Source organism: Morus notabilis, unplaced genomic scaffold (genome assembly GCF_000414095.1).
Source record: "Morus notabilis unplaced genomic scaffold, ASM41409v2 Scaffold623, whole genome shotgun sequence".
Taxonomy (NCBI): domain Eukaryota; kingdom Viridiplantae; phylum Streptophyta; class Magnoliopsida; order Rosales; family Moraceae; genus Morus; species Morus notabilis.
In genome coordinates this window covers 78265-148009 of record NW_010366773.1, presented here as the reverse complement: position 1 = coordinate 148009, position 69745 = coordinate 78265, and the positions used below count along the sequence as shown (strand labels likewise).

At 33.7% G+C, this 69745-nt stretch overlaps 5 protein-coding genes and 1 pseudogene across 5 annotated transcripts; 1 reads left to right on the top strand and 5 right to left on the bottom strand.

The window, feature by feature from the left end:
• Positions 1-9667: 9667 nt before the first annotated feature.
• Positions 9668-11700, bottom strand: LOC21412213 (cytochrome P450 71D9). Its single transcript, XM_024174118.1, has 2 exons — positions 10694-11700; positions 9668-10480 (listed from the first exon to the last, which is right to left on the bottom strand). Exons 1-2 carry the CDS (start codon positions 11603-11605, stop codon positions 9836-9838), a joined length of 1557 nt encoding a protein of 518 aa, XP_024029886.1. The 5' UTR covers positions 11606-11700; the 3' UTR covers positions 9668-9835.
• Positions 11701-28887: 17187 nt separating this feature from the next.
• Positions 28888-30683, bottom strand: LOC112094076 (cytochrome P450 71D9-like). The gene is made up of 2 exons (XM_024174112.1): positions 29781-30683; positions 28888-29562 (listed from the first exon to the last, which is right to left on the bottom strand). The coding sequence occupies exons 1-2, from the start codon at positions 30681-30683 to the stop codon at positions 28888-28890; spliced, it is 1578 nt and encodes a 525-aa protein (XP_024029880.1).
• Positions 30684-35200: 4517 nt separating this feature from the next.
• Positions 35201-37829, bottom strand: LOC112094075 (cytochrome P450 71D9-like). Its single transcript, XM_024174111.1, has 2 exons — positions 36915-37829; positions 35201-35845 (listed from the first exon to the last, which is right to left on the bottom strand). Exons 1-2 carry the CDS (start codon positions 37827-37829, stop codon positions 35201-35203), a joined length of 1560 nt encoding a protein of 519 aa, XP_024029879.1.
• A 7215-nt stretch (positions 37830-45044) lies between these two features.
• Positions 45045-45638, bottom strand: LOC112094074 (cytochrome P450 71D9-like). The gene has a single exon (XM_024174110.1). The coding sequence runs from the start codon at positions 45636-45638 to the stop codon at positions 45045-45047; it is 594 nt and encodes a 197-aa protein (XP_024029878.1).
• Positions 45639-50428: 4790 nt separating this feature from the next.
• Positions 50429-52309, top strand: LOC21412212 (annotated as a pseudogene).
• Positions 52310-59103: 6794 nt separating this feature from the next.
• On the bottom strand, positions 59104-61142 carry LOC21412211 (cytochrome P450 71D11). The gene is made up of 2 exons (XM_024174119.1): positions 60150-61142; positions 59104-59815 (listed from the first exon to the last, which is right to left on the bottom strand). Exons 1-2 carry the CDS (start codon positions 61056-61058, stop codon positions 59171-59173), a joined length of 1554 nt encoding a protein of 517 aa, XP_024029887.1. The 5' UTR covers positions 61059-61142; the 3' UTR covers positions 59104-59170.
• Between the last annotated feature and the right edge of the window lie 8603 nt (positions 61143-69745).

The following is a 69745-nucleotide window of genomic DNA, read 5'->3' as shown; positions in this document are numbered from 1 at the left end:
AAAAAAAAAGAAGAAGCCAATATTAGCCTGGAATACGATAACTATAAAAAAAAGGATTAATTTTAAAAATTCCTCCCAAACTATGACCTTTGTAACACGTTGCCCCCTGAATTTTAAAAAGTAACGTTTGTTTCTCTCAAACTTTGTTCCGTTAACAAGTTTTATCCTTTTGCTACAATAAGTGACAGAAATCACCACATGTCAGGTACATGACCCATCTGAGGAAGGTATTATCGTAAATTAATGAGTAATAACCCTAGATTATTTAAAAAAAGCGATTGAAAAAACTCAAATGCGTAAAAACTTGTTTGACAAGGTCTTGAGCAGTCAAGAGGACATTCATCAAGATCAAATTCTGTTAAGAAAGCAGATCATAAACTCGGAACTCATTTTTCGTTCAATCTTAGCCTAAGTTGGTTTTGGAAGAAAAAACAAGCTTGTTCTAAAGCTTATAACAAAATCCCAAGACAAACTAGCCTTACGAAAATGAAGATCTTCATCATCATTAACATTGATCTTGACCCAAGGCCTTAGAAGATGAAAAATCTCTGTGGCTGCTTCAATTCCCTCGTTCACCACACTCACAATTGATGCATCAGCAGCACAATCTATGCAATCCACTGTTTCTAAACTCTGTCACTTACTCTATCTTAAACCCAAAGCAAAACCAAAAAAAAAAAACTTGTTTTTCTCTCACCTCCAGCAAGAGTGTAAACAAGAGAGAGATTTCTGATAATGTCAAAAATATCGAAAACTCCTGTTTGGAAAAATTTTGAAAATAAAAAGAGGACCGAAGTAAAGTGTTTCAAGCTTAACTAATTTCCGCATTCTTTAAGAGGTAAATGTTTAAAAATTAAGATAACTGTGACGATCCGTGAGGGATCGTTACAGAGCTCCACGAAGACGGAGTGGTTTTGGCTCTTTGAAGTTTGGCTTCATAGAAGAATACTTGGTGTTTATTAATTCTGTTAGATAAGGATTATGTGGAGACAATTTTCTAAAGACTTTTCTCTTCTGTTTGGAACATGATTGTCCAATGATACAGATAGGAGGAGCTAGTGGCTATAATAAGCGGTTGAACAAAGAAGTGGCCATACAGGTAAGCCTAAAAAGTAATCACTCCGCAATATTCAAACTTTTGGGTACTACTAGTTTAGAGAGGTACGATGTTTACAATGTAGAATATAAAAAATTATATGAAAAAAAAAAAAAAACACAAAAACGAAAACGTACTTAGAAATTAAAAAGGGATGTACATTAATAGTAGTTTAAAGAAAAAGGTCATGTTTAATCATAAAAATAGATGAGACATTATAAATTACACAATTAATGCCAAAAAAGAGTAAAAAGTTGAAACTAAAAAAATTAAAGCACCTAAAGCTCACCATTTCTACTATCCTAGAATAAACAATAGGCACATATAACAAGACGAAAAAAAAAATAAATAAAAGGAGTTGAAACTTACAAAGAAAACGAAGAAGAAAAAAAAAGTTAAAACTCACAGTTTTCAGTTTTTGATTACCATTAAATGAATAATAGCCACAAATCCACTTTTTAATATATATTTAGGATTTAAGATTGGGAAAGAATTTAGAATTAGGATTATACGTAGAATTTAAGATACAAACACACATATAGCGTAGATGTAGATTAAAAAAATTTAGATTGTGTATAGAAGAATAAAAAGAAAGATTTTACCAAGATATTCGAATAGAAAGAAGGGTTATTTGTACAAATAAGTTATAAAGATATGTATTTCTATTATTTTGACTCATTGATATTTACTTTTCGAAGTCTAGAGACGTGTGATGTATTTCATATAAACATTAATATGAAAAAAATATATTAAAAAAACACCAAAACGAAAACGTACTTAGAAATTAAAAAGGGATGTACATTAATAGAACTTTAAAGAAAAAGGTCATGTTTAATCATAAAAATAGATGAAACATTAATAAATTATACAATGCCAAAAAAAAAATAAAAAGTCGAAACTAAAAAAATATTAAAGCACCTAAAGCTCACCATTTGTACTATCACAGGCTAAACAATAGGCACGTAAAACAAGACGAAAAAAAGTAAAAAGTTGAAACTTAAAAAGAAAACAAAAAAGAAAAAAATAAGGCACATAAAACCCAGAGTTTTCAGTTTTAGATTCAAAAATAATAGCCACAAATCTACTTTTTAATATATATTTAGCATTTAAGATTAGGATAGAATTTATAATTAGAATTTAAGATACAAATACACATATTCTCAAGCCCCAAATATAGGTTAGTGACGTGGAGGCTTATTTAAAAATTTAAACCTATTTATAAAGTAATTAAACAATTAACAGTTTAAAATTAGATTTCAAATCTAAAATATTCAGGTATTTTCAAACAAGCCCTACTATTTATAAAAAATTAAGTTTCAAACAAGTGGTGAAAATTCTAACAAAACAAGTCCAAAACCTCGCCCCTGATATCATAATAGGAATCCCCACAAGTTTAGCATACATGAACATAAACAAGAAAGTAAATGTCGACATCAACCACAGTCTAGCAATATTTAAATTTATAATCCATAATTAATACATGCCTTAAGGAAAACATGTAAGGAAAAGAAAGGAAGGTGCAAATCTTAACTTCTCAGAGTCGGATTCACCTCACCGGTAGTAGCTACCTATTTTGCACTACTTCTTACGTCGCCTGGTGGGGTTATATACATTTGAAATAAGAAAAGTGAGCGGAAGGCCCAGTACGATATAATTTTAAAAAAAAAAAAAGACAAAATTTAATAATTAAAAGTACTCACAGTCCGAAGAAATACTCAGAATCAATCATCCTTTAAAGAGAGGAAATACTCACATAGTAGTGGCAAAATATCTAAATAATTAAAATATGCAAAGCCATAATATCACCACTAAGCAAGAAGTGGCCCATACGAGTTTCGGGACCTACCCTAAGGATATGATTCCCATATCCCGATCTCTGTGGCTATCATGCGTTTTATCATTTCTTAAAATATCTCATTTTACGAAAGAAAACTCTTTAAAATCTCATTTCTAAATTATTGGAAACTCAATAGCATTATTCATGCTATTTCTTCTAAAATCATTTCTTTTTTTAAACATGTTTTGTGTTTAAAACATTTTTATAGGCCAAAATCATTTAAATCATGGCTATCGAGGATATAGATAAGAATATCCTACCTCTCGTATATCAAAACTGGGCTAGCCTTTCGTTATCCTAGCCTCTGCTTTCCTCAATGCTTTTAATCTGATCTTTCAACTAGCATTGTCAGAAAACAAAGTATTAGGACACAATCCTCATTCCTAAAACAAATCAAGTTCATGTCTAATTATTTTATATTAGTGTGCCTTGACTCAAATCTAAGTTTCACAAACGATTTTCTAATTCAGTTTGGGGGTTCTTTAAAAATTGAAATCTAATTCATCGGTTTGATTTCCCATTTAATTTCAGCGTAAAAATAAGTTTTTAAAGAAATTTCGGCAGCGTGTTGGCATAAATAGGGAAAATGTGAAACCTGCAATTCAAGTTCAATTTCAAAATAAATTATCCATAAATAATCAAAATTTGCAGACTATAAATGATTCAGAAGTAGCAGACTGCGTCTGGATCTGCGTTTCTCTTTCTCCCTCCATCGGATGCTACAAATATTATAAGAAAAATAATTAAATACATAATGCAATTTAAATAAAAAAATATAATTAAACATTACGAGTATACTTACAAAAGTCTGATTAGCTTGGGGATTAACCCAAGTATCCCCACGACGATGCATGTCCCCCCAGATATTGATGACGGATATCAGCTGTTGAGTCCCTATGGTAGACTATATAGTAGTTTAAATGTATATGAAGATAGTGTAATCGATTATAAAATTAACAATTATATTGAATAAATTATTAATAAATACTTACTTTCTTCTCGCGATGTTGGGAGTATGACAGCCGACTATGAAAACTCGACCACTTTTGGTGCCTTAAATGTATCCAACTCTTATCCATAGGCATCTCCACTACGAAAAATTTATAAAGTTTTATCAAATTTTATGAAAATTAACACAAATTATTTTATCATAAGTATTTAACATTAGTTTATTTTATTATTTTATTATCAACATAATCCTAATTAAAATTTTTATCTAATTTTTTAATTATCACATAATCATCATTAAATAAATTTCATACAAATTTTAATCTAATTATCACATATTTGAATTTCAATTCTAATTTAAAATTTACAATTCTAAATTCAAAACCACAAACTATATCCAAAATCTAAAACAAAATCATAAATCATAACAAAATTACCAAAATCAATTAACAAAATACCAAAATATTAACTCACAAAATCTAAACCCACAAATACCGGGGGTTAGAGAATGGTAAGGCAGCAGGAAAAGGAGGGTGCCGGCGGCCAGAAAATGGCGAGTGCGGCTGAAAAAGTGGGCGGTGAGGGAGAGATGAAAACTCTGCATTTTTTGACTTTTTCTCTCCACAAATGAAAGATTTGAGGAGAGAACGATATTTTAAGCTATTTTCAGTGTTTTTGGATGGTTTTTGGAGGTTTTGGATGGAGAGAGGAAAGGGAAATGCAAGAGGCTCACCGGGAAAAATGGAGGAGGGAGGTCTGCGATTTCGTTTATGCAGGTGGTTTTTTGTGACGATATTATGTCGTCGCAACAAAGATTAAACCATCGTCGCAATTAAGGTTAAAACGACAGCGTTTTTCTTCACCTCATTAATATTTCTGAGAATATTCTTCAAGAATATAGCCTGATTCATTTTTTGCGACGATAATTTAACAATGTGGTCGCAAATAATTTTGAGGAAACCGCCAAAGTTTCCGCCCTTTTTTTGGGAAAATTAAATCCCCGGTTATTTGTGACGACATTATTAAAACTGTCATTGCAAAAAACAATCGTCCTTGATAGAATTTTCTGGAACCTTTTTTTTCTGATGATACGTGTCGTCGCAAAAACAGTCGTTTTGAAAAGAATTCTGGAACCTTTTTTTGAGACGACATTTTGCGCCGTCGTCGCAAAAAATAAAGAAATATGATCTGGAACCTATTCGCAGGAAACTGTCAAATTTCCTGCCTCTTTTTGGCCAGGTCACCTCCAGCTGTAACCATCAATATTTACAACGACATGTCCTCTCAAATAATGTACAAACTGGCGCCATAATAGATATTAGCGACGACATGTCGTCGTTAATAATCCGTTCAATTTTAGCGACGACTTGTCGTCGTAAATATTTAAATTTTGTGCAACGACAAGTCGTTCAAAAATTTTGTTTTCTTTTAAGCTACGAGATATCGTCACTAATACTATAATTTTAACAACGATAAATGTGGTCGCTAATAATGTCGTCGCTTATAACTCTTTTTGTTATAGTGGTCTAAAATTAAAATATTTTATACTATTTTTTATATTACGTAGAGAGACGAAATCATTTTGTCTCTCAAACAACAAATTAGGGACAAAAAAAAAAAAAAAAAAAACTTATTTGATGACATTTCTTTGCCCCTAAAAATACTTTTTAGATACAAATAGATTTTTTCTCTGAATGTATATACATTAGGGACAAAATCTTTTGTCTCTGAAGCATGATACTTTGGTCTAACTAAGTCTCTAAATGACTAAATTATCGTCTAAAATATCTCTTTTTGAGGTTAAAATTCATGACTATACAAAAAAATATTTTAGTCTCCAAAAGTAGAGGCACGAATTTAAAATTCGTCTCAAATACTTTTAGAGACTACCTTTTAGAGCCGATTTATAACGAAACAAATTTTGTGTCTCTGAAACTTTAAGAGACAAATGTAGACATTTTTAGAGACAAATGTGTCTCTAAAAGGGCTTTTTGTAGTGAAATTAGGGTGGTATAAAATATTAAAAGAAATAGAGAGATCTAAAACAGGTTAGAGTGGTATAAATTATTAAAAGAAACAGAGAGATCTAAAACAATATTCTAAAAAACAAAAAAATATTTGGACTAGGAACATAATTGAATGTTTTTATTTTTGTTTTCTTTTAAGAAAAACCCCACACATGTCATTCGTTATTTTGTTAGATTTTTTTATTTTTGTTTTTTGAAAATTGACAGTTTATTAACTAAGGAGAATTTATAATCAATTAATTAAGTAGTCAAAACTATGCATTTAAACAACTAAATAAAATTTTAATAATTCTTAAGTTCAAATAAACGAAAGCACATTCACACGCACAAAAGAGAAAAATTGACCATGAAAGGAATGAAAGAAGCCAACCACAATAGAAGTCACAATTAATCACAAGCAATGAGATTAATTGAGATTGAAGTTTTAATATATCTATGAGAGAGAGCAACAAGATTGAAATCGAGAGAAAATTAATGAGAAACAAAAAGGGAAAAGAAAGGAAACCACAGTAAACAAATGGGCTGCAAAGAAAGAAAAGAAAAGAAAAAAAAAAGAGTAAAGCAACGAAAAAGAGTACATCTCAGTCAATATTCTAAACCTATTGAAACTTATTAAGAATGGAATTTATAGCACTACAAAGCTTTATATATCTCTCAATCATATGACAAACTTAGGACATTCTAAACCAGGGCTTATTAAACAGAAATAGTAGAAAATAGGCCAATATGAAAAGCTTAAGAAAGTATATAGGCCCATTTTTAGTTATAAAAATTAATAGACCATACCTTGTCAGGTTATGGTTCATAACCAGATAAGTTATGGACAAACTTATCAAGTTATGGTTCATAGCCAGACAAGTTATGGATAAAAACCATGAATTATGGACAATAACTTATCAAGTTATGATTCATAACCAGACAAGTTATGAATAAAAACAGTAATTTGACCTATTTATTAACTTATGGAAACTATTGGCCTATTAATTTTAATTCATCACCTCTCAGTCTCAAGTCAAAAACCAAATAATACAATCATTGATCAGACAATCACAAACAAATTGTAGAAAATTAAAGAACAAGAACAAGAATATAGAATTAGAAAATTAGAAAATGAAACCAAATTGTAAGTGTCATTATAAGTCTCCAAACTTTTTCTTCTAAATCCTCCTCTTCTTCTTTTTGTAGCTTCAAAAATACCTTCTCCAATATTAAAACCTAAAATCTAATGAAATTAAAAGTCGTAAAAACTATCCTAAATTTTCCAAAATAATTCCCCAGATATTATTTTATCAGCTCTCCAATGGGGCTCTTAATTTTAGGTTGAGTGTCGAATGAATGAATAGCTAACTCAAAATCACGCTCAGCAACAAGAAAAATGAACCCAAGTTGGTCCGACAAAGCATGCCACGTGGCGGCTTCTGGTTGAGCTTTGGGGCTGGGCCGACGGTTGGGCTTGTTCTGATCTGGATTAAATTATGATTTAATTCACTTGTTTGCTTCCTTTTTAAACCTAATAAACTCCAAATTGCAATTTTCACCAAATTTAAACACAAAAGAGGATCACCAAAACTATTAAAGTGGAAAATTAAATAAAATAAAAAACAAAATGAACTAAAATAAAATAAAATGAAACAATTAAAATATACTTAAACTAAACTTAAGAATCATCGAGAACAAAACCAATTTAAATGCATATAAGAGCGAAAATAACTCTATTTTATAGAGTTACAATTAACTTCATATGAAAGGATTGTTTGAAAAAAAAAAAAAGTATTGCTATGGACACCAGTTTTAGTCCCAACTTTTAAGCACTAACTAATGTGGTATAAGAAATGCTAATATCACTTTTTTATGTCACTATCTGCATTCACAATTTTAACACATGGACTTCACTAACATAATATATTATTATTTAAACAGAAAATGTGATAGTAGAGTACACATATCAAACTGTAAATATAGAAAATAATAGAGAGAGCGACAAAAAGAGTCCCTTAGCATTTCTAATGTGGTATTTTTTTCACTCGTCATGAAAAAGCTCATTATAAATTATGATAATAATGGATATTAAGTACTCATGTGATAGGTGGGGTGGATTTTCTAACTTCAATGACATTATTAACGCGTTGTACAAAAACTTGGGCTGCATTAATTCAACTCCACAAAGAATGTTTTTCATAACTTTGGGGCTCCGAAGAAAATAAATAGTACAAGAATTGGAATACTTGTAAACGACAAGACCAGTTAAACTAGCTTTTTTGACCTAATGTCCTATGGTCTAATTATTAAAACCCTTCCCTCGATATGCGCACAGAAATAAATCTAATACCATCTTTCTTTATTGATCTCAAATATTTGGAGAAAGATAAGGAGTATGAATCAAGTATTGTCAATCAAGGCTTTATTGAAACCCTTTAGTCACAACCAAGATATCTTGTGACTAAAAAAAACCTTTAGAGCCCGTTTAGTTTATGGATTAAAATTATGAGATTAGAATTATTTTTAATTTACGTGTGTTTTTTATAAGAAAAAATACTGTAACGAATTATGAATTATAATTCGAATTAGAGAACAAATTCGCCAACCAAAGGGGCTCTTAATCACAACCTGTGACTAATACACATAGTCACACCAGGTGTTTTGTCACAATAGTGGGGTTTTTTTTTTTTTCTAATAGTCACAATTATTTTGTCGTTAACACTTGGTACTGATTTTGTTTTTTAAATTCCACACTTATAATAATGTTTTAACAAACCGACATAAGAATTCATTTAAATTTTTTTCTTTAAACTCCTGATCTCTCTCTTCTTTCTCTCTCATCTGCTCTCTCGTGTCCTCCTCTCTCTCTCTCCTCTCTTTCTCTTCTTTCTCTCTCATCTCCTCCTCGCTACGTTGTCCCCTCTCTTCCCTCTCACTTCTTTCTATCTCATCTCCTCTAGTCGTCACTCGATGCGGTGTTGCAGATGCAATTCTGATTCACTCACTTATTTCTTTCTGACCGTGACGGATTTATAAATAGAATGGTTAATTAGTAATTAATTGATTCATGATGTATCACTGATAAACTTAGGTGTTCATCACTAACATAACAGTTTATCACTAACACACAATGTTAATTAGTGATTAACCAATGTTAGGTAATAATTTTGACTGTCTATTAGTGACAGAGCACTAGTAAATCAGTGATAGAACATTAGTAAATCATTCATAAACCGGTCTATTAGTGGTAAATTATTAGTATATGAGTTGTAAAACCCATAAAAAAAATACTTTTCACTAAAAAGAAAAAATTCGGCCATTAAACAAAAGAGTTAGTCAAAAGCAGTCATCCATCTAATTTTTTTAGACAAGTTGGAGAATCTAATGTTTAAAGTCTGAATTTTTTATTTACACAACAATAATAACAATAACAATAATAATAACAATAATAAAAAATAATAAAAAATTTACACTTTAAACATTAGATTCTCTAACTTGTTTAAAAAAATTAGATGAATGATTGCTTTTGACCAACCCTTTTGTTTACTGGCCGAATTTTTTCTTTTAGTGAAAAGTATTTTTTTTATGGGTTTTACAACTAATATACTAATAGTTTGCCACTGATAGACCGGTCAACAACAACAACAACAATAATAATAATAACAACAATAATAATATTAATAATAACAATAATAATAATAATAATAATAATAATAATAATAATAATAATAATAATAGCAATGGCAATACTACAACAACAATAACTTATAAGGTCTCTAAATAATCAGCAAATAATCACTATGTAAAACTTTATTTGATGGGATATTTCGAGGCGAATAACATCATGATCCCTCGGCCAACAGTACTAGTGGTTTTCTGAGTTTTATTAACGATAAGAAAGGAAAATGTAAACAAACAGGTACTACTCAAAGAGCCAGATATTACAAGTTACATTGTGTTCGCAGAGATTTTTCCATTAGGTAACGGGTCATAAGCCATGGGAATCAAGTGCAAATCATCCTTTCTTCTAACTGTTACGCCGAAAGACTCGGTCATGTCCAGGTCTTCATGCTTCACCCCAATGGGGAGTTTCCAATTAAAATGGTAAAGCAACATAGCAAGAGGAAGTTCTACATTCATTAGACCGAATGACATGCCGGGGCATATTCTCCTTCCAGCACCAAATGGGATATACTCAAGATTTCTTCCTTTGAAGTCAAGAGGACTATCAAGAAACCTCTCCGGTAGAAAACTCTCAGGTTCAACCCAATATTTAGGATCTCTTCCTATTGCCCATGCATTAACTATGACCCTAGTTTTCTTTGGTATCAAATAACCGTTAATCTCGCACTCCTCTCTACATTCTCTTGGAACTAACAAAGGAGCCGAAGGGTGTAATCTTAGAACTTCTTTAACAATACATTTCAAATATTTCATCTCACTAAGCATGGTTTCATCAACCAACCCTTTTTTACTACAGACTTGTCTCACCTCATCTTGAGCTTTCTTCATCACTCTTGGATTCTTTATCATTTCCACCATTGCCCAATCTACAACTGTAGAAGATGTCTCACTCCCAGCAAAAAAGATGTCCTGAAAGTTAATGAATGGTTAGGCAAGTGAAATTTAATATAAGTCACATTTGCATACCATTCTTTGAAAAAGAAAAAAATACTTTTTCTTGGTCAACAGTGCACCACACTAAATTGATGGTTTAAACAACTCATATCTTTGGAATGATTAGTGTAAATTACGTTTGTGGGTATAAAGCAGAAAAAAACAAAAACAAAAAACAAATATGCTTACCCAAATAACAGCTTTGATGTTGTTAGTTGTTAGGGAGAAACCAAGTTCAGCCTGGTTGTGAAATTTCAGAAGAACGTCAAGCAGATCTTCTTGATCTTTTTGACTACTTTGACTACTCTTCATTGTTGACTTCTTGTCTTTGTGTTCCTTGACTATGTTTTCCATTATCCTTCCAGCCCTTCCTTTAATCGACTCGTATTTATGATTTGCACCAGTTAATCCAGCAAGAAAACTAAAAGAAGGAAACAAATCTACAAGATCAAGACCTCCTGATACCTCTAATGCTTCCTCAACAATCGATATGAACTCATGATGATCTTCAATTTTCTTGCCAAAGGCTGCCCCCCATGTTATATCATATGTCGAGTATTTGGTCCTCTCGGTGAGATTTATAGCTGAGCCAACATTTGAAGCAATCCATTCCATGAGATTAAACATCTCTTCCTCTCTAACGGGTCGGAAAGATTCAACTCTTTTTGTGCTCAAGAGCTCTTGCACACAAATTTTCCGCAGCTGTCTCCAATACTCGCCATATGGAGCAAAGGCAACGTCTGTAAAATCATATAACAAGATCTGCGAAGAGAGAGCCCGAGGCCTCGACGCAAAGACGACATCATGGGTTTTCATCACTTCCTTGGCAAACTCCGCTGATGAAACTACTATGGTCGGCACTTGTCCAAACCTTAGGTACATGAATGGTCCGTGTTTCTTGGCCAAGTCGCTAAGTGCATGGTGCGGTAAGGACCCGAAAAGCTGGTGAAGATTTCCTAGTAAGGGTAGTTTCCATGGCCCTGGGGGTAGTTTTGAAGCTGAGCTGGTGGATTTAGCTCTTTGGATGAGTAATTTCAGCACCAGAAACACAAAGAGGAAGATGCTGAAAAGGAATGAGAAAGAGGGTGTTTTGAGATCCATATTGAAAATGCGGTATTTTTGAACTTAGTATTTAGGAATGACAAACTCTCTACTACTACTACTACTAGTATTTATAGAATGAGCCTCAGCTAACTCCCTACCTGTAATCAATCTGTTCCAAAGTGGCGACGTATAAATGTGTGCCAAAATTATATAGCGGACGCGTAGTAAAAAAAATAATAAAAAAATGAAAGCTAATAATAGAAAGACAATTTTACTTCTTTTCTTTTTCTTTGCGTTCGGCGCAGCCTCAGAGGAAAGGTGAACCTGAGCATTTTTTTTTTTATTTTTTGTTTCCCATCAGCTCACCTCAGTGCTGACAATAGATGTCTTGAAAAACAAATGCCCGTCAGAAAGTGCAATGGAACTATCTAGGTTAGAGTTGCAACTTGTAATGGCTTAAATAAGTATATGAAATTTTAATTCTTCTTCCGCCCACCTCGGTGCTGATTGGTTGAAGACGGAGTGACTAGGGCTCTGGTGGGGGCTTAAGCCTCCACTAAAATTTTTTATTTTATAAATTTTATACATATATAAATGTGTATTATATTATATTCATATTCGGTTAGCCGCCCTCACTAAAATTAATCTTATAACACACATCAAAGATATCACCTTCTCTAAAAAAACCCTATACACATAAGAACTATAAACTCAATTTTCAATTACCTTGATAATGAAATTAATATAGGCCCCGTTCATTTCGCCGATTCGAGTTTAGAATTCGAGTTTTGCTACAGTAAAAAGCTCTCAGAAACAGTCACATCTAACTTTTTTGCTACAGTAAAAAGCTCTTACATAAAATCAAATCTCAACTCAAATTATAAACTCGAATCAGCGAAATGAACGGACCCTAGAGTGTTAAACGCATGAAAATGTAGAGCAATATTAACCCTATTGACAAAAATTTCTGACTCCATCACTGGTTGAAAACAGAAACCCATGTGATGGAACTAGCTTGAAGTTGTAGAGGTGGCAAAACAGCTTCCCGAGAGTAGGGCCGCCCCACGTGAATTTTTATCATTTAATTCTGTATGTGTATTCTGTTAAATTTGTAGTTTAATCCCGTTAAAAGTATGAAACTACACATGTTGCTCTCCATCAAAATTTGAAATTATATATCCGCTTCGCCTCCCCCCACTTGATTTTCTAGCTCTGCAACTCCCGGTGTTAATTATGTGAAGATACAGTATGGTGTGTGAAGATAATTTCCCTTTAAAACTTTAAAAAGCAATCACTCCTCATTCAAACTTTGGAAAGTTTAATCACTAAAAGCCAAAAATGTGTGTGCCATTTCTTGCTCATACTTTAACCACATTCCAAGTGGTCACATCATAAGTTGCATACACTTTTTACCTAGAAATTTTCTTGATCTTTTTGCAAATACATAATTTGCCACATTTAAGAGTTTGGTTGTTGTTGCAAAATTTTCCATAAATACACTGGTCGCAAAAGTAATAAAGTGATTAAAAAGTCAAATATCGTCCCATAAGATTGAATTTTCAAGAATTAAACTAAGTATCATGAGTGCTCGTAACTAAATTTTATCTATACAACCGAAATCGAGTGAATTAAGTAATTGAAGCAAGAAAAGCAAAGTAATTTAACTATTAAAGCTAAACACAAGATCTTACAAAATAAGTAACTAAATATGGAAACTATGAGTGAAAATAAAAATAATAATAGAGTTCTAGGGTCTTGACTTCGCTTCGCTCTCCCTATGTCTTCCTATTAAGTGGTTGCTAATTATATTAACTCAATTCATTAATCTAAGATTTCTAAATTAGTCTCACTACCTCTACCAAGCGTCAAGTAAGATAACATGTGCAAATAAACAAGCCAATATCCCTATCTAACTTGGGTATAAATACATTCATTAAGCTCAACTTTTCAATGATTATCTAAGCATTTGATCACCTCTCGGTCTCATAATTACTAAGATTCTCATAACGATTACCTATGTGTTGATCATCTCCTGGTCTCACAGCAACATTAGATCGTGCTTCCCTATACCGATATTCGAACTAATATCTCCTGAGCATCAACCCAAATGTCGAAGAAACTAGTCTATTTTCCAATCAACTAGAGGTATTAAGTACAAGAGAAACACAAATGATTGAGTCAACATTTCATTAACAACCAACTAAATATTCACAACATAGTTCAAGCTAGCTACATCAAGACCCTAGGTTAGAAATCTAGTCACACATGGTCAAATCATAAGCATAATCATCATGAAAATCATAAAAACTACCATGTTATCACAATATCACAACAATAGTTTTCAAATTAAAATCAAAATAAAAAGAGTAGAGATTAAGAGGAAACTATATTAGAGTGGTCTTCAAGGCTTCAATCTTCAAGAATCTTTCAAGATATCTTTAAGAAAAATCCTCCAACTTTCAGCCTCTAAGCTCTTTCTTGTTTTTAAAGTTTGTGCCTCCAATCTTTGTTTATAAGTGTGCCTCTCAAAATTAGGATTTTTTTGACTTAATGGTCTCTCACATGACCTCCAAAGGAGCAATCTCGACCCCCAAATCAAATCAAGGGCCAAAAATGACCCAAACTTCAGTCAGATCGGAGAGGAGGCACGGCTGCGTGCCCAGATGGCGTGGCCGTACAGTGAGTGGCACGGGCACGCGCCTTGCATGGTGTGCTCGCTTTGTCCATTCTACAACGCCCCTCTTGATGGCATGCCCGCGCCATTATGTTGCACGGGCACCTCTTGCTGCTAGGAAGGGGTCTGTGTGCCCCTTTTTGCGTGGTTTGCTCTAAATTTTGATCCATATTGCCATTAAGTCTAATTTTCTCCATTTTCTTACAAAATGAACAAAAACACATTAAAATAAAAAATAATGCTTGAGAATTAAATAAATAATTAAGCTTTAAAGCATTTGATTTGTGAGTAAAACACTCACTCATCAATTAAATTTTTTTTTTCAATTTTGGGATCCTTTTGCTATCTAACCTAAAATTTTGCTTTGTATTTTATTCGCCAAATTTGTTTGTTATGCACACACATAATCCCTTGTTTATTATTTTTTTAGGACTTTTTTGTATGAATGCCCCTCAACTTAAAAATCTTTGCAATTGAAGTCCAATCATAAATAACATATGTTTTTTTGATGATTTTGATCATGTGACGCGCATGTGAATGTTTGTGGAAGTCAATAATGATCATTTCTCACCCTTGAAGCGTCCATTAAGAGCAATAACTCTTGAAAATTAAGAGTTGTTTATAACAACTGATTGTGTTCGAGGACATGATGATTTTGAAATTAATATAACAAAATAAATATGGTGAGAAATGATTTTTATTGCCTTCAACAATATGCTCACGTGATCATCAGAATCATCAAGAAAATATATATCATTTTTTATTGAATCTTAATTGTAAAGATTTAAAAATTAAAAGAGTTAATTGTCAAAAAATAAGAATTAAATTATTAAATTCAAAAAGTTGAGAAATTGTGAGTACTAGATGGCATTTTTTGAGCGTTTTGAAGGACTGATGCACACGCATACAGACTTGCTTTTCATTATGCCTTTATATGAAACGCTTGTACCAGGAAATTGCTTTGTTTGAAAAGATTGCTTGATGAACACAGTTGAAAAGATTGCTTTGTCAAGACAGTTGGCGGTTTAGTATTATAATATTACAATGTTCTAGAAAAGTACACGCTACATGAAATGTGTAATAACATCTCCAATGCCGTGCTAGAAGTAATATGTCAATTGTAAATATATTATTTTATGGTAAAAAATACTCTAATACAATGTTATTTATTGCGTTAAATTTATCATATGTGATATATTATTTTATAGTAAATTTCAAATTAAATATAATGTATGATGAATTTAACAAATTTATTGTGTTAAATTTGTCATTGCACACTTCATACCGTTTCGTGAAACGTATTTCAAGAAAGTTCTATGAGAGTTGTACCTAAAACACATCGTTAGGCTTTATGGAGTTCTGTTTTCTATCACATCAGATCATGACACTCGTTTCAATGCAAAGTACTGGAGAAGTTTTTAAGAAGCCTTGGGGACCGAATTGAATTTCAGCATCGTCTTTCATCCCCAAACTGACGGACAATCTGAAAGAGTCATTCAGATTCTGGAGGATATGCTTCGTGCTTGAGTTTTGGATTTCGGTGGAAGTTGGAAGAAGTATCTCTATCTAGCCAAATTTGCCTACAACAATAGCTATCAGGCTAGCATTAGAATGGCACCATTCGAAGCTCTGTACGGTAGACCTTGTAGATCACCAGTTTGCTGGCTCGAGCCAGGGAATTGGCTTACTACTAGACCATATGTCATCCAAGAAAACAATGAGAAGATAATCATTATTCGGGAATGATTACTGATAGCTCAGAGTTGTCAGAAAAGCTATGCTGACAGGAGGCGTAGACCCTTAGAATTCTCGGAAGGCGATTTTGTATTAGTAAGGGTTTCTCCACGCAAAGGAGTCACTCGTTTCGATGTGAAAGGGAAACTCGCGCAACAGTATATCAGCCTGTTCCAGATCGTGCAATGAGTCAGTGTTGTGGCTTACCGTCTCGTATTTCCTTCAGAGTTGTCTTATATGCACAACGTATTTCATATTTTGATGCTTTGCAAGTGTCAACCCAATCCAGAAGCTGTGATACAATGGTATGACGTTCTAACCCAGTATGACATGAGTTACAAGGAAGCACCAGTTTAGATTTTCGATCGGAAAATGAAGAGCCTACGTCATCGTGAGATACCGTTAGTGAAGGTGTTGTGGCAACACCATAGCGTTGATGAAGCAACGTTGGAACTAGAAGCGACAATGCAGGAACGATATCCGCATCTGTTCATATCCTGAGATAAGCTCTAATTTAGAGGACTAAATTCCTTAAGAGGAATAGAGCTATAACGACCTCAAGAATTAAACATGTTTAATTATACTAATTATGATTTATTAGTATGCCTAATTTGATTTTCTTAATTAATCAAGGAATTTTAAATTAATTTCAGTATTTACAATTCCACCCTTTTCTTTTAACTATCTTCAATATTATCTTCCCTTTTTCCTTATATTTCCTTTTTCTTTTTCTTTCCCTCATTTTCTTTCTTTTTCTCTCTTTCTGTCGTCCTCTCTCTCAGAGCTCACTCTCTCTCTCATTTGCCTCACACTTTCTCTCTCTCTCGTTCCTCTCTCTCTATCTCTTGATCTCTCTCAGCTCTCTCTCTCTCTCTCTCTCTCGTCCCTCTCCTGAAGCTTTTGGATCCGGATTTGAACCAAAAATGAGATTACCACGAAATTTTCAACATCAAAGCATAGATCAAGGTAAAAGTCTTTGAAACTGACCGGTGGAGTTAAACTCTTCTATCACCGGTCGACTGGTGCACACTAATCCAACCTAAAATAGTTCAAAAATCATGTTTTGACCCCGAAACTCAATGCATAACCAATCTAACTTCATTAGGGAACTTAAAGTGAGTGGATTAGTAACATTAATCCTTGCACCCAATCCATTTTCTTGGTTGAATTCCAATTATCAAAGAATCATGATTTGAATTAAGAATTGTTTATAACTTTGAATTTGAGTAAAGACACACTAGTATGATACAATTGTATATAATTAAACTAGATTATTTAGAGGAAAGGATTAAACTCTGAACTGTTGGTTTTGATGACGAAGCTAGCGGCACGGTTGGACTTAGAGCCTCAAAGATAAGTGGAGCTGGGACTACATGAAGTTATTTGTAGAGTTGATGTAGCGACCCTACTAGGTGGTCATCAATATAGCTGACTTTTATATATTTATACTTTCTGAAAACCTCTAAGAAAAATTGCAGAGCTTTTTAAAAAAAAAATTGCTATTTCAATGCTATAACATTGTGAACATAAGTTTCTTTTCCTTAAAATACTATCTCATTTTGAACATCTGTTGCTTTCTCCCAAAATGCTATATCATAATAACATAAGTTCTAATTTTCATTCCTGCACATATTAAAAATGTTTATTCTTAAAACAATTCCTTTTCAAAAGCATAGATATATATATATATATATACACACCTATATATACTTGCTTCGCAAATCCTACTAGCTTACATGAACTTGACATTCATATTACAAATTTCCAACATACTATGTCAGAGTTTTTCTTAGCAAAACTATTTAACACTTTAAACTGCTGCGGAAATAATTGCGTGCGGTATCTATTCCCCGATCTTCACACCGTTCATCCATTGCCTTGCCAATAGTCTATCAAGTATTTGATGCAGGTTGCTTACCTATAGTATAAATACTCTATAATAACCTTTCGCTCAGCAAGCAGGAACTATTTCTCACAAAAACATCTGTAAGTTCACATGACTATATATGCAAGAACTGATTATACTGACTTATGATGTCTTCTTATAGTTTTATTTTCTGATGGCTGACTTTTGATATTGATTTTAATAGTAATTGTGATTTTTGTAAAGTCCGCCTCACTCTTTCTAAAACCTAATTTCCTTAAATTAGTAAGGTTTGTTTAGAAATTTATATATATATATTATCTTTGACTTTGACTTTGACTTAATTACTTTCTTAAACCCTCTTTAATTTTTAAAAAAGCTTTCACGTCACTATCTTTTGTTTGAGGCATGATATAATATTAATATTTCAAAAATTTTCTTGGTAACATCAAGCTATTTTGTGGAAATAATACTACATACTATTTTCATAACGTTACTCTTAAAGTAGGGAAATTTCTGTGGAATTATCGACGGAGATTTTGAATTTTCAATCTTTGCCAGAAATAATTAGGAATGTATTTTTTGAAGGCCTGATGCACGCGCATGCAGACTAATTTTTCTTTTTTTTTTTTTTTCTTTTCTTCTTTTTCATAAAACCATCACTTCGCGCTTTTCATTTTCCCCTTTATTTTAATATTATATTCTATGAATGCTTGTACTGCTCTGTTTGAAAAGATTGCTGATGAGTGATGAACATGAGTGCTAATTTTCAACGCGGTTGGCAGTTTAGTATTATAATATTACAATGTTCTAGAAAAGTACACGATGCATGAATATGAATTTTTTCTTAATTATACAAGATCCAAGAGTAAAAATTCTACAAAATGTGTAATAGTATTAACTATAGTAAATTATAAAAATGTGTTAGAACATTTTCAACACAATGTTTGAATTAAATGTATCAGTTACCGATTAATATTAATAGTAAAAGAATACTCTAATTTATTGATATTTATTGTGTTAAATTTATCATATATTATACTTAGCAGAAAATTTTATACCAATTATAACATACGGTAAATTTAACATTTGATTACTTTTTGTTGATATGTTTTCTTTTTCATTGAATCTTCACAACTTTTGCATTCTCAAATTATTTTAAAGTTAAAAGCTTATTTTTAGAAATTTCTAAATTTAATAATTGTGTAAAAAATAGATTTAGTATTTGAAATAACATTATACATTATAGCATAAATAAAAATAATATAAAATTAGCATTAACATTTGCAAAGAGATAGTCTAATAACTCGTGTGATAAATAGGTTTCACTTCCATGACTTGGGAGATAATTGTTGGTGCATATTGAACATGGAAACTTTGCTCAGTTGGTTATAGCCGACATGCCGTTTGTTATTTGTAATGATTTAGAGCTCCGGAAAAAGAATTAAAAAAATTAAGAAAATTAAAGAATTGAGGACATGGAAAGCTTGAAAACGACATGCCGTTTGTTATTTGTACGACACAAAATGTTGCAGCAGCAGAAATGATACAATTAGAACTCAAAAGAGCAGGAGTAAATATATGACGTTTGCACTGTGGAAATTGGGAAATAGACGGCATGATTTTGTTAAGCTACTAATTTCTCTTCGGAAACAGAGGAAAACAGATAAAAATGAGACACAACAGAATAAACGGAGCAATACAACGATATGGAACATATTGTGCATTATTTACTAGTGAGGTAATATGTGTGATTTCGAGACAGTTTTTTACACTATTGTTAGTGTAACGGTTTAGTTTCATTATTTATTGTATGAGATGCTCTTCTAAACTATTGAATGAGAATTTGTTGTTGCACCGAATATTGTATGAGAATTTGTTTATGGTCCATTACTGGAATTATATTCTATACCGTTTCTGGAATTATTTTCTTGTTTCTGCCCAATTGAATTCAAGTTTCAAAGATCATTGAGAACTGAAACCGGGGATGCTGAGCTGCTGCTACCAGTGCTGGTGCAGCTGCTGCCGGTGCTGCAGCTGCTGCTGCTGGTGCTGCTGCAGCTGTTGCTGCTGGTGTTGCTGCTGCTACTGGTGCAGCTGCTGCTGCCGGTGCCGGTGCTGCTGCTGCTGCTGCCGGATATGCAGCTGCCGGTGCTGGTGGAGCTGTTGCTAGCGCTGGTGGAGCAGCGCTGCTGCTGGCGCCGCCTGCGACTCAAGAAGTGGTGGCCGAGGGGGCATTGAATCCCCTGCTGCTGCTGCTGTGGGTTGCAATTTAGTTGCATGAAGATAAAGACTTTAGTCATATGTGGCATTTAGATTTGGTTAGGCAATGACAATTGTTAATGCAGTTTTTATTTTTCTAATTTTTTTCCCTCCATTTTTATGATGATTTTATCCAGGACTTCCTGTCCTTCTTGCGTTCTACTTCATTGTTCTATTTTCATGAAGTAATTTTTGTAATATTATTTTTTAAATATGGAAGGAAAGGAAGTTGTCAAATGCTTTCTTTTCATTTTTCTACTTGACATTTTTTATGCTTAACCGACCTTTGAAAGGCTGGTTTTCCTCTTTATTGTCATCATTATTATTTATTAAATTTAAAAGTAGTAAATTTAGTGATATTGTTTCTACTTTTGTGTTTTATTTGGTGACAATGTTAAGATTATATGTTACATTGTTTTACAAACAGGATGGAACCCGAAAATGAGGAACGAGATAGAACGACGCCTTCAAGGCATCGACGGAGATTTAAGGCCGCAATAAGTCAAGCGACGGCTGTACATGCATATCAATCTAGTAACATAGTAAGAAGGTCGATGCACAATTCTTCTTTAAGGGGCATGGACAAGGTAAATGAGCTATTAGCAAACAGTAATGAAACAACAATATTTAACAAAGTCCGTATAGGACCACGTGATTTTATGATTCTATGTGAAATGCTAACTGAGAAAGGTTTGCTACGACCCTCATACAACATGAGCGTACCTGAACAATTATTTGTGTTCTTAACAATCGTTTCACAAAGTCAAAGTAATCGTGAATCACAAGACGCCTGGCAACATTCAGGGGAGACCACATCATGTAGGTTTACTGAAGTTTTAGATGCTATTTGTGAACTACATGAAGATTTCATTAAGCCTCCAAATTATGACAAAGTGCCTGAATTTCTACGTGACAACCGTCAGAGATATGGTACATGGTTCGACGTAAGTTGTGTTACTCTTTTACGTATAATTTTTAACTATTTATCATTCATATTCTTAATAATACGTCGATAAATATGTTTACATGAAACTTATGTGCAAAACGTGTGCTTGAAATGGTCAGGATTGTGTAGGTGCAATTGACGGTACTCATATACCTTGTACACCAATTGGTGTACCTAATCCAACGGCTTATCGAAATAGGAAGGGTGTGAACTCGCAGAACATATTGGCTGCTTGTTCATTTGATATGAAGTTCACATATATATTATCCGGTTAGGAAGGTTCTGCCCACGACGCTCGAGTGCTAAATGATGCGCTAGACAATCCAGAGTTTCAGTCCCACGTCCCCCACCAGGTTACACTTATGTCTATTTATTGTTACGAACCTTCAATTCGCAACCTAATTTGGATATGTTGCACAGAAAAATACTATCTTGTTGATGCTGCATATGCGAACCATGAGTGTTTTCTCGCTCCATACAGAGGTGAGACTTACCATTTGCCTAATTACAGAAGGAGAAGTGGTGGATTTCAGGGACCCAGGGATATTTTTAACTATAAACACTCATCATTGAGAAATTGTATACAGTGAACATTTGGGGGTTGGAAGGCTAGGTTCCCTATCCTAAGGCGGCCGAATAATACATATCCAATGGATAAACAGAAGAAAATTCCAGTTGCCTGTGCAATACTACATAATTTTATTCACATGGTTAATCAGGGGGATCCACTTCTAAATCAATACCACTGTGATGGTGTACCTATAAGTGAAATAGATCCAAACAATGATGACGAATTTGATGACGATAATAATGATGGCAATGTCCCTGAAGGCCCAGTTGTAACAGCAGGTAGTGTTAGTCATACAGAGATGGGTCGTTTTAGGGATCGGCTTGCGAATGAAATGTGGGTAGAATACCAGGGAAGCCGTGGAAGACCAGTTTAGTCATAATTCGTGTATTCACTATTGTAAACAAAAATTTTTGACGTTAATATTTCGTGTGTTAGCATTTTTTTGTCCTAATATTTCATTTTCTGAATTATAATTTTTAAAATTACATGTAACATAATTTTTAGGGCTAAAATGTGGTTATTATTTTTTTCATGGTTCAAAATCATAAAACAACACAACCAAACACTAGTTCGAATCATGCTTGCAAACATCCAAACAAAGGTTCTAATCACTCTAAATCATGATTCAAATCATGAATCATGATTCTGAATCAAATGACTCAAATCACCCTAATTTCAATCCTTACACCAAACGGGCCCTTTTTCTTAATTATACAAGATCCAAGAGTAAAATTCTACAAAATGTGTAATAGTATTGACTATAGTAAATTATAAAAATGAGTTAGAACATTTTCAACACAATGTTTGAATTTAATGAATCAGTTACCGATTAATATTAATAGTAAAAGAATACTCTAATTTATTGATATTTATTGTGTTAAATTTGTCATATATTATACTTAGCAGAAAATTTTATACCAAGTATAACATACGGTAAATTTAACATTTGATTACTCTCTGTTGATATGTTTTCTTTTTCATTTAATCTTCACAACTTTTGCATTCTCAAATTATTTTAAAGTTAAAAGCTTATTTTTAGAGCTTTCTAAATTTAATAATTGTGTAAAAAATGGATTTAGTATTTGAAATGACATTATACATTATAGCATAAATAAAAATAATGTAGAATTAGCATTAACATTTGCGAAGAGATAGTCTAATAACTCGTGTGATAAATAGGTTTCACTTCCATGACTTGGGAGATAATTGTTGGTGCATATTGAACATGGAAACTTTGCTCAGTTGGTTATAGCCGACATGCCGTTTGTTATTTGTAATGATTTAGAGCTCCGGAAAAAGAATTAAAAAAATTAAGAAAATTAAAGAATTGAGGACATGGAAAGCTTGAAAACGACATGCCGTTTGTTATTTGTACGACACAAAATGTTGCAGCAGCAGAAATGATACAATTAGAACTCAAAAGAGCAGGAGTAAATATATGACGTTTGCACTGTGGAAATTGGGAAATAGACGGCATGATTTTGTTAAGCTACTAATTTCTCTTCGGAAACAGAGGAAAACAGATAAAAATGAGACACAACAGAATAAACGGAGCAATACAACGATATGGAACATATTGTGCATTATTTACTTGTGAAACCAAAAGCGAGGATAAGTACACAGAAATAAGTCCAATACCGTCTTTGATCTTTCTTATTGATCTCAAATATTCGGAGAAAGATAACGAGTGGGAATCAAGTATTGTTCTTTTCTTTCTCCCATCTGTAGCTGATTTATAGTTTAGAATGGTTAATATGTGATGGATTTATGGTGAGCCATTACTAAATAACTGTAGTTTATCACTGATGGATCAATATCAGTTTTTCATTAACCAATGTCAATCAAGAATTTACTGGTTGGTAAATTAGTGATAGAACATTAGTAGTGATTTACAAGTCTGTCAATAATAAAGTATTGGTATATTAGTGATTGACTATTGTAAAACCCAACGAAAGAAATGGTCTTTTAACTAAAAAAAGATAAAAAGGCTACGCCATTAATGAAAAGGGTTTTCCAACCGGCCATCCACCTAATTTTTCTGGAGAAGTTGGAGTATCTAGTGCTTCAAGTTTAAATTTTTCAGTCATTTTTATGTATTTCTTTTTTCTCCCTTAATTTTTCCATCATTTGTGAAATTTCCTCTCTGGTGAGATTTTGGGTTTTGAATCAATAAACTTTACATACATAAACGAGGCAAAGCCCTTTTTCTACCAACTCTCCTTTACTTGCCAAGTGTGAGTTTCACTCTTTTTTTTTTTATTTCACTTTTTATGATTGTTATTTCATTGGCTTTTCTCTTTTGCCGATTTTTTTTTTCTTTAATTTCCAAAATATTCTCTACAGTTCACTGATTGTGTCCTCATTTATTTTTCCCTTTCTACTAAAAGCAGATTATCTTGCGATTCTTTTTCAATGTGTTTTTTTTTTTCCTCTCACGCTTATACTAAAATAATTTTTCACTTGTGCATTTATTTTTATTTTTTTTCCGTCTTATCCTTATTATACAGTAGTGATCTTTATAAGACAATTTTTCTTAGACATGTATCTTTTTGACAATTTATTGAAATAACCTTTTAACTATTCTTTCTTTAATAAATACCCATTCTCTAATTTTCTCATAAATAACTATTTTCTAAGTAAATAATCATCTTACTTAAATGTTTGTTCTTGCAGCTCTCTCAAATGCTTATATATATATATATATATTGAGATTGGAGATAACTGATATTGGAGCTTTTAAATGAATTCTAATTAGGTTAGCACTCATCTAAAAGGCTCATCCTATATCAAACCTCAAACTCAATATAATTAATAAAAAGAAGCAAAAACACAAAAGAGTCGCACTACAACACAAAAGCCCTTAGACGTCACCCGGAAAGTGACATCTAAGGCCTTAGACGTCGCCAGAAAGGGCGACGTCTGGGTAGGCGACGCTAAAGTTACTACTATAGATGTCGCCTTTTTAAGTGACGTCTATTATCACTTTAGACGTTACTTGTCAGACAACATCCAAAGCGTCCGTCACTGTTTGAATTTAAAAGACTTTAGACGTAATGATAGAGAGCTTTAACACCTGATGAAGAAGTTTTTGGATGAGGTTCCGACTAACCCTGCAGTCACACCCAAACAAGCATCAAAAGAATTAAAAACACTCATAAATTTAAGATCCTTACTAGTTTATGTTTCAAGAAGAAAAAAGAATTTAGAAATACTTGTTTACTCATGATAATTCTCAGCCATTGCTGATATGACGTATGAAGTTTGAAAGAATTTAAATTTGTTTCAAACCATTATATTGAAACTAACCTTTGAATTTCAGGTTAGAGAATAAAAGTCATCTACATTCATTGAACACTAATTTAGCACTTATATAAGATATAAAATTCACATAATTTCAAGTTAAGAAAACAGAAACTCAAAACATACTTTGCAGATTAGTTGACAATCACACAATAATATGGATGTATTAGTATCTTCATACATGTAGTCCCTATTCAACAAAAATAGTCCAAATTCCAAACTAATAAGGAAAGAACCCTTAATATTTTCTTTTTCTTCCTAAAAAAGAAAAACTAGTATTATCACTAAAGCTAAAATAACAAGAAAGTAGGATTAACGTATAATTCGACCCTCATCTTCAGATCGTTCTGCTCAAAAAGCCAAATTTGAATGCATTATTTCTAAAACCAAATTCACCCAAAATAAATTCCATTAAATCCAATTCGAAGCAAAACTCAAAAGACAAAAGCATTTAACTAAAATGAAAAATACAAAATAACTTACACTCTGAATGAATATGAAAAGCATGTTCTAGCACAACCAAGAAAACAAGAAAAAAATTAGAATATAGGGCACATGAGTCGGCAAAATCATAAGTTAGAAAGTTAAAAGACAAAAGGTAAAGTGGAGAAGGAAACCTACAAATCTCAAAATCCATAGATGATGTTTCAAAAAATGCAAACCCAAAACCTAACAGACAGCACACCACAAAAGCAATTAAACGAAAAAAAAAATGACGCTTAAAGAAGAAAAAAAAAACCTTTGCGCCAACAGATTAAGAAGAAGAAGAAGACGATGAGGACGAGGATCTCTGTGTGACAAGGACAACGAGGATGAGCGTGCAACGTTCATTAGAGCAGATTTGGGGTGGGAGAAGCTAGCAACTGTTCGTGCATTTCTATAGGCTGCTTTTCTAATTTGATCTACATTCTTTTAATAAAATCTTTTTTTTTTAATATATGAAATCTTAATTTGATTTTTGATAAAGTCTTATAGGATATTTGTTTTAAGGGTTTAACTCTAGTTCTGAGTTATGCTTCTTGGTTTTCTACGGTGTTTTTCTTTCACAAAAAATTTAAATTTCAAAAATTATAATCATAAACCATGATTTTGAACCCATGAACCAAATGTCCCATTAAATATTTGAAAATAACGCTGGGAGCTGTTGTTGCTTTTCTTATCTCAATTTTTTTTTAAGCAAAAATTGAAGGCAGCTTTCCTAATTTGATCTACTTTTTTTTTATTTTTTATAAAATCTTATTTTTTTTTAAAACATATGATATCTTAATTGATTTTTGATTGAAATGATAATTACTTTGATTGAAAAGATTGTTTGATGAAGATGAGTAGAACTATCCGTCAAAGCAGTTGGCAGCTTAGTATTGTAATTACTATCATATATCAAAGTATACAATACTTCAACTTTTTCTTGATTGAAACATATAAGAGTACAAAATGATAATCGTTTGGAGCTCGGGAAAGAATAAAAATAAGGAATAGATGAATTGCAATGCTTGTAAACGACATGATCATTTGTTATTTGTATAAGCTCTTTTGTCCAATACGACACAAAATGTTGTAGCAGTAGAAATGTTACAGATGGAACTCAAAATAGTAGAAGGAAACGGATGTCGTTTCTTTTATAGAAGTTGAAATAGATGTCGTTTACACTGGGAAATAGACAACATAGTTTTTCCTATGTTGAGTGTTAGGAATTTTGTTCCTATGTATATATATTTTGTTGCCAACCATATATCAAAATTAATTTAATTATTTGTTGTTGAGTTAGCCCGATTTCTTTGCAGATAAATTATGCTTTTTATCTCTTGATTATTCTTCTTACAGATTGTGCAGATATCATGTGGATTAAATTTTAAAATTTTAATCTTAAACTTATATTGTTAATTCTGTTATTTTTCTCTAATTCAGATTTTGTGGAATTAATCCCGGTGCTTAATTGAGTCTAAATTCATTTTAGGATTATTCTACTTATTGACTGAGTTTTCTGGAAGTTATCTGCAGGATTTTGAGATCCAATTCAGATCAAGGTTGAATTTAAATTGAGTTTGAATTTGAACTAACATATCATGTTAGTCTATTTTGAGTGTCTTGACATTGCAGGTCCAGGAACTTTGTTCAGATGACATTGTTAGAAAACGAGATATCTGTCTGCATAATGTGCAAGTTCGACATCTTGTTCAAACAAAGATTTCTGAAGGTAGCTGGAATTTCAGAAAGATTTAAATTTGAAGATTTTTAGCAATCGAAATTCAAATTCAAGTGGAGATCATGATCAGATCTCAATCTAGATCAAGCAGAGAGATTCTGGACCTTTACCATATCTAGGAGTTTCATTATTTAAGAAGAACAACTTGTAATTCTCGAGTAAGACCTAGGTTCAAAACTTGAGAGTCCAACAAGAGAAAGTTTGAGAGTTCTCATTTGAGCTTAAATGTGAGAAAAAACCAGAGTGAATATCATAGGCTTCCTTCATTACTCTCAAACCCTATTTCTATGGACATTTTAGAGAATCCGGTGTACGTCGCAGGAGGATCCAAAGGCGGATTGTAGCGCTCAAAGTAAGTTAGGAAGACTGAAGGCAAGCATCGTACTTGGAATAGGTTAGGAGGATAGAAGGCAAGCAGAAGACTCGGAGTCGGGCAAGGAGTCCAAAGGCAAGTCGAGAGGAGTAATCATGGGTTAGGAGTTGATGTACATTTCATTTCACCGATTCGAGTTTTCAGTTCAAGATTTTTACAGTAAAAAGCTCTCAGAAAATGTCACATATAACTTTTTCTGCTATAGTGACAAGTTCTCAAAAAATATCACATCTCAGCTCGAATTGAAAACTCAAATCTGTGAAGTGAATGAGGCATTAAAAGGTCTCTTGCAATTCTAACTTTTGTAACCACATTTGGTGATAGTGAAATCCTCTTTTATCTGGTGTGATTTGCATCATGGTTTTTTCCCTAAAGGGTTTTTGACCACATTAAAGTTCCGATCGCCATGTTCTTTTATTATTCATCAATTTACTTTAAAGCACTTTTGGTTTTGTTTTAACACGGTTGATTAAGTAGTTCTGTACGTAATACGTGAATGAGAGCAAAGGATAATTATAAAGAAATAAGTCCAATGTCCTCTTTTTTATCGATCAAAGCAACATTATACACGTGACTTATGGTCTAATTATTAGCTCCCTTATTATATGTAAAACTAAAAGCATAAGATAAGTATAAAGAAATAAGTCTAATATCCTCTTTCTTATTGATGTCAAATATTTGGAGAATGACAAGCAGTAGGAATCAAGCATTGTTCTTTCTTTCCCTTAACTGTGACTGATTCACGGGTTAGAAATGGTTAAATAATGATATGGACTGATTCATGGTTTATTGCTCATTAACTTGGTGGTCCATCATTAACTGACTTGGTAGTTAATTACTGAGGGATCGATAATAGTCAGTTATTAACCCATGTTAAACAATTGACTGGTCCATGAGTGATACACCATTATTAAATCAATGATGGAACATTAGTATATAATTAATAGACCGGTGTATCAGTGATAAACTATTAGTATATTAGTAATTGAGCACTTAAAAAACCTAGCCCAAATAATAGCATGTTAATTAAAAAAAAAGGTTCAGCCATTATTCAGTTATTTTTAGGTTTTTGTTTTCTAAAAAAAAAAAATACTTACATCATTTGTAAAACTTCCACTCTGTGTCTTACGTTTTAATTAAAAATAATCTTACTATTATATAAATATTTTTAATAATAAACAACAATGATAACTTATAAGGTCTCTAACCGTCCATTTGTCAAAGACATCTTTTATATATGGATTTTTTTTTACACTTATAATATGTCCAAATAATCAGCAATTGCGATAAACCATCACTATATACAAATTTTATTTGATGCACGCTGAAACATATCATACAATCCCCATTTTGTGATGTTAAAAGCAAATAACATCTTCACCCAGCCTATAGTATTGGCTTTCTGACTTTTATTTATGATACAAAACAAACTGTTCCTTGGTGTTCTTAGAGATTTTTCCAATAAGTGACATATCATAAGCAATGGGAATCAAGTACAAATTATCTTTTCTTCGAACTGTTGCACCAAATAACTCAGTCATGTCCAAGTCTTCATGTTTCACTCCATTAGCGAGCTCCCAATCAAAATAATAAAGCAACATTGCAAGAGGAAGTTCAACATTAATTAGACCGAACGACATACCGGGGCATATTCTCCTTCCAGCACCGAATGGGATATACTCAAAATTTCTTCCATTGAAGTCAATAAGGCTATCAAGAAACCTCTCTGGTATAAAGCTCTCGGCTTCAGTCCAATACTTAGGATCTCTTTCTATTGCCCATGCATTAACTATGACCCTGGTTTTCACCGGTATCACGTAACCATTAATCACACAGTTCTCTCCACTTTCTCTTGGAAGTAATAAAGGAGCAGAAGGGTGTAGCCTCAATGTCTCTTTGACAATACATTTCAAATATTTCATCTTACTAAGCACGGTTTCGTCAACTGACCCTTTTTCGTTAAAGACTTGTCTCACCTCATCTTGAGCTTTTTTCATCACTCTTGGATTCTTCATCATTTCTACCATTGCCCAATCCACAGCGGTAGCAGATGTCTCACTCCCGGCGAAAAAGATGTCCTGGAAGTCAATGAATGGTTATGCAATTGAAATTTAGTATAAGTCACTTTGCATGCAATTCTTCAAAAACAAATTAGATCTGAAAACAACATAGAAGGAAGGCTAAAAGGAAGGCTTAAAAAGTCATATCTTCGGAACAACTAGTGTAAATTAAAGCTACAAAAGTGTAAACACGTGTTAATCTTTTACTTCAGTGGATATAATGCAGCAAATTAATATTCAATAAACGCTTTGATATTTTCTGTTGTTAGGGAGAACCCGGTTTCAGCATTATTATGGAATTTCAGAAGAACATCAACCAGATCTTCTTGATCTGTTTGACTTTCATTATTTTTTGCCGTTGACTTCTTGTCTTTGTGTTCCTTGATTATGTTTTCCATTATCCTCCCAGCCCTTCGTTTAATCGACTCGCATTTAGGCCTTGAAGGAGTGATCCAGGCAAGAAAACTAAAAGAAGGAAACAAATCTACAAAATCAAACCCTCCTGATGACTCCAATGATTCCTCAATTATCGATATGAACTCATCATGGTCTTCGATTTTCTTACCAAAGGCAGCCCGCCATGTTATATCATATGTCGAGTATTTGATCCTCTCAGTGAGATTTATAGCTGAGCCGACATTTGAAGCAATCCATTCCATGAGATTAAACATCTCTTCTTCTCTAACGGGTCGGAAAGATTCAACTCTTTTTGCGCTCAAGAGCTCCTGCATACAAATTTTCCGCAGCTGTCTCCAATACTCACCATATGGAGCAAAGGCAACGTCTGTACAATCATACAACAAGATCTGCGAAGAAAGCGCCTGAGGCCTCGATGCAAAGATGACATCATGGGTACTCATCACTTCCTTGGCAAACTCCGCTGAGGAAACTACTATGGTTGGAATCTGTCCAATTCGTAGGTACATGAATGGTCCACGTTTCTTGGCCAAGTCTCTTAGTCCACGGTGCGGTAAAGAACCAAAAATCTGGTGTAGATTTCCTAGTAAGGGTAGTTTCCATGGTCCTGGGGGTAGTTTTGAAGCTGAGCTGGTGGATTTAGCTCTTTGGATGAGTATTTTTAGCCCCATAAACACAAATAAGAAGATGCTGAAAAGGAATGAGAAAGAGGATATTTTGAGATCCATATTGAAAGTGCGGTGTTTGCCCGTTGAGCTTCGGATTCTGGGATGCTTGAAAGACCGAGGGAAGCGTGGTATTTATAGACTAATACTCAGATCTTTTTCCAAATAAAAATTTGCCACATTTAACAGATCGTTTGTTTTTTAAATTTTTGGGATCCTTTTGCCACCTCACCTATGATTTTCTTTTGTATTTTATTAGCCAAATTTGTTATGCACAAGTAATCCTTTCTTTTTGTTTGTTTGACCGTTTTGAAGGATTGATGCACACACATGCGCTTCTCATTTTCCCCTTTATTTTCATGCTAGTCGAAGAACACACGCTATGAACATGGAGAGTAATCGTGTATTAAGTTTTAATTACTGTGTTAATATTAAAAGTATATAATAGCATAAAAAGAAACTAAAATTAAAAAAAAAAAAATTAAGTTTTAGGACAATTAGTCAAAAAATAGAAAAAGGACTAAAATGAAAGAGAAAAAATCTTAGAGAGCAAAAAAAAAAAAAAAAACGGTAGCAGACTGTTAGTGTTCACAGATTTTTGACCAAGAAGTGCGTAAATAGTAAATGAGCTTCTCGAAAATGAAAAAAAAAAAAAAAAAAAAAAAGGAAACATCAAAAGCACAAAAAGAAAGTGAACAAGGGGTGATTTTCAACCAAAGTTACGTCGTTTTGGTTGAAAATAGTGAAGTCCATTGATATTTCTATATATTGTTAGTTTTGATGAACCATAATCAGTCCATCACTAATTAACCATTTCTAACCCATAAATCAATCAGAGTTAGGGGAAAGAAGGAACAATACTCTATTCCTACTCCTTATCTTTCTTTGAATATTTAAGATCCATAGAAACCATGGTATTTTAATTTATTTTTTTTACGCATATCCTATGCTTTTAGTTTTACAATAAGGGAAGGCTTTTAATAATTAGACCACAGTTCAAAACAGCCAGTACCAGTTGTGATGTCGTTTACAAGTATTCCAACTCCTGTACTCTTTATTTTCTTCAGAGCTCCAAATTATTACAATGAGGCCTCGTTCACTTCATTGATTCGAGTTTAGAATTTGAGTTTTGCTACAGTAAAAAGTTCTCAGAAACAGTCACATCTAACTTTTTACTACAGTAAAAAGTTCTCACATAAAATCACATCTCAACTCGAATTACAAACTCGAATAAGCAAAGTGAACAGGCCTGACTTGGCTATAGATAGACAAGCTGAACAAAGTTTCCAAGTTGAATTTGTCAAAACAATTAGCCCTAAAGTTATGAAACATTATACGTGGTTGACAATTACTCACCGGAACCCATCTAGTAACGGCATTGTTCAGCGAGTTAATAACGGCATTGAAGTTTGAAAGTCCAACCCATCTATCACACGACTTAATTAATATCCATTATCATAATTTATTATGAACTTTTTACAATGTATGAAAAAAAAAAAAAAAAAAAACCGACTATCGGCATGGTTATATTTTCAACCATTATATTAGCATTAGATTTGGTTAGTTTTACATCTTTTTTTATAATTTGATGTGATTTCAACTAAATCTAATAATCAAAAGCAAGCAAAGAGATGGGATATACTTACCATAAAAAACTCCAATTTATTATTTTCATACTTTTTTCATATTCTGTAAAAGGGATAAAATTATTTTGGTACTCTCTATCATAGTAAAACATCTCATTAGTACTCATGTATTTTTAATAATATTAAAATAATACCTTCAAGTTTAAATAAAGGTTCTTGTATAAGGCTTTTAGCAGGGTTCTCTTGCTTATGGCCTTCTGTTTAATCGTTGAAACTTCCCCAAGTTGAAGGTGCATTATAGGCCCGTGAATGATGGATATGAAACTTCACCAATTCTTTCTTTGCCTCAGGTTGTTAATATAATTCCCTTGTTATATCTATAGATGTCACAACTTCACTGATTTCTACTAAACAATGCCAAGTTTGGACATATATATTAGCTGGCTTAAAATAAACATTTGAATTTATTTATGTTCTTCTGCAAGCAGTGTGTGATTGAACTTCGTTCTCATGATTCTCTGCAAATTTGATGTCTACCAAGTTCATGAAAATGATTTTGTGGAAAATATGGTTACCTTGTATAATAGAACCACTAATCAATCGGTTTTTAGTCAACGTACGCAAAGGAAAAGATAACAATAACAACAACAAGTGTATTTTCTAGGTACATCATTCAATGCTAATAAATTTTAATGCATGATACGTCGTTCAGTTTGACATTAGATAAATGATAATAAATTAAAAAAAAAAACACATGAAAGATAATTTCATGATCTTATTGCTAATTAAAAATTTTCTACATTTGACAGAGTTTTTTTTTTTTAAAAATTTTTGGGCTCATTTTTCCAGGTCACCTAAGATTCTCTTCTATATCTTATTAGCCAAATTTGTTATGCACATGTATTCCTTTTTATTTTTATTTTTTTTGTTAGACCGTTTTGAAGGATTGATGCACACACATGCAGACTATTTCTTTTACATAAAACCACAACTTGTGCTTTTCATTTTCCCCTTTACAATTATGAAAATGTGTAATAACTCGCGTGACAAATTGGGTTTGACTTCCATGTCATTGGAGATAATTGTTAGTACAAATTGAACTTGGATAAAAAAAAAGTGAAAGAATAAAGGACTTGTAATCTAATGCTTGTAAACGAAATGCCATTTGCTATTTGTCCAATACGTCACAAAATGTTGTGGCAGGAGAAACGATGCACATAGAACTCAAAGTAGTGGGAGTAAAAGAAAAGGTTCGGCTAAAACTAGCCATCCATCTAATTTTTCTGGAGAAGATGGAGATTGTAAAAATTATGAAGCTTTTTTGAATATTTAAATAAGTTTAAATTCAAATTAAATTTTAAACCACAGAATAACCAAATTACACTCAAAATAAATAAATAAAAATTGAAATGTCAATTTTTATTAAAAACTTAGCATAAGGGTTTTTTTTTTTTTTGTTAACATTTCATTTTTCAGGTGAACAGATGTTCTTTTTTAAAGATCATGAGTAAAGTGTTACAAGGGGTATACTTCAGGGATAACTTTTGTAATTAATCCTTTTTTTAACTTAAAACCTTAAAACTAAATTTTCTTTTCGAAATCATTTTTACTCACTTTGACATTTCACCTTTTTTCCTCATGAGGCTTTGAAACTTGGCACTTCCTTCGTGTAACCATATTAGATACAGGCTTGCTGTAGTAGTATTTGTGTTACTTGCCAAATATAAATACTTTAATATGAAAACATAGCATAGTAGAATGCTAATACCATTAGTCTGCGTCCTTCAATGATTATTAGTTGATAAATAATCGGACTGCTTATATTTACAGCCTGATCAGTCAGGCATTTTTATAGGTGCTTGACTAAAGACCATTCTTAAAATGTATTAACATATTAAAGAGAAAACAATACAAAATAGAAAAGTGAGAAGACTAGTCAATTGATGCAAAAAAAAAAAAAAAAAAAAAAAAAAAAAAAGAGAGGGGGAAAAAAAAAAAAAAAAAAAAAAAAAAAGATGAGAGAGGGAAAAAAAGTCAAACGAAAAGGAAAAAAGAAAAAAAAAATGAGAAAAAAGAGAGGGGAACGTATGAAGCGGTTGGAGTTGACTTCTTGACTATTAAATCTTCTCGTATAAAATGAGCCATCGAGAAGTAATACATAAGGAGAGAGAAGACAAAAATTAAAAAATAGAGTTAGGTTTTATCCTTATTCGTTTCGCTGCATTATTTAAATAGTAGTATATATAGGTAATAACAAGTCTTAGTGCGTGGAGCGCACACGATTAATTTAAAATAACGGCTACATGAATTATTCAAAATAAAAGACAAAAAAGAGAAGAAAGAAAACAAAATACATAAAAAAATGAAGACAAAAGCGGAAAAAAAAAAAAATTGAAGTAAAAGACGGAAAAAATTTATAACTTATTTTGTTTTGTTTTAAATTAATTATATTTTGTTTTATTTGTTGTGTTCTTCAATTAATTCAATATGATTTTATTTTATTTTAGCGTATTTTTTTCTAAATTTACTAATTTTTGTTAATTAATGAGAATGATAAATTTGATATTTTACGTTTTAAAAAACTGTCCTGAGGTACCAAAAAAAAAAGTATTAAAGGTTGAGGTATCGACATAAAATTATTAAAAATAGAGGGTATGAAACTCATATTTCTATATAACATAGGATACCAAAATAAAATTTTCACAAATACAAAAGCCTAACAACACCAACCAAATGAGTCACCAACAAGAACTGACAAGGTGTCTAAATATTAATCAGCAACTGTGATGAACAATCACTATATAAAACTCTATTTAATTGGGATGCTCATAGATGTCATGCACGCCATTTTATTGATCTCAAAGCATATAACATATTCACTCAGCATATAGTAGTGGTTTTCTGATTTTTATTATTGATAACAACGCAATAAAAAAAAAAAAAAGAAAGAAAAGAAAAAGAAAACCACTTATGGAATAATTACAAAATTACAAGTTACATTTTGTTCCTAGTGATTTTTCCAATAAGCGACAGATCATAAGCGACGGGAATCAAGTACAAATCATCTTTTCTTCTAACCGTCACACCAAAGAACTCAGTCATGTCGAGGTCTTCATGTTTCAATCCATTGGGAAGTTTCCAATCAAAATGGTAAAGCAACATTGCAAGCAAAACCTCAACATTACTCAGACCGAACAACATGCCTGGACATATTCTCCTTCCAGCCCCAAATGGTATGTACTCAAAATTTGTTCCTTTAAAGTCAATAGAGCTATCGAGAAACCTTTCTGGCATAAAACTATCGGGTTCAGTCCAATATTTAGGGTCTCTTCCCATTGCCCATGCATTAACTATGACCTTCGTTTTTACCGGAATCTCGTAACCTTTAATCTCACATTTCTCTCCACATTCTCTTGGAATTAATAAAGGAGCGGAAGGGTGTAACCTCAGTGTCTCCTTAACAACACATTTTAAATATTTCATCTCACTAAGCACAGTTTCGTCAACTGATCCTTTTCTACTAAAGACTTGTCTCACCTCAGTCTGAGCTTTTCGCATTACTCTTGGATTCTTTATCATTTCGGACATTGCCCAGTCTATAGCTGTAGCAGTTGTTGTACTCCCAGCAGAAAATACGTTCTGAAAGTTAATTGAGTGGTGTTATGCAATTGAAATTCAGTATAATACCCTATTCCATAGAATTCAACCGAACAATCAGGCGAAAAAAACAACATAGTTTTTCTTGGTCAACAACTTAAGCATGTCATATCTGTGGAACAAATAGTGCAAATTGAAGCTATATAAATATAAACATGTGTTATGCATTCTCATCACTTCCTTGGCAAACTCTGTTGACGAAACTATGGTTCGAACTGTCCCATTCTTATGTACATGGCCAAGTCTTTAAGTGCATGGTGCGGCAAAGGCCCGAAAAGCTGGTGCATATTTCCTAGTTAGGGTAGTTTCCATGGTCCCGGGGGTATTTTCGAATCTGATGTGATGGTTTTAGCTCTTTTAATGAGTATGTTCAGCACCGTACACACAAAGAGGAATAGGCTGAAAAGGATTTAGAAAGACGATAGTTTGAGCTCCATGCAGAATGTGCAATTGATCTTGCCTGAAGTTGTAATGGCTTACACACAAAGAGGAAGAGGATGGATTTGTAATTCTTTTTGCTTCATATTAGAATACTTGGTACGTGTTAATTCTGTAAGATAAACTATTGTGTAAAGATAATTTTCTTTAAACAATTTCTCTTCTTTATTTGGCATAAGATTGTCCAATGATAGAGATCGGAGGAGGTTGCGGTCCGAATAAGCTATTGAAGAAGCGAGTGTCTAGTGGAAAGCCTAAAAAGTAATCACTCATTCAAACTTTTAATTACAAAAACAGCCTAAATATTTGTGTCGCTATCTCTTACTTAAGGGGTCATAAGATAAGTTGCATACAGTTTTTACCAAAAAGTTGACACTTTTCTTTGTCAACATGTTCACCACACCGTAGTTTTTGGTATTGGGCGATCATTGCTAATTCGGCAAAGTTAAAGGACTTGTATATTTTGGACAATTATCCTCTTTAGTTTGAATGTTATGAAAGCATGGTTGGTTTTGAAAACTGTAGCACATATACACGTCTACTACATCTACTAACTATTAAGAAAGTATATGAAATATAAGGACATTATGCAGCAGAAATGGAATATACTTACCCAGATTACTGCTTTAACATTGTCAATTGTTAGGGAAAAGCCAAGGTCATTGTTGCAAAACTTTAGAAGAACATCTACCAAGTCTTCTGCGACCGTTTCACTTTCACCACTTTTTGTTGTAGGCTGCTTCTTCTTCTTATGTTCCTTGATGATGTTATCAATTATCCTATCGGACCTTTGATGCAGCCTCTCAAACTTTTCCCGTGTGCCGAAGATGAGAGGATCAAGAAAACCTAAAGAAGGAAACAAATCCGTAAGATCAAAACCTCCTAATATCTTTGCAACTTCTATAGCAAGTGATATAAATTCTTCTTGATCTTCGCTTTTCTCGCCAAAGGCTGCTCGCGACGTGATGCTATAAATAGAGGAGTAGATTCTTTCAGTGAGATTGATAGAAGAGCCAACATTCGAAGCAATCCATTCCATGAGATTGGACATCTCTTCCTCTCTAATGGGTCTAAACGATTGAACCCTCGCTGCGCTCAAAAGCTCCTGTGTGCAAATTTTTCGCAGTTGTCTCCAATACTCGCCACACGGGGGAGACACTATGTCAGTAGAATTGTAGAACATGATCTCTGAAATAAGAATGTGGGGCCTAGATGCAAAGATTGCGTCGTGTGTTCTCATTACCTCTTCCGCAAACTCTGGCGACGAAACTACTACTGTTGGAAGCTGTCCCATTCTTATGTACATCAAGGGTCCATATTTCTTGGCCAAATCTCTTAATGCATGATGGGGCAGAGGGTTTAGAAGCTGGTGCAGATTTCCAATGATGGGCAACTTCCATGGTCCCGGGGGTAGTTTTGAAGAAGTGTTTGTGGGTTTTGATGATCTTTTTAGCGTGTTTAACACCGTAAACACAAAGAGGAATGAGCTGATCAGAAGTATTAAGGAAGAGGGAAATTGGAGATCCATTAAGAATCTGAAGAGAAAGATTGGACTAAATGAGTAAATGGGCTGCAATTCTTTCTATAGATGTCGCAACTTCATTGACTTCTGCTAAACAATGCCAAGTTTGGACGTATTAGCTGGCTTATAATAAACATTTGCATTTATTTATGGTCTTCTGCAAGCAGTATGTGATTGAACTTCGTTCTCTGCAAATTTGATACCTACCAAGTTCATGAAAATGATGTTTTTAGTCAACGTAAGTAAAGGGAAGATAAAAGAAAAGGGCCCAGGGGAAAAAAAAAAAAAAAAAAAAAAAAAAAAAAAAAAAAAAAAAAAAAAAAAAAAAAAACCTACGAAAGGGCCCATGCGCAAGAAAATAAATGAAAAGATACAAAAAAAAAGAAAGAAAAAGAAAACAATAACAACAAGTGTATTTTCAAGGTACATCATTAAATGTATTAATAATTTTTTATGCATGATACATCATTCAGTTCGACATTATTAAAGATCATGATGATTTTAATCCATTAAGAATCTGAAGAGAAAGATTGGACTAAATGAGTAAATGGGCTGCAATTCTTTCTTGCCTCTGGTTTTTAATATATTTCCCTTGTTATATCTACAGATGTCGCAACTTCATTGACTTCTGCTAAACAATGCCAAGTTTGGACGTATTAGCTGGCTTATAATAAACATTTGCATTTATTTATGGTCTTCTGCATGCAGTGTGTGATTGAACTTCGTTCTCTGCAAATTTGATACCTACCTGCAAGTTCGCAAATTTGATACCTACCACGATCATGAAAATGATGTTTTTAGTCAACGTATGTAAAGGAAGAGATAACCTAGGAAAGGGCCCATGCGCAAGAAAATAAATGAAAAGATACAAAAAAGAAAGAAAAAAAAAAAACAATAACAACAACAAGTGTATTTTCAAGGTACATCATTAAATGTTAATAATTTTTTATGCATGATGCATCTTCAGTTCAACATTAGAAAAATGATAATAAATTAAAAAAAAAACATAAAAGATAATTTTCATGATCCTATTGCTAATTAAAAATTTTCCACATTTGACAGACGGGTTTTTAATAAAATTTTTGGGCTCATTTTGCCACGTCACCCAAGATTCTCTTCTATATCTTATTAGCCAAATTTGTCATGCACATGCAATCCTTTATTTTTTTTTTTTGTTTGACCGTTTTGAAGGATTGATGCACACACATGCAGATCATTAAATGTTAATAATTTTTAATGCATGATACATCATTCAGTTCGACATTATAAAAATGATAATAAATTTAAAAAAACATAAAAGATAATTTTCATGATCTTATTGCTAATTAAAAATTTTCCACATTTGACAGATGGGTTTTTTATAAAATTTTTGGGCTCATTTTGCCACGTCACCCAAGATTCTCTTCTATATCTTATTAGCCAAATTTGTTATGCACATGCACACACATGCACACACAAGATTCTCTTCTATATCTTATTAGCCAAATTCCTTTATTTATTTATTTTTTTTGTTTGACCGTTTTGAAGGATTGATGCACACACATGCAGACTATTTCTTTTACATAAAACTTAAATCTATTTTAAATCTATTTATTAAAATAATATAGAAGAAAATATAAAATATAAAATTTGTAGTAAAAACTAATAGGTCGTTAAAACTAATTAATTAAGTTTAAGATGAATTAGGAAGAATTGGTTGACGAAATATGAACCGTAGACTAAATCTTGATATACCTCATAATACTACATTTTTGTTACCGCGAGATATATTGGCAGTTGCGGATCATTTGATTGGAATGAAGTTCGGAATGGGTATACTTGACGATATGAATCATTTGAAAAATAAACGTATATGTTTTGTAGCGGATCTCTTACAAGATCAATTCAAATTGGCCCTGTACTTTTCATTTTCCCCAATATTTTCATATGCTATGAATGCTAGTACTTATAATTTCTTTGTTTGAGGCAGCTTAGTATTATAATACTACAATATTTTTTGGCAATTTAGGTATTTTTATGAGTTAACAATTTATTGGTAATCTTGTAAAAATTCAAAAAATAGGTTCAAGAAGATTTCGTGTTGCAGAAGAAGATTCAGAATCGGATTTGAAGTTAAAGTTGCAGATTTTATTGAGTTGAGATTTGAAGAGATAAGGATAAAAACTTGGTCAAAGGAAGATAATACATTGGTTGAGATTTGGAGAGATAAGGACGAGACCCTGGTCAAAAGAAGATAAGGCACTAGTTATTTGAATTTAAATCGGAGATAAAGCTTACATAGAGATCAAGTTGTTTTCAGATTTAAATTCTTGGCTTAATCCGATTATTGTTTGGAGTTGTTCAAAATTGGAGCTTGCGGATAACGTTTACAAGAGAATGTTTAAAATCAAATCAAGCTTGATGTATTACGTGAAGCATGGGAGGTTTGCATGTGATAAACATATATTGTTAATATTAGAAGTGAAAGGAGCTTGGAGAACAAGGCCACGTGTGAGGTAAGATAGATTGGATTATGTACTATAAAGGTGATGGTGGATGAGAAGGTTAAATCTGAATTTAAAGTTTAAAAGGATAATTAATTCGAATTTGATAAGTTTGCTGCATAATTCGAATTGGAGATTGAGAAGATAACGTGAAGATATTTTGGAGTCTATCTAGGAGAGAGAATCATGGAGATAATAGTGTCACGCCCCGCAACCGGGGTCGGTGACGTGGAGGCTCGATTAGGAGCTAAACACGATTAAGAATAATATATTATAGAAATTCCGCAAACGAGCCCCACATTTAGTTGAAAATAAAGTACAAGGGAGAGGTTCGACACTCGGGCCTCTGACATCATTCAGGGCTCCACCCACAGGACATACAATATTGTACATACATGAACATGTAAATATCATTACAAACATCAACCGCAGTCAAGAAATTCAAAGATCAGAGTCTACAGAATTTACAATTCTTACATTTGTATACAAGGATGATCACAATCCTCTCTTAATCTGACGGTAGCACAAACTCAACTACTCCGCACCGCTCCTAGAGTCGCATGGAAGGGGTTTAATATTTATAAAATAATAAAAACGTGAGCGAAAGGCCTAGTAGGATGTATTTTGAAATAACTTTATAAATAAGCCGGAACCTCACATCCTTTTTCTCAAAGGAAATATAACTGAAAATCTCTGTATTACAAGCATCAGCAAGTAATTTATATAAATTACTTACACAACCATATGCACAAGTCATATCACCCCCGGACCGGGTTTCGGGTTCTGGCCCAAAGGATGCACTCTCCACATCCTATCTAGGCCATCAGCCGGTTTACCGATTCGCAAGATCTCTTATCTTAAGAAATCATTCATTAAACTTTCTGAAATCGTTCATTATAATCCCATGAACTACAACAAGCCATGGTTCGCATGAACTACAACAAGCCATGGGTTTTAAATATTTTTTTCTTTCGCAAACAGGCCCCTTTTTTTTAAAACATTTGCAAGGCCAAAACTCTTTTAAAATCAGGCTCACAAAGGAAAGGGTAAAGAATCCTACCTCACACATATCAAACCTGTGGCTAGCGTTACTCTATTCTGGCTTTTGCTTCTTCAAAGCCTCTCAATCCGAGTCCTCAGCTAGCACTGATGCAAAACAACACTTTAGGTTCCAATTCTCATTCCTAAAGCAATTTCAATCTCAATTATGTCTTTTGATTTCCTATTAGTGTACCTTTACTCAATTCAAGTTTCACAAATGATTTTATATTCAGTTTGGGGGTTCTTTAAAGATTGAAATCCAATTCATGGAATTGGTTTCCTATTTAATTTCAGTTTAAAAACAACTTTTTAAAGAAATTTCGACAGCATGCCGGTATAAATAGGAAAAATACCAAACCTGGAATTTAAGTTCAATTTCAAAATAAATTCTCCAAAATCCATCAAAACCAGCTTCCAATCAATTCAACAAATCCAATAACTGAAAACCCCCAAATTTCAATCAATTCTAACAACAATTGTTCAAATCCAAACCCTAACTCAAAATTATTCAAATCTAACCAAAATTAAACATTCTCACGTTTAAAAATTCAAATCAAGAGTGGGTTTCAAGGGGTTTTACCTCAAATTAGTTGATGGAGCTGTTCTCTCTCTCCCTTTTTTTTTCTTTTTTTCCTGCTTCGGCAGGAACAAACCGGAGAGAGAGCGCAAGGGAGAGAGAGAGAACGCTGGTGGGAGACAGAAAGAGCCCAGAGGAAGTGGCCGGCGGTGGAAGAAAAGAGGAGAGAGAGAGATGGCTGGCGGTGGAAGAACCAGAGGAAAGAAAAAGAAAAAGAAAGAAAGAAAGAAAGAGAGAGTGGGGCTGGTCTGGCAGCCATGGGAAGGAAGGGAAGGGAAAAAGAAAAAGGAAAAGAAAAGAAAGAAAAAGAAGAAAAGAAAAGAAAATGAAAAAGAAAAGAAAAATAGGTGTCCAAATATTTAAAATAACAGTCCAGAAAATGTATCTACACACACTTCTAGGGTAAAAATGTAATTACTGAAAATATTTAAATTCCATGAAAATATTGTAATTTACACGTCAGAAACATTTAATAATCTATAATTAATCAATTAATCTAGATTTGGCACACTAATAAATCTTAATTACCTTAATTAATCTCATTTAATTCTCCGGGGTGTTACAAATAGAGATCTTATCGAGAGTGGATTTGAATGAGATTCTCTTCAATTTATTTAAAGGCTTTGTTTTAGAGCATATGTGAGTATAGACTTAATAGAATATATCCAGAGGAAAAGTCTGTGAATTTAAGAGCTATTACTAAGAAAATATTCAGAGAGAGGTCTATGATGAGTTATTGAGATCGTCCTTCGGGAGAGGGATTAGTTACTTTTGGGAAGGAGCTCTGTCGGCCGAAGGGAGTTCGCCAGGTGAATAGAAGACGTGTGGTGCACGCTAAACAATCACTGTTTATGAGTTATTGAGATCGTCCTTCATGTTCCAGACAGTGTTTCAACATCATCTGGAATACCAGACGCAACATCATATCTAACAAGTGGTATCAGAGCAGTTCACTGACCATAAATTCGGTGAGATCTTAGAGTGTTGATCTGTTATGTTTGGAATGGATTTTCTAAAGGAAGGAGGTTCAGTTGCACGTCCCCCTCTGCTCGATGGTTTGAATTATTCATATTGAAATTCCCGGATGAAGGCTTTCATTAAGACTCAATATGAGAAGGCATGGTGTGCTGTTTTGAATGGCTGGAAACATCCAATAACTAAAGATGTAGAAGGAAAGAGATTCTAAAACCCAAAGGTTCCTAGAATAGTGATGAAGACAAGTTGGCCATCTACAACTCTCGTGCCCTCAATGCAATATTCAATGGAGTTGACATCAACCAGTTCAATATGATATCTACATGTGAATCGGCAAAAGAAGCATGAGAGATTTTGGAGAATGTAACATTCAGGGGGAGTAATACACAGAGAACATTCAGGGGAGCAAGCTGCTGAAGACGGTTCTAGGGTGTGAATATTTTTTTTATTTCTTTATTTTCTTGTGTCTTTGGCTTATTTTTGACAAAAAGGTGGAGAACAATGTAATTTTATATTTTTTTTTCATTTTTGAATTTTTTAGGATCTCTTGTTAGTTTTGCCAAAAAGAAATGCCAAAGGGGGAGATTGTTAGGTATTTTTATTAGTTAGCAATTTATTAGCAATCTTGTAAAAATTCAAAAAACATGTTCAAGAAGATTTCGTGTTGCAGAAGAAGATTCAGAATCAGATTTGAAGTTAAAGTTGCAGATTTTATTGAGTTGAGATTTGAAGAGATAAGGATAAGAACTTTGTCAAAGGAAGATAATACATTGGTTGAGATTTGGAGAGATAAGGATAAGACCTTGGTCAAAAGAAGATAAGGCATTGGTTAATTGAATTTAAATGGGAGATAAAACTTACATAGAGATCAAGTTGTTTTCAGATTTGAATTCTTGGCTTAATCCGATTATTGTTTGGAGTTGTTCAAAATTGGAGCTTGCGGATAACGTTTACAAAAGAATGTTTAAAATCAAATCAAGCTTGATGTATTACGTAAAGCATGAGAGGTTTGCTTGTGATAAACATATATTATTAATGTTGGAAGTGAAAGGAGCTTGGAGAAGAAGGCCACGTGTGAGGTAAGATAGACTGGATTATGTACTATAAAGGTGATGGTGGATGAGAAGGTTAAATCTGAATTTAAAGTTTAAAAGGATAATTAATTCAAATTTAATAAGTTTGCTGCATAATTCAAATTGGAGATTGAGAAGATAACGTCAAGATATTTTGGGGTCTATCTAGGAGAGAGAATCATAGAGATAATAGAGATCTTATCGAGAGTAGATTTAAATGATATTCTCTTCAATTTATTTAAAGGCTCTGTTTTAGACCATATGTGAGTATGGACTTAATAGAATATCTCCAGAGAAAAAGGAGAGCTTATTACTAAGAAAATATTCAGAGAGATGTCTGTGAGGTTTTATGAGTTATTGAGATCGTCCTTCGGGAGAGGGATTAGTTGCTTTCGGGAGGAAGCTCTGCCGGTCGAAGGGTGTTCGTCAGGTGAATAGAAGACGCGTGGTGCACGCTAAACAATCACTGTGGAGATTCGTCATAGCGGCGTCATTGTCTAGGAGGGAGTACTTGAGTGAATAAGTCCATCCAGTGTCTGTAATTTCTGAAACATTGTGAAACTATTTACTGTCTAGGCGTGGCCCCGCAGATGTAGGTGTACGCACCGAACTGCGATATCATATTGTGTGTTCCTTTACTTTCTGCACTTTATTCTGCTCAAACAAATGAACGTAATTAACCCGAATCTTAATTAATGAAGCCGTGTTCCAGACAGTGTTTCAACATCTTCTGGAACACTAGACGTAACATCAGATCTAATAGCTTGTAAACGAAATGCCATTTGTTATTTGTCGAATTCAACGCAAAATGTTGTGGCGGCAGAAATGATACACATAGATAAATTTCCTCTCCGCCGAGACTTCGGGTCAATCACTATATAAATTCTATTTAATTGGGATGCTCATAGATATCATGCACGCCATTTTATTGATCTCAAAGCAAATAACATCTTCACTCAGCATATAGTAGTGGTTTTCTGATTTTTAATATTGAGAACAAGGCGATAAAAAAAATAAAAATAACATAAAAAAGAAAAAGAAAACTACTTGTGGAATAATTAGATATTACAAGTTACTTCGTGTTCCTAGTGATTTTTCCAATAGGTGACAGATCATAAGCGATGGGAATCAAGTACAAATCATCTTTGCTTCTAACCGTCACACCAAACAACTCAGTCATGCCCAAGTCTTCATGTTTTAATCCATTGGGATGTTTCCGATCAAAATGGTAAAGCAACATTGCAAGAAAAATCTCAACATTACTCAGACTGAACAACTTTCCTGGGCAAATTCTCCTTCCAGCCCCAACTGGTATATACTCAAAATTTGCTCCTTTGAAGTCAATAGAGCTATCAAGAAACCTCTCTGGTATAAACCTATCGGGTTCAGTCCAATATTTAGGGTCTCTTCCCATTGCCCATGTATTAACTATGACTTTGGTTTTTACCGGTATCTCATAACCTTTAATCTCACATTTCTCTGTACATTCTCTTGGAATTAATAAAGTAGCGGAAGGCTGTAACCTCAGTGTCTCGTTAACAACATATTTTAAATATTTCATCTCACTCAGCACAGATTCGTCAACTAATCCTTTTCTACTAAAAACTTGTCTCACCTCAGTCTGAGCTTTTCTCATTACTCTTAGATTCTTTATCATTTCCGACATTGGCGAGTCTATAGTTGTAGCAGTTATGCAATTGAAATTCAGTATAATACCCTATTGCATAGAATTCAACCGAACAATCAGGTGAAAAAAATTTGGTCAACAATGCACAACACTAAATGGAAGGCTTAAGCATGTCATGTGTTTCGAACAAGTAGTGCAAATTCAAGCTATAGAAATATAAACACGTGTTAATCATTCTCATCACTTCCTTGGCAAACTCTGTTGACGAAACTATTAGGGTTTGAACTTGTCCAATTCTTATGGACATGAATGGTCCATGTTTCTTGGCCAAGTCTTTAAGTGCATGGTGCGGTAAGACCCGGAAAGCTGGTGCATGTTTTCTAGTAAGGGTAGTTTCCATGGTCCCAGGGGTACTTTTGAATCTGATATGATGTCTCCAATACTCGCTGTTGCGGCTAAAAAAAAAAAAATGGTGAATAATAAATTATGGGCCCTAAAAAAACAGAGAGAGTAATTAGTAAATGATGTTTTGGGTTAATCCAAATTCATGAAGGCCCAAAAGGAGACAACAAAAGATTCACGTGCAAATTGGAAGAAGTAGAAGTTTTTGGGTGGTGATCCTAAAGAAAAGCAAATAGCCAATCACATCAAAATCACAGTTAAAGAGAACCAATCAGAAAAAAAGGGTATGGATTCTTTTAAAATATAACCAACTGTTTGTGGACAAATACACACGTTTTAATTTCGCACCATGACAGAACGTGGGTGTGGTTAAAATAGTAGAGAAAAAAAAAATTGTACCAACGTTACAACAAAAGCAAGGTAAAGTTTTATGTATATTTATGTGTATGTATTTCTCTACTAATCTCACTTTCTCCCTATTATTTGACTATTTTGGTGCAATGATCATACAAAAGAAGAACCCTATTGACACTTTAGAGTGTGGGGGGTTTGTGGAAGAAATCCTATAGACACCTATGGGTGTGGGATTTTCTTGGTGATAAAAGAAGGGCACAATAGACACCTAAGGGTGTGGAGCTTGTTAATTGCAAGAAAAAATATATACATATATACATATATAATTCTTTGGTTGTCATTAAGACTTAGGTTTGTAACGTTTGTTTCTACAAGCCTATAGAAGTCAAAAGTGATTATACAAACTATGGATTTAATAGTTATATACATTTGCGTAAAAGAAAAAAATAATAATTCTTTGGTTGCAATGAGGCTTGGGTTTGTAGTGTTTGTTTTTCAAGCCTATAAAAGTTGAATATACATACCACGGATTTCATGTCTTGTACATTTGTGTGGGATTTGGTATTTTGCCAAAAATAACATTTTGTATTGTCACCGTCGGAAAAAAAGAGACGAGTGCCGGATACTTAGTTTAAATAGAAAAAGAAAAAACATATATGTAAATATATATATATATATGTATATATATATATGAAAAGTACATCACTTGTTTCCGATGATCCGGCCGCAGAGTCTCTGTAAATTATAAGCAAAGAGTTTGGCATATGGGATTACGTGCCTATAATTCGAAGACAACGTCATACAGACCGCACCATACCCGCCAAGAGCAATCAAACAAGCAAGACGAGAATAATAAAGAAGGGAAAAAAAAAAAAAAGAGAAGAAAAGTAAAAAAAGCAAGCAAACGGCATCACCTCCAATTCTTCCTTACTACCTTCGCAAGGCAATAGATGTAATACTCACTATACTTCTCTACTTGTTGTGTTGTGTGAAATATGAGCTATGATTACTTCAATACTTGCTGTGTTGTGTGAAATATGAGCTATGATTAACGCCTCTTATATGGGTATTTATATATATATATATATATATGCCAACCATGTAAAACGAAAGAAGGAATTTCAATTCCTTTTGAAATTGGAAGCTCGATAACAGAAAAAAGAAAAAAAAATCAAAACACATCCAATCCGAAAGGTGGCTTTGATAAAAGATTTTAAAATTCAAAATAAAGAAAAGAGAAGGCAATAAATTCCAAAGAAATTCGGAATATTAAATACCTAAAAATCAAAAGCACACAAATTGGGTTCTTTATGGTCCCTTAGCTCAAAAATCAAATTCTCAAAACCAAATTAAAAAAGGATCCTTTTAATTCCCCATAAGCTCATATACGGAAGAATTGTCTAAATCTAAATTCCAAAGTAAAATAATAAAAATTCCAAATTAAATTTTAAAATGTCCTTGAATTTCTCATAGGTCCTATAGTGAGGAATTCTCCAAAAGCAAAATTTAAATTCGAAAACTACGATTGACTTGATTCCCTATGGATAGGTAGAAAACTTAAAATTTAGGTGTAGTTTTAAGATCAAACTAAGTCCTAAAAATCCTCATAAAAACAAAATCAAATTTTAAAGTGCTTTAATTCCTCATAGGCATACATCGGGGAATTACCTAAAATTTTCAATTTTAAATTACAAAGTACAAGTGACTTGATCTCTCAATGGGTATGTATACAACTCGGCCAAATTCACCGAGCTCAGCCGTAATTTTAAATCTACCCAAATTTTCCGAATTCACAAAAAAAAAAAAAAAAAAAAAATTGGCATCTTAATTGGAATAAAAAAGTGTTCGCTTGATACAAGGGATTGTAATTAAGAGATTATTTTTATAATCTTGAATGAGTTAAACTTAAAATAATAAACTTATAGTTATTCAATCTAAATATACATGAAATTTTGTTATGTGTAAAATATTATTAAATATTTTTGCTCCACGGGGGAGACACGGGGCAAAGGGTTTAGAAGCTGGTGCAGATTTCCTATGAGGGGCAACTTCCATGGTCCCGGGGGTAGTTTTGAAGAAGAGTTTATGGTTTTTGATGATCTTTTTAGTGTGTTTAATACCGTAAACACAAAGAGGAATGAGCTGATCAGAAGTATTAAGGAGGAGGGAAGTTGGAGATCCATTAAGAAACTGAAGAGAAAAATTGGACTAAATGAGTAAATGGGCTGCAATTCTTTCTTTGCCTCAGGTTGTTAATATAATTCCTCGTTATATCTATAGATGCCACAACTTCATTGATTTCTACTAAACAATGCCAAGTTTGGACATATTAGCTGGCTTAAAATAAACATTTGAATTTATTTATGTTCTTCTGCATGCAGTGTGTGATTGAACTTCGTTCTCATGATTCTCTGCAAATTTGATATCTACCTTGTGGAAAATATGGTTACCTTGTATAATAGAACCACAAACCATTATAACCTCAAACTAGTTTGATTATAATTTTGACATGGATCTCAAAATTCCCTCTTTCTCAATCCTTTTCAGTTTCTTCCTCTTTGTGTTTATGGTGCTGAAAATACTCATTAACATCGGATCGGCTCGGATTCAAAACTACCCCTGGACCATGGAAACTACCCTTACTAGGAAACCTGCACCAACTTTTCGGGTCTTTAACGCACCATGCGCTTAGAGACTTGGCCAAGAAACATGGACCATTCATGTACCTAAGAATTGGGCAGATTCCAACCATAGTAGTTTCGTCAGCAGAGTTTGCCAAGGAAGTGATGAGAACCCATGATATCATATACCGAAGAATGATCCAAATCCAAATTCCAAAGAAAAATAAAAAAATTTCCAAATTAAATTTTAAAATGTCCTTGAATTTCTCATAGGTCCTATACTGGGGAATTCTCCAAAAGTAAAATTCAAATTTAAGAACTACGACTGACTTGATTCCTTATGGATAAGTAGAAAACCTAAAATTTAGGTGTAGTTTTAAGATCAAACTAAATCCTAAAAATCCTCAAAAAAACAAAATCAAATTTTAAAGTGCTTTAATTCCTCATAGGCATACACCGGGAAATTATTTAAAATTTTCAATTTCAAATTACGAAGTCCAAGTGGCTTGATCTCTCAATGGGTATGTAGACAACTCGGCTAAATTCACCGAGCTCAGCCGTAATTTTCTAAATTCACAAGGAAAATAATTGCTATCTTAATTGGAATAAAAAAGTGTTTCCTTGATACAAGGGATTATAATTAGGAGATTATTTTTATAATCTTGAACGGGTCAAACTTAAAATAAACATTTGAATTTATTTATGTTCTTCTGCAAGCAATGTGTGATTGAACTTCGTTCTCATGATTCTCTGCAAATTTGATATCTACCAAGTTCATGAAAATGATTTTGTGGAAAATATTGTTACCTTGTATAATAGACCCACTAATCAATCGGTTTTTAGTCAACGTACGCAAAGGAAAAGATAACAATAACAACAAGTGTATTTTCTAGGTACATCATTCAATGCTAATAATTTTCAATGCATGATGCGTCATTCAGTTTGACATTAGATAAATGATAATAAATTAAAAAAAAACATTATGATAAATGATAGTAAACGATTTTTTTCTTGTGATAGATATTAATTTTCCATTATGAAGTATTATTTTATTTTAGTTAACGTTTCTCTTAAGCTGGCGGAGTTCTTAGCTGCTAACTTGATAGGGATATTATAATTTAGTATCAGAGTAATATGTTTATGAAGATATTACATTGGGAGTGTCATGAGACGTCAGTCAATATAGAAAAATATATTGTGACGAATAGTTATGTTTTTTTTATAATTATTTGAGGACAGTTTTTCTATTAGAAAAATTAAAATTACTAAATTTTGAGGACGAAATTATTATTAAAAAAAAAGGAGAATTGTAATTCTCCACATAATCCTTTCCTAACGGAATTAATACACACCAAGCATTCTTCTACATTGAGCAATAAAGAAATGAAAAACAAAAAAAAAGCAGAGACTTTATTTAAGCCATTACAACTTCAATTCCATTGCACTTTCGACATGGATCTCGAAATACCCTCCTTCACTATCCTTTTCGGCTTCATCCTCTTTGTGTTAATGGCCCTGGAAATACGCATCGAAAGAGCTAAAACCATCAGCTCAGACTCAAAACTACCCCCAGGACCATGGAAACTACCCTTACCAGCTTTTCGGTTCTTTACCGCACCATGCGCTTAGAGACTTGGCCAAGAAACACGGACCATTCATGTACCTAAGAATTGGACAGATTCCAACCATAGTAGTTTCCTCAGCGGAGTTTGCTAAGGAAGTGATGAGAACCCATGATGTCATCTTTGCGTCAAGGCCCCGGGGGTCTCTTTCTTTTCAGATCCTGTTATATAATTTTACAGACATTGCCTTTGCTCCATATGGCGAGTATTGGAAACAGCTGCGGAAAATTTTTATGCAGGAGCTCTTGAGCACAACAAGAGTTGAATCTTTCAGACCCATTAGAGAAGAAGAGATGTTTAATCTCATGGAATGGATTGCTTCAAATGTCGGATCAGCTATAAATCTCACTAAGAAGATCAAATACTCGACATATGATACAACATGGCGGGCTGCCTTCGGTAAGAAAATCGAAGACCATGATGAGTTCATATCGATTGTTGAGGAATCATTGGAGTCATCAGGAGGCTTTGATTTTGTAGATTTGTTCCCTTCTTTTAGTGTTCTTGCCTCGATCACTAGTGCGAGGCCTAAATACGAGTCGATTAAACAAAGGGCTGGGAGGATAATGGAGAACATAATTAAGGAACACAAAGACAAGAAGTCAACCACCAAAAGTAGTGAAAGTCATACAGATCAAGAAGATCTGGTTGATGTTATTCTGAAATATCATAACAATTCTGAAATCGGGTTCTCTCTAACAACTGACAATGTCAAAGCGGTTATTTGGGTAAGCATATTCAATTTTCTTTTGCTCTATTAGATCCACGGAAGTAAAAGATTAACACATATGTTTATTTCTATAGTAAATGATATATATATGACTATTTAAGTCTTCCTTTTGGTGTTATGCATCGTTGACCGAGAAAAGCTATGTTTTGTTTTCATCTAATATGTTTTTGAAGAAATGCCTGCAAATCTGACTTATATTAAATTTCAATTGCATAACAATTCATTAACTTTCAGGATATCTTTTTTGCTGGGAGCGAGACATCAGCTACAGCTGTGAATTGGGCAATGGTAGAAATGATGAAGAATCCAAGAGTGATGAAAAAAGCTCAGGATGAGGTGAGACAAGTCTCTAGTAAGAAAGGGTCAATTGACGAAACTTTGCTTAGTGAGATGAAATATCTAAAATGTATTGTCAAAGAGACACTGAGGTTACACCCTTCTGCTCCTTTATTACTTCCAAGAGAATGTGGACAGAAATGTGAGATTAATGATTACGAGATACCGGTGAAAACCAGGGTCATAATTAATGCATGGGCAATAGAAAGAGATCCTAAGTATTGGACTGAACCCGAGAGTTTTATACCAGAAAGGTTTCTTGATAGCCCTATTGACTTCAGAGGTACAAATTTTGAGTATATCCCATTTGGTGCTGGAAGGAGAATGTGCCCTGGCATGTCGTTCGGTCTGATTAATGTTGAGCTTCCTCTTGCAATGTTGCTTTATCATTTTGATTGGAAACTCCCCAATGGAGTGAAACATGAAGACTTGGACATGACTGAGTTGTTTGGTGCGACGGTTAGAAGAAAAGATGATTTGTACTTGATTCCCATTACTTATGACCTGTCGCCTATTGGAAAAATCTCTAGGAACACCAAGTAACTGTTTGTTTGTTATCATAAATAAGGTCAGAAAGCCTCTACTATAGGCTGAGTGAAGATGTTGTTTGCTTTGAGCACCATAAAATAGATTGTTTATCATAAAATAAAGATTTGCGTTGGAAAACTTGTAATTTTCTAGCTCTTACAATAGTTGCTTTATGTTCACAATATCCTTTGTTATAATCATTAGTAAAACTCTGAGAACCACTAGTGTTGGCTGGTGAAGATGTTATTTAATTTGAGAACCATAAAATGGAATGCATGACATGCTTGAGCATCCCGTCAAATAGAGATTTATATAGTGATTGTTAATCACATTTGCTTATTATTTAGAGACCTTTTAAGTCGTCTTTGTTGTCGTGTCGTCGTTGTTTATTATTAATTTTTTTCTTCTTGTTAATGAATAGGAGATTGGAGGTGTCTTCATGCCCCAACTCAATGTTAAGATTGTTATTACTATTTTTGCTACTATTATTATTATTAATTGAAAACCTAAAACCACACATGGGGGAGGAAATTTTATGAATGATGGAAAATTAATTTTTTTTTTTCATAAAAGAAAAACATAAAAATAATTGAAAAACCACACCTGAAACATTAGATTCTCCAACTTCTCAAGAAAAATTTTAGGTGGATGACCTGTTTTCACCAAGCCTTTTAATTATAGCCGAGTTTTTTCTAAAAAGACATTTTTTTGGGTGTTACAGTGACCAATTACTAATATACTAAAAGTTTATCACGGATAGGACTATGACCCTGATAGGATTTGCTTTTCTATGAAAAACTTGTCTCACCTCATTCTGAGCTTTTTTCATCACTCTTGTATACTTTATCAATTTTACCATTGCCCACTCGGCAGCTGTAGCAGTAGTTATGCTCCTAACAGAAAAGATGCCCATGAAAGTTAATGAGTAGTAATTTGCAATTAAAATTCAGTATAATTCCCTATTGCATACAATTCAACCCAAGAATCAGGTGAAAACAAAAATATAGTTTTTCTTGGTCAACAATGCACCACAATAATTGGAAGGCTTAAACATGTCATATATCTTTGGAACAACTAGTCATTGAAGAAGCAATTCCATTGACTTTTCTCTTCTTTATTTGGCACAGAAGAGTCCAATGATAGAGAGAGGAGGAGCTTGCGGTCCGAATAAGCTATTGAAGAAGCAAGTGCCAAGTTGAAATAGGTAATAAAATATAAGGATATTTTGCAGCCGAAATAATCTTAATTAATAATGGCATTTAATCCGGAATTAGAAGCTGAGAGCACCTACAGCCATCCTGAATTATTATTATTATTTGGCGTCCCTTCTGTAACGATTTGCACTCCTACTTAGTATGATATTGTCTGCTTTAAGCCTAAATCTGTACAGTTGTGCTCTTGGGTTTCACCCCATTGTGACAACCATCAATTCCTTGGAGTGAAGATAGGTTTTGGTTTATAAGGAGGACACCACCTCCCAATGGTATGAGACTTTTTGGAGTGAAGTCTATGTGACGACCCTCCTAGGAGGCCGCCACTGTAGCTGAAATTTTAACTTGTACTTACTAAAATTTCTTAAAATTTACGAAACATTTTTTTTTTTTATATAAGAAGGAATAATTTCATAATTCGTAACAATAATTTCAAAAGAATGAATCACTAAATTTCTTAAAGCTTTTCTTAATTTTAAATAAGATAAAACCTTCTAGAAATATCATTCAAACGGAGTAGCGCTTGAACTCTTGTTTGAAATACTCTTTAAAAGCCTTTCTAAAACTAGCAAATTCCATCGAGTCATCTAATTTGACTTTAAAACGGATTTCGTGAGAAATCTTAAATTCAAGTACATCTTAAAGTCCTTTTAAAATCAATCATTTAAATCGTCATGTTTAAAATTCATTTATTTGTTGCATGCACTGTTGCAACGTTCTAAAACTTAAATACTCATGACTAGGGTTGTCAGCTACAGTCTCAGTTTCCTTAACATACATATGTACATATACTTTTTAAACATACATGCTTGAAACCTTTAAATCATATATGCATATACATGATTTTACTTGAACTTATTGCGGAAGATTTAAGTGTGAGCGGTATCCATTTCCATCACCACCATTCGTCCGCCGCTTGCCATTGCCCTTTAAGAATTGCTAATAGGTTTCTTACCTAGAGCATGAACATATCTGATTGTGCTTTCGCTCAACAAGTAGGAACTATCTCTCACAAAATAACTGTAAGTACACATTAATAAATATGCATGAGCTGATTATGCTTAATTATTATGTCTTATCATAGTCTTATTATCTTATCTTATCTTATCTTATCTTTCTTTCTTACTGATTGGCCCGAGTGCTCGTACCACTTGCCCGCAATCATCGGGACGTGAGGGTTTACAAGGTCCCCCATGACACCGTGATTATAACTGAATTGAATGCCTCCCTCTCAGAGGACATTATTATATTTTTTTTTCTTCTCCCTTGGGAGCCTGAGTCACCTCCCTCTCAGAGGCTGGGACGACACTCAACTGAGATTATTCTTATAAGTTCCTCTTAACTTATTAAGGTGTATGCAATATGACATGGCAACGCATACAATACTTAAAGCATAAACATGCATATATAACATGTATAACTTTTTCTTTAAAATCTATTCATGTTGTAGGCAAGATTCCTACTTACCTGATTCACAGAGTTAGAATTCACTTTTCGCCAAACAGCCTAGCCTCTTACTTGCTTTCTTATGAAAATGAACACCCATTGAGTGTGTGAGCTTAACTGTCGTTTGCTATTCTATTTTAGCAACTTATGAGGAAAAACCTAACCCTTTCCTTAAGGCATGTATTCCTCTCATTTACTAAAGGGTAGTAAGGATCAATTTATTAAATCCTCAAAATCTTATTTTCATTAATTGCCCTTTATCTACTTGCCTAGATTGAAAATCAATTACCTAATCTAGTAATTCATTCTCCATAATTTTCCTCATTAGCCTTGTTATGATATTAAGGCCCAATTCGGCCCAGAAACTTATACACGGCATTCTAACTCTTAGGCCACTGAAATTTATACTCCAACGGAGTCTCTTAAATTAATGCGGGTATTGGACCCACATCAAATCTTTGAAATTCTAAGGACCTATCGTATTGGGCTCGTAGGTGCCCGTCGGGATGATTTGCTCGATAAACCACTAAGTTCTTTAAAAGAAAACATTTTTCTTAAAAACTTTCTTTGCGACTACTTCCGTTAAAACGAGGTTTAGCACCATAGTATTTTACTGAAATCACATCTCGGGTTCTTTGATAACTTCTTATTAAAACCAACACTGTGTTAGTTTTGTTTCGTTAAAACTGTGCAATTTCTGAAATCTACATTTTTCTGCATCTTAGAGTCGATTTTGAAAATTTGTTCTTTGCGTTAATTCTTCATCTCATCGAGATCTAAAATTGTCGTTTTTGGAGAAAGTTAAAATTCAGCCTCTAAAGGCCTCGTTTGGCAGAAAACAGTTGCAACTGTTTTTTTTTTCTTTTGCTATAGGAATGTCGTAGCAATCTTTTAAAAATGTTGTAGCAATCTATTAAAAATGTTATAGGAATGCTGTAACAATCTTTTAAAAATGCTATAGCATTGCTGTATTAATCTTTTAAAAATGCTATAGGATTGCTGTAGCAATCTTTTAAAAATATTATAGGATTGCTGTAGCAATCTTTTAAAAATGCTGTAGGATTGCTTTAGCAATCTCTTTTAAAATGTTGTAGGATTGCTGTAGCAAACTTTTTTTTTCTGAAACTGTGTTGGACAGCCTGTCCGTTTTTGTAAAATGGCTTCAAACTTGCTTTCAGAGTTAAAGTTAGGTTGTCATATTTACAGAAAAACATTCAAAACATCGAGAACTATAAGTTCAAGTTTAGAAATACTGAAAAATCTCGCTCTAGGGTGCTTATTTTCGCGTTCAAATTAACCGGAAAATTTTTCCTTCAACCCAAAATAAGCAACTTAAATCAAACATAAGCATACCACATCAAACTAACCTCAAAACACACAAAACCAACATAAAACTCACACACTCTTATTACAACTTATCTCCTCAAGAACCACAAATTACATCCTTGATTCCCAACTAGATTTTTGGTAGGAAAATATAGGAGAAAAGTTTAGAATTATACCCTTGAAGAAAATCCTTGGTTAGGCTCCTCCTAGAACACTTGATCACCTCCTTTTTCCTCTAAGGTTTGTTAATGGCTTGGAACTAGAAGAGTATAAGGAAATTTGAGAGGAATATTTCTACATTTCAAACTTTACTAAAACATGAGAAAGAGAGGATTTAGAGTTTATACCCTTGGAGAAATGCTTGACTAGACTCCTCCTAGAATCTTTTGATTTCCTTCTTCTTCTTCTATTGTTTGCTAGTGGCTTAAGGTTAAGAGAGTGAGAGAAAATTTTTGAAAGGGGATTGGTGTAGTGTGGCCGGTTTTGGGGTGGAGAGAAAATGAGAAGAGTAAAAATGAGGCCTAGCTTATGATGGCTCCTTTTATAGATAAGTTGGTAGTCCTTTTTTTAGCACCAAATCCACTCCATTAATTCAACTAGATTTTGAGTTCAAATCCCCTAAGCATGGCCAGTTCTAGGTGGAGAAAAGAAGGAGCAAGTATGCCATGATTTCCCCTTCAACTACTACCATCATATCCCACCTTAACATGAAACCCTCTAGCACACTCAACTAGCCAAATTTTGGCTCTAATTTCACTATGCATAGCCGGCCAAGTGGAGAAGGAGAGAGAAAAATATAACCTACCCCTTGTACTTTTGTCCACTCTCTTAAGTTTCTCTTTGAAACTGTTCAAAATTATACTGACTGTAATTTTCTCACTGGATGCTAGTTTGTTTTGCACTTGGAGATTCTTGGAATTAAGATTTTCAAACTATATCTGTACTGAGAATTCTTCTGTTTAAAGTACGGTGAGAATTTATCGATCGAATTTACTTGATCGCAAAAACATGAACTTAATATGAAATCTGCTACAGAATTTAAGAATACAGATGTTAATTCCATAAATCCTTCAATCAGAAAATATACATAATATATTTTTTTCCAGGAAAAATCCTTGACTTAAATACATGAATTGCATTATTTAAATTTTGAGATTTTCTTGGTGACCAAGAGTAAAATCAAGTGAGTTTAGGCTTAAAGTGAATAATATCATACCAGGTGGGGGTGCGGGTCGTTACATATGGTATCAGATTTTGTACCCAGCCAAAAGTGTGGCTAACGAGGATCTTGGGCCCCATAGAATGGGGTGATTGTGACAGCCATATATTCCTTGAGGTACAAGGCCAAACAAAGGGTAAGTAGTGTAGTCCCACATCACCTGGGGATACAGATAGGTCTTGGTTTATAAGGAAGGACACCACTTTCCAATGGTATGAGGCTTTTCGGAGTGAAGCCCAAGAGCAAAATCGTGCGGGCTTAGGTCTAAATCGAACAATATCATACTAAGTGGAGTTGTGGGTCATTGCACCTTCACATTGTTTTGAGACATGGAAATTCTCAGAAATTCAAAGATATTTCTCCGCTCCTAGTCTAGGTTTTTCTCAGTGTGATATAGCTTGGTTACTTTCGAAGTTCACCGTGAAGCTTCGTTGCATATCAAAGTTTCTCGTTGACCGTTGTATCCTGGGAGACAGACGCCGGATTTCCTAAGACTCCAATGGTGAGGGTCGAATCTTCATTAAGGATACCGTGTGGTACGTGTGATACACAAGCTTCAGTTCCATTTTGTTTAACAACGATCTTCCTATCTTTGTTATTGTGATTTTAATATTTTGTTGTGGTACTTTGTAATTGTGTTTGCTTATAGCAATTTTCGATTTCAATTTACCGATTCGTTTTGATTTCATTTATCCTATGTTTTTAACAGAAGGAAACAAATCCTCCAGATCAATACGTCCTAAAATCTTCGGAACTCTTATTACTAATGATATATATGTGTAGTCAAATCTTGATCTTTGCTTTGCTTACCAACAATGATCGTTATGGTAGACATTTAGCAATATTTACTTGTGAACTTCTGGTATTAGATAAATTTTCAGAAAAAACATATCCGACATAGTAATACATAAATAAGAAGGGTATTCAATGCAACATTATACATGTGACCTACGGTCCAATAATTAAAACCCTTTTCTAATTGTAAAACCAAAAGCAGAGGAACAGAAGAGAAATAACCCAAAACCATCTTTCTTATTCATCTCAAATATTTGGACAAAGCTAAGGAATGGGAATCAAGTATTGTTCAACTGTAACTGATTTATGGTAGAAATGGTTAATTAGTGATGAACGGATTCATGGTTTAGCACTGAATAACTTGGTGGTTCATGGCTAACTCAATATCAGTAAGTGATTAACCAAAGTTAATCAATAATTTACCAATCTATCAATGATAGGTCCTTTATAAATTAGTGAACGAACATTGGTAAATCATTGATAGACCGGTCTATTAATGAGAAGCTAATAGTATATTAGTAATTGACCATTGTAAAACCCCATAAGAAAACTGGCCTTTTAACTAAAGAAAACGTTCGGCTAAAACTGGCCATCCACCTAAATTTCTAGAGAATTTGGAGAATCCAATGCTTTAAGAGTGAATTACTCAATAATTTTTATGTCTTTCAGTTTTTTTATTTTTTTATTTTTTATTTTTATTTTTATTATTATTATTATTTTTTGTTATCCCCTATTTGTGAAATTTCCTCTCCAGGTTTAAAAGAAAAACAGCAACAACAACGTATAAGTCTCTAAAGAAAACAGCAAATATGATAAACAATCACTAGATGAAACCTTATTTGATAGGATGCTCGCAGACATCATGCAAGCCATAAAAGCAAAATTACAACTTCACTCAGCCAACACAAGTGGTTTTCTGAGCTTTATTAATGATAACAAAGGATAATGTGAACTACAACAGTAAAAACCAAAAATTACACGTTAGTTTGTGCTCGTAGAGGTTTGTTGTATAGGTGACAAGTCATAAGCACTGGGAATCAAGTGCAAACCTTCCTTTCTTCTAACTGTTACACCAAACAACTCAGTCATGTCCAAGTCTTCGTGATTCACTCCACTGGGGAGTTTCCAATCAAAATGGTAAAGGAACATTGCTAGAAAAAGCTCAACATTAATCAGACCAAACGACATGCCTGGGCATATTCTCCTTCCCGCCCCAAATGGTATGTACTCAAAATTTGTTCCTTTGAAGTCAATCGGACAATCAAGAAACCTCTCTGGCAAAAAACTATCTGGTTCGGTCCAATATTTAGGGTCTCTTCCTATTGCCCATGCATTAACTATGACCCTGGTTTTCACCGGTATCTCGTAACCATTAATCTCACATTTCTCTTGAGATTCTCTTGGAAGTAATAAAGGAGCAGAAGGGTGTAACCTCAGTGTCTCTTTGACAACACATTTTAAATATTTCATCTCACTAAGCACGGTTTCATCAACCGACCCTTTTCTATTAAAGACTTGTCTCACTTCATTCTGAGCTTTTTTCATCACTCTTGGATTCTTTATCATTTCTACCATTGCCCACTCCGCAGCTGTAGCAGTTGTCGTGCTCCCAGCAGAAAAGATGTCCTGAAAGTTAAAGATTAGTATTTTGCAATTAATATTCAGTATATTTTCCTAGTGCATACAATTTAGCCAAAGAATCAGGTGAAAAAAAAAAAATGGTTTTCCTTGGTCAACAATGCAGCACAATAATTCGAAGGCATAAACAAGTCATATATCTTTGGAACAAATAGTTATTAAAGAAGCAAATCCAATGTCTTTTCTCTTCTTTATTTGGCATAAGGTAGTCCAATGAAGAGATAGGAGACGTTGCGGTTCGAATAAGCAATTGAAGAAGCGCCAAGTGGAAATAGGTAATGAAATATAAGGATATTATGCAACAGAAATGGAATATACTTACCCATATGACTGCTTTGACATCGTCAGTTGTTAGGGAAAAGCCAAGGTCATTGTTACAAAACTTCAGGAGAACATCAACTAGATCTTCTGTGATTGTATGACTTTCACCACTTTTTGCTGTTGGCTTCTTCTCCTTATGTTCCTTGATGATGTTTTCGATTATCCTATCGGCCCTTTGATGCAGCCTCTCAAATTTAGCTCGTGTGCCGAAGATGAGAGGATCAAGAAAACCGAAAGAAGGAAACAAATCCTCCAGATCAAAGCCTCCTAATATCTTTGCAACTTCAATCACAAGTGTTATAAATTCCTCTTGATCTTTGCTTTTCTTTCCGAAGGCTGCTCGCGACGTGATGTTGTAAGTAGAGGAGTGGATTCTTTCAGTGAGATTGATAGAAGAGCCAACATTCGAAGCAATCCATTCCATGAGATTGAACATCTCTTCCTCTCTAATTGGTCTAAACGATTGAACCCTCGCCGGGCTCAAAAGCTCCTGTATGCAAATTTTTCGAAGTTGTCTCCAATACTCGCCATACGGAGCAGAAATGAGGTCAGTAGAATTGTAGAACACGATCCGTGAAACAAGAACGTGGGGCCTAAATGCAAAGATGGTGTCATGTGTTCTCATAACCTCTTTTGCAAACTCCGGCGATGAGACTACAACAATTGGAAGCTGTCCCATTCTTATGCTCATCAGGGGTCCATATTTCCTGGCCAAGTCTCTTAATGCGTGATGAGGCAAAGAGCCTACAAGCTGATGCATATTTCCAATTATGGGCAACTTGCATGGTCCCGGGGGTAGTTTCAAAGAAGAGTTACTGGTTTTGTATGATCTTTTCAGTATGCTCAACACCATGAACAAAAAGAGGAAGAAAGGGAGAAGGATTGGTAAGATGGGATGTTGGAGATCCATGAAGGAAGTGCCGAGAAAGATTGGGCGAAGGAGGCAAAATTATTTAATGATTTAGAATTATACCATTGTTATCTTTATATAGATATTAACTCCGTAGACTTATAATTTAGAAGGTCCATAATGGGATATATTTGGTTTCATAAAATATATATGTTCTTAACGGCAAGTGCATAAAAAAATAATAAGAATAACAATTCACGCAGTTGAAAAGTAGAAAGTGCGACATAAACCTGCAAAAGTCTGACAGATATGATTGTTTAATTAAGTCAAACCCAACAATTTGAAAATAGAAAGTGCGTATTAAAAAAATTGGATGAATTGTAGTCTTATTACTCCATTTAGTGTGATTAAAGTTCAAAATGATATTGTGGAAAATATGGTACCTTGTCATAGAACCACCAATCAATTTCAGTTTTTACGCAACTTACGTAGAAGAAAAGATAATCTAGGAAGGGCTCATGCGCACGAAAATAAATGGAAAAAAAAAAAAAACGCAAACGCAAACAATACAACAACAACAACGCTTTTTTTTTTTTTTATTTTTTTATTTTTTTATTTTTACGGGCACTCCCTCAAGTTTGCAGTTTTGATAATTTAGTCCCTTAACATCATCTTGGCAATTTACTAAAATTCCTTGCAACTATGGTCAAATTGATAACGGAGCTCAAAATATGGACAGAATTTGCAATGCGACTAGCACGTTATCGCTCTTGGTTTTTTTGTCACTTCTACCATTGCCCACTCCGTAACTGTAACATTTGTCATACTCCCAAAAAAAAAAGATGCCCTGAAAGTGAATCAGTAGTAATTTGCTATTAAAATTATGTATAATTCCCTATTGCATACAATTCAACCCAAGAATCAGTTGAAAACAAAAATATAGTTTTTCTTGGTCAACAATGCACCACAATAATTGGAAGGCTTAAACGTGTCATATATATTTGGAACAACAACTTGATGAAGAAGCAATTTCAATGACTTTTCTCTTCTTTATTTGGCACAGGAAAGTCCAATGAGAGAGATAGGAGGGGCTTGCTGTCCTTTGGCACAGGAGAGTCCAATGATAGAGATAGGAGGAGCTTGCGGTCCGAATAAGCTACTGAAGAAGCAAATGCCAAGTTGAAATAAGTAATGAAATGTAAGGATATTTTGCTGCCGAAATAATCTGGATTAAAAATGGCTTTTAATCCAGAACTAAAAGCTGAGAGCACCAGCAGCCATCCTGAATTATTATTAATATTTGGCGTCCCTTCTGTAATGACTCGCACCCCTACTTAATATGATATTGTCTGCTTTAGGCCAAAGTCTTTATAATTTTGCTCTTGGGTTTCACTCATTTGTGACAACCATCAATTCCTTAAGGCACAAGGCCAAGAAAACGGTAAGTTGTACAGTCCCACATAGCCTGAGAATGGAGAGAGGCCTAGGTTTATAAGGAATGACACCACTTCTCAATGGTATGAGACTTTTTAGGGTGAAGCCCAAGAGTAAAATCTTGCGAACTCAGACTCAAAGCAAACAATATCATACCAGGTGAAGGTGCAGATCGTTACATATGGTATCACAGCATATACCCAGCTGAAAGTGTGGCCAACGAGGATGTTGGGCCCCATAAAATGAGGTGATTGTGACAACCATCAATCCATTGAGGCGCAAGGCCAAAATAATAGTAAGTAATGCAATCCCACATCACCTGTGGATAGAGATAGGTCTTGATTTATAAGGAATGATACCATCTCCTAATAGTATGAGAATTTTTAGAGCGAAACCCAATAACAAAACCGTGCGGGCTCAGGTCCAAATTAGACAATATCATCTATCTCCCAATAGTATGAGAATTTTTAGAGCGAAGCCCAAGAACAAAACCGTGTGGGCTCAGGCCCAAATTAGATAATATCATACTAGATGGGGCTATGGGTCGTCACACCTTCTCATTGTTTTGCGACACACAAATTCTCAGAAAGTCTAAGATATTTCTCCACTCCTAGTCTAGGTTATTCTTAGTGTGATAGAGCTTGGTTTCTTTCGAAGTTCGCCGGAGAAGCTTCGTTGTGTACTAAAGTTTCTCGTTCACCATTGTATCCTGGAAGACAGACACTAGGAATTCCTCAAACTCCAATGGTGAGGGTCAAATCTTCATTAAGGACACCGTGTGATACACGAGCCTCAATTCCATTCTGTTTAACAACCATCTTCCTATCTCTGTTATTGTGATTTTAATATTTTTTTTGTTGTACTTTGTAATTGTGTTTTCTTATTGCAATTTTCCATTTCAACTTACCGATTCGTTTTGATTTCATTTATCCTATGTTTTTAGCAGAAGGACACAAATCCTCCAGATCAATACGTCCTAAAATCTAGGCAACTCTTATTACTAATGATATATATATATATATATATATATATATGTAGTCAAATCTTGATCTTTGCTTTGCTTACCAACAATGATCGTTATGGTACACATTGAGCATTATTAACTAGTGAACTTCTGGTATTGGATAATTTTTCCGAAAAACATGTCCGATATAGTAATACATAAATAAGAAGGGTATTCAAAGCAACATTATACATGTGACCTACGGTCCAATAATTAAAACGCTTTTCTAATTGTAAAACCAAAAGCAGAGGATAACAGTAGAGAAAAAAGTCCAAAACCATCTTTCTTATTCATCTCAAATATTTGGACAAAGGTAAGGAGTGGGAATCAAGTACTGTTCAACTGTAACTGATTTATCGTAGAAATGGTTAATTAGTGATGAACGGATTCATGGTTTAGCAACTGAATAACTTCATGGTTCATAACTAACTCAATAGCAGTAAGTGATTAACCAAAGTTAATCAATAATTTACCAATCTGTTAATTATAGCTGGTCTTTGTAAATTAGTGAATGAACATTAGTAAATCACTGATAGACCGGTCTATTAATGACAAACTATTAGTACATTAGTTATTGACCATTGTAAAACCCCATAAAAAACTGGCCTTTTAACTAAAAGAAAAGGTTCGGCTAAAACTGGCCATCCACCTAAATTTCTAGAGAATTTGGAGAATCCAGTGCTTTAAGATTGAATTACTCGATAATTTTTATGTCGTTCAGGATTTTTTTTTTTTTGTTTTTGTTTTTTTTTTTTTTTGTCATCCCCTATTTGTGAAATTTTCTCTCCAGGTTTTCTGTTTTAAATTACTAATATCAGGTAAAAAAAACAACAACGCATATTGTCTCTAAAGAAATCAGCAAATGTGATAAACAATCACTAGATGAAACCTTATTTGATAGGATGCTCGCAGACATCGTGCTAGCCATAAAGGCAAATTACATATTCACTCAGCCAACAGTAGTGGTTTTCTGGGCTCTATTAACGATAACAAAGGATAATGTGAACTACAACTGTAAAAATTAAAAATTACATGCTAGTTTGTGCTCGTAGAGAGGTTTGTCATATAGGTGACAAGTCATAAGCATTAATGGGAAGCAAATGCAAACATCCCTTTTTTCTAACTGTGACACCAAACAACTCAGTTATGTCCAATAAAAAATTTGCTACATTTAAGAGTTGGGTTGTTTTTCTACATGTGAAACACCATTCAATGCATCATTTAGCTCTATGTTAGATAAATGGTTACATCTTTGAGTCACCTTCAACATTTCAAAAAGTTTGAAAATTTTTGCTAATAAAGAGTTTGCATTTTTTTAACGTTTGAAAAATAGTACATTTTTTCTAATAACGAATTTTCTACATTCAAAATAGTTACATTTAAGAATCATCTTCAAGTTTTCAAAGAAATTGAAATTCTTGCTATTAAAGAACTTGCGTCTTTGAATATTCGAAACATGGTCACATCTTTGAAATTTGAAAAATGGTGGCATTTTTGTTACATCTAAGATTTGGGTTGTTTTTTCTATACATGATACATCATTCAATCTAACAATCATCAAGGCAAAATGGTCAAAATAGAGTAAGTTGTACAGTCTCACATCATCTTAGGAATGTTATAAGTGAGGACAATCTTGACAAATATCCTTGAAAGTGCATGGTTAGGATTTTTACTGATCTTGATTCATAACTTTTTTAGTTAAATAATTACACTAACTAAAGGATTTTTATCAAGAGTAAGAGGTAACAGTTTAGACTCATGCACTCCCAATAGTAAAATCTCCACCTCCAATGGTGTAATGACCGAAAAAATCCTAAAATTAAATAATGTAATTTGCATATTTAAATCAAGAAATTTCCTAGAAAATATTATGTTTGATTTCGCGAATAAAGAATTTATGGAATTAATGTAAATATTCTAAAATTATATAGTAAGTTTTAAGTTAAATTCACTTTTCCTGATCAATTAGTTTGGTTGATAATTCTTACCGCAATTTTAGACGGAAAGAATTTTAATCCGAAAGTGCCTTGAGAATTTCAATTATAAGAATTTTCAAGTGCAGTATGATGTTAGCAGTGTACCGAGAAACACTCTAACACTCAAGAAAATCTTAATTGCCAATTAGTTAAATCAAAGTTAAGCGAATAACATTTACAATAAGAAAAAAATGCTATCCGAACTCAGGATTGACATTGTTAGTAATGATGTCATTTTCAAGGTAAAATGCAGAAAAGTCAATTTAAGATGGTAATTAGTCTAGAAAAATTTTTAGACTTGGACAATCCGATTGTATTACACGATTTAGATTTGAAATAAGTATTAGATTACTCGAAATAACATCGGACAATAAGTGGTAGATTAATTTACGTCAACTACGCTAATTACCTCCAATCAGCACAAATTTCATCTATTTTGAGGGAATCTTTAAAGATAAGATCAAACACATAATTTGACCTTGATTAGACATTGTACTTAGTGAAATTATTATGGCCTCGTTTGCTTCGCGGATTCAAGCTGAGATGTGACATTTTCTGAGAGTTTTTAACTATAGCAGAAAAAGTTAGATGTGACATTTTTTAAGAGCTTTTAACTGTAAAAACTTAAAACTGAAAATTTAAATTGGTGAAATGAACGGGTCTAAGATTCATTCACTCTCTCTCTTCTTCTCGTTCACTCTCTCTTTCCCCTCTCCCACATCTCTCTCTTTCCCCTCTCTCACCACGCCGGCCACCATCTCTGATAGATATTCTGGCATCATTTTCTGACACCTCCCTGATCATCGCGAAGCTCTCAATGAGCTGAGCACAACAACATGTGTACGACCTCCAACTCGTCCGGTAGTCACTACAGTCGCCGAAAAAAGAGCCAAACCCATTTCTTCCTGCCGTGATAACTTCCTCATCCGACCTCCGATTGAGGTGATTCCAGTCTATATGGACTCAGCTCAAAGAGACGAAGAAAGCCCAACCAGCGGCATCCATCAATTCTTGCCGGAGCTATCTCCCATGAGCCACGCATTTCGGTTGTTACGCCTCGTCTCCATTGAGCACTATTCTGGCATTCGTTGATGACACCGCCGGTACCGTTAGACTCAGAGGATTACGTAGAGCACGAAGCAACCCTTAGCTGCCCGAATCTGCCTCTGTTTGCCATAAATGGGAGCTTGCCACCACCGCTATTGTGATGGAGGGTGGTACCAACGATCTAACCGTTAGATCGTCCTGATTTTGGTGTCAAAACACTCAGAAGGAAGTGGATAACAAAAGCCCTCAACAAATTTTGAGATTTCATAATCGGAGAATCAAGATCAAAGTCACCAGATTTTACCTATTGAGTTCAATATGACCAGTTAGAGGCCAAATTTTGTGAAATTGATTCCCCCATTGAACTCAGGAGGTCAAAAATTGGTGGGATCCGAAGTTCATCACTGTCCAACCACCGGATCGGCCGCACGTACTGCCACGTGCCACCACTGACGTTCGATCAAAGATCTGAGATAATATCCTAATTTGTTTTGACGTATTGAACGCAACAGTGGCCTCTATTCGTGCTAATTTCACTTCGTTAAAAGGTGGACCGGCACAGGTGCACGTAGATTGTGGTGAATCTGTAACACCCTGAAGAATTAAATGAGATTAGTTAAGGTAATTGAGATTATTAGTGTGTGTAATCTGGATTAATTAATTGATTATTAATTAATAGATGTTTCTGACTAATGGATTTAAATAATTCCAAGGTATTTAAATATTCACAGAATTTATATTTTTCCTAGGAGTGTGTATGGGCACATTTCTGGACTGTCTTTTAAATTTGTGACACATGTCCTTCCTTTTCTTTTTCTTTTCCTTTTTTTCTTTCCTTTTCCTATCCTTCCTTTTCTTTTCTTTCCCGTGCGTCTCTCTCCCTTTCTTCACTCTCACTCCCGTGCTCTCTCTCTTTCTCTCCCTTCCATTTTTTTCTCAAATCGAACGGATCTTGAACCAAAGGAAGATTTAAAGAAGTTTTCAACATCAAGAGAAGGATTCAAGGTAAGATTTCTGAAAATCCCTTTCTTGAATATTGAATTTTTGGATTTCAAAACCCACTTTTGGTCCAAACAGATTTTCATGGATTTTTGAGTAAAACCTTGGTAGGAATTTGGAGATCTTGGGTTCTATGGACTTGATTTAGTACCTAGAACTCGGATCTAGTGGTTTTCCTTTGAAATATTTCGATTTGGGACTGAGATTGCATGCTTTTGGACTGATTTCACGAGCTTTCTTCACCGGTCGACCTGTGCGGTCGACCGAATTGTATTGGCCTGACCGGTCGACCTGTTCGATCGACCGGATTGCACACCACCAGTCGACCGATCGACCGGTTGACACAGGGTTCGACCCTATTTGGCCTGAAATTGATGTTTTGACCTCTGTTTTCGGGGAGAACTCAAATTAGCTTTATTTGGGGACTTGGGATAAATGGATTAGCATATTTAACCCTTGTTTTGGGATTGAAACCCCTTGGAATGGTGATTTGAAACATGAAATTGGATTAGCGCACACTAATTGGAAATCTTGGTATATAATTGAGATTGAATTACTTTAGGAATGAGAATTGATCCTAAAGTGTCATTTTGTATCAGTGCTAGCTGAGGATTCAGATTGAAGGGGCTTGAGGAAGCGGAAGCCGGTAGAAGGCAATGCTAGTCCCAGGTTTGGTATTATGAGGTAGGATTTCTTCCCCTTTTTCCTTGTGAGCCTGATTTTCAAAGAAAGAATTTTGGCCTTGTAAATATTTTAAAGAAAAGGGCTTATTTACGAAAGAAAACCATTTGAAAACCATGGCTTGTTTAGTTCATGGAGTCCATGGCTTGTCCTGTCCATGGAATCCATGGCTTGTTAGTTCATGGAACCTCATGGCTTGTCCAGTTCATAGGGCCCGCGACTTGAGTAGTTTGTGGGGTCATAATAACGATTTCATGAAGTTAATAAATGATTTCTTAAGACAAGAGGTCTTGCGAACCGGTAAAGAAAATATTACTAATGGCCTAGATAGGATGTGGAGAGTGCATCCTCGGGGGCAGAACCCGTAGCTTGGTCCGGGTAGGCTAGGCACTTGGCTGTGTAAGTAATTTGAATCCATTAGTTGCTGATGCCTGTAATATGGAGATTTTATATATATTTCCTTTGAGAAAAAGGATGTTAGGTTCCGACTGTCTGTTGGAACTGAATGCCTATTTATTTACTTACTCATCTATTTATTTACTCGCTCATTTACTTATTATTCATTTATTTTAAAGTCATTTTAAATTATATCCTACTAGGCCTTTTGCTCACGTTTTATTTGTTTTATAAATGTTAAACCCCTACCAGGAGATTCTAGGAGCGGTGCGGGGTAGCTGGATCATTGCTACCGGTTGATCAAGTGAGGATTATGTTCATCCTCTAGGATATAAATGTAAGAAATTGGTGAATTCTGTAAACTATGATATTTGGATTTCTAGACTGTGGTCGATGTCTGTTGTAATGATTATTTACAAGTACATGTATGTACGATACTGTATGTCCTATGGGTGGAGCCCTGTGTGTTGTTTGAGGCTCAGAATTTTGTAATTTATTCATATTTTAATCAAGTTAAGTGGGGCTCGTTTGGGAATCTGCTTTATTAATCCCCTAATCAAGCTCCACATCACCCACCCCGTTTGAGGGGCGTGACAGGATCGAATGAATTTGTTGAAGTTCAGAATTGAATGTGTATTGCTTCAATGATTCTAATGGATCATTCATAGTGCTTGAGGTTTATCCCGGTACCAGTTTTAAGGAAGTATGCAGTGCGACACGACTGACGAAGTACTACCGGGATCGCTTATCTCAGAATCAAGGCCAATGCAAACCACGCCTACAGTTTAAGTAAGATAGTCATTTAAAGCGTATGATTTTTATGAAATTCATTAATTATGAGATTCACGAATTATGGTTATGTTTATGTTAAACGTCGTATATAGTTTTCCATTAAAACATAACAGTTTTTAAATAAGCGTGAAAGCGAAAAGCATAAAAAGCTGATACGCCAAACCCTTAATGTTACGACATTAAATAGGGCCTCAACTCTATTATGAGCCCATCAAATATGGTAAAGTTTATTAAAAGTTTAATTTATGGATAATAATTAATTAATTTAATATAATTAATTAAATTATTTTAAACTTATAATTTGGTTAAGGAAGTTAATTAATTATCAAAATTAATTAACTAAATTATGTAGACCAAGTATATGAATAAGAGGGTTAATTAATTACTAAAACTAATTAACTAAAATTGTTAGACTTATT

Coding starts and splice junctions, on each gene's coding strand:
- LOC21412213 (XM_024174118.1), bottom strand. CDS start 11,605: ATGGATCTCAAAACACCCTCTTTCTCATTCCTTTTCAGCATCTTCCTC. Junction 10,481..10,693: donor ACATCAAAGCTGTTATTTGG/GTAAGCATATTT, acceptor ATTAACTTTCAG/GACATCTTTTTTGCTGGGAG.
- LOC112094075 (XM_024174111.1), bottom strand. CDS start 37,829: ATGGATCTCCAATTTCCCTCTTCCTTAATACTTCTGATCAGCTCATTC. Junction 35,846..36,914: donor ATGTTAAAGCAGTAATCTGG/GTAAGTATATTC, acceptor ATTAACTTTCAG/AACGTATTTTCTGCTGGGAG.
- LOC112094074 (XM_024174110.1), bottom strand. CDS start 45,638: ATGTCGGAAATGATAAAGAATCTAAGAGTAATGAGAAAAGCTCAGACT.
- LOC21412211 (XM_024174119.1), bottom strand. CDS start 61,058: ATGGATCTCCAACATCCCATCTTACCAATCCTTCTCCCTTTCTTCCTC. Junction 59,816..60,149: donor ATGTCAAAGCAGTCATATGG/GTAAGTATATTC, acceptor TTTAACTTTCAG/GACATCTTTTCTGCTGGGAG.
- LOC112094076 (XM_024174112.1), bottom strand. CDS start 30,683: ATGGATCTCAAAATATCCTCTTTCTCATTCCTTTTCAGCATCTTCTTA. Junction 29,563..29,780: donor CAGAAAATATCAAAGCGTTT/ATTGAATATTAA, acceptor CCATTCATTGAC/TTCCAGGACATCTTTTTCGC.